A 72,089-nucleotide genomic window follows, 5' to 3' on the forward strand; every position below is an offset into this window, starting at 1 on the left:
CATAAAATATGTGAATGATGAGCATGATTGCAATGTTGTTAGTATGAATTCTTTGAATACCCATGATGCTAATTATATGCAAAGCCACAAGCTTGGGGATGCTATGTTTGATGAGGATGATCTTTTTAGTTCCCCCACTTTGAATGATCAAAACTATTATGATGAAAGCATGCCCCCTAGCTATGATGATTATTGTGATGATACTTATGCTATAAAGAAGAGGGATGATAAAACTTGTCATACTCTTGAGTACCCTCTTAATGAACATTACTCTCTTAATGTGGAAAAAATTCGTAGTGTTCAAGTCTTTTACGATACTCCCACTACTATCGATGAGAATAAATTTGCTTATGTGGAGAGTAGTAAAATTTCTATGATTGTAGATCATGAAAAGAATTCTTTAGGTGCTGGTTATATTGTTGAATTCATTCATGATGCTACTGAAAACTATTATGAGAGAGCATCATATGCTTCTACATATTGCAATAATATCAAGCTTCCTCTCCATGTGTTGACACTTTTGAAGTCATGCTTGTTTTATCTTCCTATGCTAGTTGATTCTTGCTCCAATAAATTGTTTGATCACAAAATCCCTATGCATAGGAAGTGAGTTAAACTTAGATGTGCTAGTCATATGCTCCATGATGCTTCCATTATGTTTCAATCCTTATCTTTTATGTGAGCATCATTGAAATCATCATGCCTAGCTTGAAAGGCATTAAAGAAAAGTGCTTGTTGGGAAACAAACCAATATGTATCCTTACTGTTTTTGTGTGTTCACATGATTAAGCTACTGTATTAATCATGTTTTATAGTTTTTATTTCAATAAAGTGCCAAGTAAAGCCTTTATGATTAGTTTGGGTGATAGTTGTTTGATCATGCTGAAAAAGACAGAAACTTTGTGCTCACAAAATCATTTCTACTTTCTATCCAAAGAGTGCTTTTAGGTTGATTCTTTTTGCTGATGATTGATATACAAATTTCCCTAATTGCCATAATTGTTCAGAATTTTTGGAGGTGCAGAAGTATGGTTAGCATTCAGATCATTACAAATTGTTCTGTTCTTGACAGATTCTGTTCTCAATGCATAGTTTGCTTGTTTTAGTGTTTCCATAGATTATATTGAGTAATATAAATTGTGGAAATAGTAAGATACAGTAGGCATTGTGTGAAAAAAATTATGATTCTTGTTTTGACAGTACCCAAGTAATTGATTTGCTCGTTATCATACTAACTCATCTCACAAAGTTCCGTTAAGTTTTGTGTTGTGAAGTTTTCAAGTTTTGGGTAGAGTTTCGATGGAATATGGAACAAGGAGTGGCAAGATCCTAAGCTTGGGGATGCCCAAGGCACCCCAAAGCCATATTCAAGGACACCAAAGAGCGTAAGCTTGGGGATGCCCCAGGAAGGCATCCCCTCTTTTCGTCTTCAATCCATCGGTAACGTTACTTGGAGCTATATTTTTATTCATCACATGATATGTGTTTTGCTTGGAGCGTCGTGTATTATAGGAGTCTTTGCTTTTTGTTTTTCCACAATCATCCTTGCTGCACACCTTTTTGATAGGGACATGCACTCATCGTGAATTTTCTAGAATACTCAATGAGCTTCACTTATATCTTTTGAGTTAGGCAATTTAGCTCGCATGTGTTTCACTTATATCTTTTGAGCTAGATAACTTTGCTCTAGTGCTTCACTTAAATCTTTTTAGAGCACAGCGGTGTCATATTTTGTAGAAATAAAAACTCTCGATCTTCACTTATATCTTGTTGAGAGTGCTCTCTCTAAGTAACTTGGTAATTAGCGTGTGCTAGGAAATTAGTCCTAAATATGATAGGCATCCAAAGAGGATATAATAAAAACTTCCATATTCAAGTGCGTTGATTAGTAATAGAAGTTTGATTCCTCACAATTAGTTTTGAGATATAGATATGGTAATATTAGAGTTATGTTAGTAGGGTGTTGTGAATCTAGAAATACTTGTGTTGAGGTTAGTGATTCCCGTAGCATGCACGTATGGTGAACCGCTATGTTAGGAAGTCGGAGCATAATTGATTTATTGATTGTCATCCTTTGTGTGGCGGTCGGGATCATGCGATGGTTAACACCTACCAACCCTTCCCCTAGGAGTATGCGTTTAGCACTTTGTTTCGATTACTAATAAAACTTTCGCAATAAGTATATGAGTTCTTCATGACTAATGTGAGTCCAAGGATTATACGCACTCTCACCCTTCCACCATTGCTAGCCTCTCTAGTACCGTGTAACTTTCGCTGGTGCACAAACCCACCATATACCTTCCTCAAAACAGCCATCATGCCTACCTATTATGGCATTTTCATAGCCATTCCGAGATATATTGCCATACAACTTCCACCGTTCCGTATCATGACATGTGTCGTCACTTTCATATTGCCATTGCATGATCGTAAGATAGCTAGCGAGATGTTTCAACATCATACGCTAAGCTAGATCGTTCCACATCCCGGTACACTGCCGGAGGCATTTCATATAGAGTCATCATTGTTCTAAGTATTGAGATGTAAGTAAATAAAAGTGTGATGATCATCATTATTAGAGCATTGTCCCATGTGAGAAAATAAAAAAAATGAAAAAAAGAGGTCAAAGAGCCCAAACAAAAAATGAGAGAAAAAGAGAGAAGGGACAATGCTACTATCTTTTTCCACACTTGTGCTTCAAAATAGCACCATGTTCTTCATGATAGAGAGTCTCTTGTTTTGTCACTTCCATATACTAGTTGGAATTTTCATTTTGTAACTTGGCTTGTATATTCCAATGACGGGCTTCCTCAAAATTGCCCTAGGTTTTCGTGAGCAAGCAAGTTGGGTGCACACCCACTAGTTTTCTTTTTGAGCTTCCATACACTTATAGCTCTAGTGCATCTGTTGCATGACAATCCCTACTCAGTCACATTGATATCTATTGATGGGCATCTCCATAGCCCATTGATACGCCGAGTCAATGTGACCATCTCCTCCTTTTTGCCTCACAACCTCCACCATATTCTATTCCACCTATAGTGCTATACACATGGCTACGCTCATGTATTGCGTGAGAGTTGAAAAGGTTTGACAAAGTAAGAGTGCAAAAATAATTACTTGGCCAATACCGGGGTTGTGCATGATTTAAATTCGTTGTGTGGGGATGATGGAGCATAGCCAGACTATATGATTTTGTAGGGATAACTTTCTTTGGCCTTGTTATTTCAAAAGTTCATGATTACTTTGCTAGTATGCTTGAAGTATTATTGTTTTCATGTCAATAGTAAACTGTTGTTTTGAATCTTACGGGTCTAAACATTCATGCCACAAGAAAGAAGTTACAAAGGACAAATATGTTAGGTAGAATTCCACATCAAAAATTCGGTCTTTATCACTTCCCTACTCGTGGACGAGCAGGAGTTAAGCTTGGGGATGCTTGATACGTCTCCAACGTATCTATAATTTTTGATGGTTCCATGCTATTATCTTGTCAACTTTGGATGTTTTATATGCATGAATATGCTATTTTATATCTTTTTTGGGACTAACCTATTAACTCAGTGCCTAGTGCCAGTTTCTGTTTTTTCCGAGTTTTTGACTTTTTCAGAAAAGAATATCAAACGAAGTCAAATGAAATAAAACTTCCGCGATGATTTTTCTGGACGAAAAGAGACCCCCGAAGCTTTGGAAGAAGGCCAGAAGAGCAAACGAGGGAGTCACAAGCCCAGGAGGCCCGACCCCCCTTAGGACGGGCCTAGCAGGCTTGTGACCTCCTCGTGGGCCCAACCGACGTAATTCCACTGCCATAAATTCCTATAAATACCGAAACCCCCAAAAAGAAACCTAGATCGGGAGTTCCGCCACCGCAAGCCTCTGTAGCCACCAAAAATCAATCGGGAGCCCGTTCCGGCACCCTGTCGGAGGGGGAATCCATCTCCGATGGCCATCTTCATCATCCCGGCGATCTCCATGACGAGGAGGGAGAAGTTCTCCCTCGGGGCTGAGGGTATGTACCAGTAGCTATGTGTTTGATCTCTCTATCTCTCGTGTTCTTGAGATGTCTTGATCTCGATGTACCGCGGGCTTTTCTACTATAGTTGGATCTTATGATGTTCTTCCCCCTCTCCCTTCTTGTAATGAATTGAGTATCCCCTTTGAAATTATCTTATCGGATTGAGTCTTTAAGAACACTTGAGGTATGTCTTTCACATGTCTATCCGTGGTGACAATGGGATATTCATGTGAGTACTTGATGTATGTTTTGGTGATCAACTTGTGGGTTTCGTGACATCGGGAACCAATGCATATGGGTTGTCACACGTTTTGACTCTCCGGTAGAAACTTTGGGACACTCTTTGAAGTTCTTTGTGTTGGTTGAATAGATGATTCTGAGATTGTGTGACACATATCGTATAATCATGCCCACAGATACTTGAGGTGACAATGGAGTATCTAGGTGACATTAGGGTCTTGGATGATATGTGTCTTAAGGTGTTATTCTAGTACGAACTCTAGGATAGATTGAATGGAAAGAATAGCTTCGTGTTATTTTACTACGGACTCTTGAATAGATCGATCAGAAAGAATAACTTTGTGGTGGTTTCATACCCCATAATAATCTCTTCGTTTGTTCTCCGCTATTAGTGACTGTGGAGTGACTCTTTGTTGCATATTGAGGCCTAGTTATATGATCCAATTATGTTATCATTGTTGAGAGAACATCACTAGTGAAAGTATGAACCCTAGGCCTTGTTTCCACGCATTGCAATACCGTTCGTGCTCACTTTTACTTTTAGTTGCCTTGCTGTTTTTGTAATTTCAAATTACAAAAACCTATATCTACCATCCATGTTGCACTTGTATCACCATCTCTTCGCTGAACTAGTGCACCTATACAATATACCATTCTATTGGGTGTGTGGGGAACACAAGAGACTCTTTGTGATTTGGTTGTAGGGTTGCTTGAGAGAGACCATCTTCATCCTACCCCTCCTGCGGATTGATAAACCTTAGGTCACCCACTTGAGGGAAAATTGCTACTGTCCTACAAACCTCTGCACTTGGAGGCCCAACAACGTCTACAAGGAGAAGGTTGCGTAGTAGACATCATGAGGCCAGCCCAAGTGGGCTATATATGTCGGCTAAGAAGAAAAAACCAAAGAGAAAGAAAAAAGGAGGAAGGTGGGAAGGAAGGAGGGGACTCCTCCTCCTACAAACCGAATTGGAGTTGGAGTCCTCCTCCTCCTCTCTCGGCCGGCGCCCTTGGGGCTCCCTTGATCCCCAAGGCTAGCCCCTCCCCTCCTCCTATATATACTATAGGTTTTAGGATTTTTGAGACAAAATTTTGCCACGTGCAACTCAAACCTCTACTTCGTAGTTATTCCTCTAGATCGGTTTTCTGCGGATCTCGGGCGGAGCCCTGTAGGAATATATCATCTCCATCACCGGCACGCCGTCACGCTACCGGAGAACTCATCTACTTCCCCGTCTCTCTTGCTGGATCAAGAAGGCGGAGATCGTCATCGAGTTGTATGTGTGCTGAACGCGGAGGTGCCGTCCGTTCGGCGCTAGATCGGAATGGATCATGGGACGACGGTGATTTGAATCACAAAGCTGTACCACTACATCAACCACATTTCTTAAACGCTTCCCGCTTAGCGATCTACAAGGGTATGTGGATCCGATCTCCCTCTCGTAGATGAACATCACCATGATAGGTCTTCGTGTGCGTAGAAAAAGTTTTGTTTCCGATGCAACGTTCCCCAACACCGAGTCTAGTGTAGCTACGTTTGATACCATCATGCATCCATCCACCTTGATCGAGCACACACCTATACGTACGAGCGTATTGCAAATCAAGCTATGATTGAATGGTTATATGAATTATTGTATCCCAGCTCATCAGGATTCAAGTCCTAGTGCTTGTATTTATTTCTTGATTTATTTTAAAATTTTCGGCGATGCGCATTCAGTGGAGGACACGTTTCCGTCGAGGACGAGGTGCCTACGATTCATAAATTTTAAGATGATATGTCGGTTGAGTCTTCCCGACACTGACGGAGGAGCCTAGTGGGCAAGGTGTGGCAGCCGCCACACCTTGATTTGTCACCAAATTATATATATATATATAAGCATATAATTTTTCTTCACAGAAATACCTAAATATATACTGCTTGTTAGTTTTAAACCACATTAAATGGATTCATTCATGAAAAGCTAGATGGAAGCACACAAGTAAGATCGGAAGCATACAACGGATCGACATTCTTTCCACAACTCGTTCCTGATGGAACTCCCATGTCATATATAAGAGTATATGGTTGACTATCAACACGACAGAACTCAATGTTAGGTTTAACAGCATCTTCAATAGAAGATGTATATGCAAAAATAAATATCTTTTGCATTTTCGAGGCCCAAAAAGACCTCCCCAAAAGAGGGTGTAGATGGAAAAAAATACATCATGCATCAATTTTTTAGGTGGCATCAATTTTGTTTAGTTGACAGTTTGCCACACCTTAAAAAAAATTCGTCCTCCGCCTTTGCTTCCAGAGATGCTCATAAGAATAAGATATACTCCCTCCGTTCCTAAATATAAGTCTTTTTAGAGGTTTTATTAGTGAACTACATACGAATATATATAGACATACTTTAGAATGTAGATTCAATCATTTTGTTTCGTATATAGACACCTAGTAAAATCGCTTAAAAGACTTATATTTCGGAACGGAGGGAGTACGTATATGCGTTTAAAGATGTTTAAAGATAAGTATATGCTTGTGTTTGCGTTTGTACTGTGTTTACAAAGAAGTACGAGCGTGTTAAACCGTGCGCACACAATACATACGGGTCAGTACACACGTTGCCGCGGCATTATGCCACATCAACATGCTTCATGCATGCTTGCACGGGAAAGTACTATACGCGCGGCGCGTCACGTTGCCGCGGCATTATGTCACATCAACATGCTTCATGCTTGCACGGAAAGTACTATACGCGCGGGGCGTCACGTTGCCGCTTATATTGCACAGTACACGACTGGATATCTTTCTCTCTCTCTCTCTCTGCCTACAGAAGCCAGCCTTTTGGTACCATTTTGCAACGCAGAAATGGACAGTAGCTGGCGGCCGGACCTGGCCGGGCCACTGTGCTGCATATGGTGCGTCCATGCAGGCAGGGAGATTCATCATATCGCAGGGGTTTAATGGACGCCCGATCCATCGATCCGTTGCTTCCATAGCAAGATCGTCCATCGATCCAACATTTGTTCGCCTGCATGCCTGCCTGCCTGCCTGCCCGCTTCGATCGATGACGATCCAGTACTAGACTATAGTATTAACTCCTTCAGACATTGACGCGAAGATCCGCCGGATCCGCCGGAGTACGTACTCGTGTGCGCGATGAATCCCATCGATCCCGCATGATTGTGCTCCGTGTGCCCACCCCCCACCTTCGCCTGTGGACGCGCGCGCCATTGGAGTATCTGCTAGCAGCTAGCCCGGACTCGGTGAAACCGGCCGGCGTAACTGCATTGTCAGAGTCGTAGCCGGAGGCCCAGATTTTCTTTTAATTCACTGCCCACGAGTATGCATGATGGATAGGTCTGAAACGAAACACGCTTGAACAAACATAGTGGAGCTCCATCTTTTGGGTTTGCACCCATGAAAGCAACTCCAACTAGCTCACCCAAACGAACGATGATTTTGTCTGTTTGGATCGGCCTGGCGAACACCAACGTACGCTTCAGTGTTTGGGTCGACACATGATTTTTTTTCATTTCTGAAAATAATAAATAAACATTAATTAAATATTAAAAGCAGGTATGAAGGCCCGCACCGACCGTAAAACCTTTTTTCTGTGAACTGTAAACGATTTTTGCGAGTTGGTATTATACGGGGTCTGAGATGGTGAGATGTTTTAAGAGACTACCCAAGGAGCGCTCCATAATTGCTATTTTTCCAAGAAGTACTCGTTAATTTGTTGCTCTTATCTAAAAGTTCTTGTCCAACATGTAACAATCGGATAGCAAGTAAATGTGCTCTAGGCTGCGGCCCATGTAGCGCTATGGGAGTACCGCCTTGGCAATTCTTTTGGGGTAGTTCTTTAGCTGATTTTTTATCCAGTTTATTATTAGAATATTTTGCATATTTTTAATAATTAGGATTGTGAGCAAAATGCGCGAGGCCGTGGCCCATCTAGTACATGCACAAATTGGGTTCTCGATTATTTTTCTTCTCAGTTTTCGAACCATTTTTTTATTCTGTTGTTTTTCTATTAAAACACTTTTCAATCTTTTAAAAATATTCAAGATTTTTGTTAGTAAATATAATAAAATGAAAATAATTAGTATTATTATGAGAATTTGCTTTTTTCTTAAACTTATATATTGTTCAGGAATATTATCAAAATTCATGAATTCTAGAAAACGTCACAAACTAAAAAATAAAATCATGAGTATTAAAATTTAAGATATTTTCAAGGATTTAAAAATGTTTGCAATTTTTTGAGTTTTCATATTTACAAGTCATGCATTTTTCTTATGCATGTGGTTATAAGTTGCATGAATAGATTAGTGCATAAATTATAACTTATAACCACGTGCATGACTTGATAATTTGACATAGTTGCATGAGGTTGAAAAAATAGATGGTGGGTTGCAACTATTTAAGAATAAAGGATGTAATCTGCATTTTCCCTTTAAAATGCTGGTGGTAATTCTTTCTATACTAATCGTCAAATCTGAAGAGAAAAATGCTCGCCTATGATCACTAGTGGAAAACGGACCTTTGGCCGGGACCCTTTAGTCCCGGCCTGCCTCTGGGCCGGGACTAACGGCCCGGCCACGTCGCCCCAATTCTCAATGCCTCCCTTGAGGCTTTAGTCCCGGCCCGTAAGAAGCCTTTAGTCCCGGTTCGTGTCCCAAACCGGGACTAAAGGGCTACGCGGTGGGCAGTGGTGGTGGCAACCGTTCGTATCCCCCTTTAGTCCCGGTTGGTGGCTCAACCCGGGACTAAAGGCCTAACACGTGGCCTGCCGTAGTGGTGGCAACCGTTGATATACCTCTTTAGTCCCGGTTGGTGGCTCAACCCGGGACTAAAGGCCCAAACGGTTTGCATCTCGCGTCGTTTCGAGCGATGAAAAGCGCGAACCGAAGCAGAGTCGTCATTTCTCTGTTTCTTCTTCTCTCTCGCTCTCGCTCTCTGTTCTTCTCCTCTCTTCTTCCCTTCTCTTCTTCCACCATCCAACTCGCTTTGGAGAGGTGCTCGCACATGGCACGACCATGCTCGATGTCGTGTACACGAACGAGAGCAGGGAGATGACGTATTTTCTTGAACAGTTGAAGGAACGATGGCTTGACGCCGCAATGGATCATGAGAAGTTCTTGGGGCTTGATCTGGAGACACGCCGATCAACGCCGTGTTGCCGTCATCCAACTATGCTTCGCACACCATGTCTTGATCTTCCAATGGGCGAGGTAAGTTTTGAGGCTTTCTTTGATCCAAGGTAATGACATTGTAATTTTATTTGTTTCAATCATAGTTGGTTCCCTTCAAATAGTTGTAGTGAAACAATTTTGATTAGTTGAAGGGGAACACAATCTAATTGGAATAGTGTTCCATAATCTGAAAAATCGTATTAGAATCAACTAGTGTTTAATATGTTCCATTGGAATCATAGTTGGTTCGCTTCAAATAGTTATAGTGAAACAGTTTTGATTAGTTGAAGGGAACACAATCTGATTGGAATAGTGTTCCACAATATGAAAAATCTGATTGGTTCAATATGTTCCATTGAAATCATAGTTGTAGTGATACAATTTTATGCGGTGTTCTTTGATCCAAGGTTATGAAAATTGCATATAGCTAGTGATCTCTCTAGGTTCCATTGAATAGCAATATGATATGTCATAGTCATGAAAATTGCATATAGCTAGTGATCTCTCTAGGTTCCATTGGATAGCTATAGTGATCTCTCTAGGTTCCATTGCATATGTTCTATTTGAATCCTAAAGATAATTTTCTCTTTAGTTGTAGTGAAACATGTTTCCTTATTGCAGCAGTATGTAACATTTGTTCCATTTTAATTTGTTTCTGTTGCAGTAGTGACAAGCATTGTCCAGAACTCATGGACTTCCTGCGCAGCGGCATCACTTTTGCTACCGTTGACATAACGAACGACAAGCTGAAGATGAGGTACAGCTTCGGTATTGAGATACCAACTGGTTGCCTCATTGATCTCCAAACGGTATTCAGGCTTCGACATGTCAGGACTTCGATGGCTCATATGGCAGTTGCCTTGATCGACGAGGAATATGGTGATATGAAGACCAATTTCCCAAAGTCTCAGCACAAACTTTGGGAGAAGGCCCCACTTGATCGTATCAACATTGAGTATGCAGCAAAAGATGCATACGTTTCATACGAGTTGTACCGCAAGATTCGAGTCGTCAACTCTGGCTAGCGTCACCTCGAATAAGGTGGACATTCTGATTCGAGTCATCAACTGTGGCCAGCGTCACCTCGAATATATATATCTATGATAGCTATTATTATGTACTATTTGGACTAGTATCATGTACTGCTTGGACCAATTTATATATGTCTAGTTTCTGTTTGTGCCATTATAGTTTCCAAATTTGAATGGTTTAGCCCTTTCTAACTTCATTTGCTACTTTTGAATGGTTTAGCCCTTTCTAACTTCATGGTATCATGCATTTCGACCACATATATATACAAAAAGTCTTCAGTTCAAATAAGTTCAAAAAATGAAATCCCTTTTGTAACAGATCTGTTTTTGATTAAAACAGTAATTTAAAAATGAAAGACCATTAGTCCCACGTGGTGTGCAGCGGAACCATGTGGCATGCAGCGGAACCACGTGGTGTGCCGCGGAACCACTTTTGTTGTGGGGGTCGCTTTTCCTTCTTCTCCTTGTGCTAGATATTTGTTATGCATTAGGGAAAGAAGGAATAGCGACCATCATCGACGGTCAAAAAATCAGGTGAGGGAGTGTCCACCATACATGAGAGAAGAAGAATGTCGACTGTTGCTGTGGGGGGTCGTTTCTCCTTCTTCTCCTTGTGAAACGCTGATACTTCGAGAGAGATTGTCCGTTTTATACACGAAGTGCATCCAGTTTTTGTCGTAGCCTCTCAACTTTTTAACACATCCTATGTGGGGTGAAACGATGATAGCATGCCAGATTTCAACATTTTCAGAGTTCATTTGTAGTGCTTTTCAATTTCAGGGTCACCTAGCTCAAAAAAAATAAGTGAATGCACGAAGAATACCAAATGAAGTCAGAAATTGTTGAAATTTTGTGATGTGCCTTTGAATGGTGCATTTTGAACACACAAAAAGTATGGAGTTCAAATAAGTTCAAAAAAATGAAATCCCTTTGTAAGAGATGAGTTCTCGTTCGAAATGCTGATACTTCGAGAGAGATTGTCCGTTTTGTACACGAAGTGCATCCAGTTTTTGTCGTAGCCCTCTCAACTTTTTAACACATGCTATGTGGGTGAAATGATGATAGCATGCCAAATTTCAACATTTTCAGAGATCATTTGTAGTGCTTTTCAATTTCAAGGTCAACTAGCTCAAAAAAATAAGTAAATGCACGAAGAATACCAAATGAAGTCAGAAATTGTTGAAATTCTGTGATGTGCCTTTGAATGGTGCATTTTGAACACACAAAAAGTATGGAGTTCAAATAAGTTCAAAAAAATGAAATCCCTTTTGTAAGAGATGAGTTCTCGTTCGAAACGCTGATACTTCGAGAGAGATTGTCCGTTTTGTACACGAAGTGCATCCAGTTTTTGTCGTAGCCCTCTCAACTTTTTAACACATGCTATGTGGGTGAAACGATGATAGCATGCCAAATTTCAACATTTTCACAGTTCATTTGTAGTGCTTTTCAATTTCAGGGTCAACTAGCTCAAAAAAAATAAGTAAATGCACGAAGAATACCAAATGAAGTCAGAAATTGTTGAAATTTTGTGATGTGCCTTTGAATGGTGTATTTTGAACACACAAAAAGTATGGAGTTCAAATAAGTTCAAAAAAATGAAATCCTTTTGTAAGAGATGAGTTCTCGTTCGAAATGCTGATACTTCGAGAGAGATTATCCGTTTTGTACACGAAGTGCATCCAGTTTTTGTCGTAGCCCTCTCAACTTTTTAACACATGCTATGTGGGTGAAATGATGATAGCATGCCAAATTTCAACATTTTCAGAGTTCATTATTAGTGCTTTTCAATTTCAGGGTCAACTAGCTAAAAAAAATAAGTAAATGCACGAAGAATACCAAATGAAGTCAGAAATTGTTGAAATTTTGTGATGTGCCTTTGAATGGTGCATTTTGAACACACAAAAAGTATGGAGTTCAAATAAGTTCAAAAAATGAAATCCCTTTGTAAGAGATGAGTTCTCGTTCGAAACGCTCATACTTGGAGAGAGATTGTCCGTTTTGTACACGAAGTGCATCCAGTTTTTGTCGTAGCCCTCTCAACTTTTTAACACATGCCATGTGGGTGAAATGATGATAGCATGCCAAATTTCAACATTTTCAGAGTTCATTTGTAGTGCTTTTCAATTTCTGGGTCAACTAGCTCAAAAACAAGAGTATATGCACGAAGAATACCAAATGAAGTCAGTAATTGTTGAAATTTTGTGATGTGTCTTTGAATGGTGCATTTTTAACACACAAAAAGTATGGAGTTCAAATAAGTTCAAAAAAATGAAATCCATTTGTAAGAGATGAGTTCTCGTTCGAAACGCTCATACTTCGAGAGAGATTGTCCGTTTTGTACACGAAGTGCATCCAGTTTTTGTCGTAGCCCTCTCAACTTTTTAACACATGCTATGTGGGTGAAATGATGATAGCATGCCAAATTTCAACATTTTCAGAGATCATTTGTAGTGCTTTTCAATTTCAAGGTCAACTAGCTCAAAAAAAAAAGTAAATGCACGAAGAATACCAAATGAAGTCAGAAATTGTTGAAATTTTGTGATGTGCCTTTTAATGGTGCATTTTGAACACACAAAAAGTATGAAGTTCAAATAAGTTCAAAAAAATGAAATCCCTTTGTAAGAGATGAGTTCTCGTTCGAAACGCTCATACTTCGAGAGAGATTGTCCGTTTTGTACACGAAGTGCATCCAGTTTTTGTCGTAGCCCTCTCAACTTTTTAACACATGCTATGTGGGTGAAATGATGATAGCATGCCAAATTTCAACATTTTCAGAGTTCATTTGTAGTGCTTTTCCATTTCAGGGTCAACTAGCTCAAAAAACAAAGTAAATGCACGAAGAATACCAAATGAAGTCAGAAATTGTTAAAATTTTGTGATGTGCCTTTGAATGGTGCATTTTGAACACACAAAAAGTATGGAGTTCAAATAAGTTCAAAAAAATGAAATCCCTTTGTAAGAGATGAGTTCTCGTTCGAAACGCTGATACTTCGAGAGAGATTGTCCGTTTTGTACACGAAGTGCATCGAGTTTTTGTCGTAGCCCTCTCAACTTTTTAACACATGCTATGTGGGTGAAATGATGATAGCATGCCAAATTTCAACATTTTTAGAGTTCATTTGTAGTGCTTTTCAATTTCAGGGTCAACAAGCTCAAAAAAAATAAGTTAATAGTTTGGATAGTCAAGATAATTACTTTTGAAAATAGAAAAGTTTTCCATCATTTATTCAATTTCAAACACTTTTCATTATCATAGTTTTGTCAAATTCCCAAATATGCAAAAAGAATTTTAATAAACATAGTTTTTAATTGAAAATAACAAAATAGATAATAGTTTGGATAGTCAAAATAATTACTTTTGAAAATAGAAAATAGTTTTGCATTATTTATTCAATTTCAAACACTTTTCATTATCATAGTTTTGTCAAATTCTCAAATATGCAAAAAGAATTTTAATAAACATAGTTTTTAATTGAAAATAACAAAATAGATAATAGTTTGGATAGTCAAAATAATTACTTTTGAAAATAGAAAATAGTTTTGCATTATTTATTCAATTTCAAACACTTTTCATTATCATAGTTTTGTCAAATTCTCAAATATGCAAAAAGAATTTTTAATAAACATAGCTTTTAATTGAAAATAACAAAATAGATAATAGTTTGGATAGTCAAAATTATTAATTATGAAAATAGAAAAAAATTGAAACTATATGAGAATTTATAGAGAAAATTCAATCTAAATTCAAAGTGAACTCACTTTGAATTCAGGTTGAATTTTCTCCATAATTTCGAATATAGTTTCAATTTTCAGTGAGTTTAGGCCCGTAAGCCTGCTTTAGACAGGAGCTCAATGGAGAAGTTGCGACGGGGCTTATAAACAAGTGTTAGTCCCCCTCGCTGGGTGAGGTGGGACTAAACTTATCGTGCAGCCGAGGAGGGGCTTTAGTCCCGGGTGGAGCCACGACCCGCCGGGACTACAGGCCCGTGCTTCCCGCCTTCTCGTCTGCCGAAAAAGGGCCTTTAGTCCCGGGTCGTGGCTCCACCCAGGACTAAAGGGGGTCTTTAGTCCCGGATCGAGCCCCGAACCGGGGCTAAGCGGGAGTTAGAAAATTTCCAACCCAAATCGCATTTCCTTCTCTCCTTCTTCCTCGTTCTCCTCCCGGCGCGGCACAGCGACGAACTCGACGACGCCGTCAGGCTGCCCACCGTCCTGCTCGCCGCCGCCTGCCGTCGCAGTCGTCCTCCTCGCCGCCGCCGTCCTCCTCGCCGCATGCCGCCCTCCTCGCCACGCGCCGCCGCCCTCCTCGCCGCGCGCCGTCGACACCTCCGGCCGGTAAGCCCCCCGCCCCCTCCTCCCCAACAGTCCGGCCAGTAGAAGAAAAGAAGAAAAAGGAGAAGAAAAGAATAAAAAAGATAAGAAAAGAAGAAAAAGGAGAAGAAAGGAAGAAAAAGGAGAAGAAAGGAAGAAAAAGGGAAGAAAAGAAGAAAAAGATTTTTTTGTCATTTAATTCCTATTGTTATTAGGTTTGTGATAGATTATTAGGGTTAGTAATATTTAGAATTAGGAAAAAGGAAAATAAGAAGAGGAGGAGAAGAAAAGAAGAAAAGGAGAATAAGAAGAGGAGGAGAGGAGAAGAAGAGGAAAAATAGAAGAAGAGGAGAAGTAGAAGAAGAGAAAAAATTAGAAGAGGAGGAGAGGAGAAGTAGAAGAAGAGAAGAGGAGAAGTAGTAGAAGAAGAGGAGAAGTAGAAGAAGAAGAAGAAGAAGTAGAAGAAGAGGAGAAATAGAAGAAGAGGAAAAATTAGTTTAGGGTTACAAGAAGAAGAAATATTGTATAGTGTATATGCTTAAGTGTTAATAGTGTTTCTTATATTATTGCTTAATTTTGCTATTGTATATGCTTAAGTGTTAATAGTTTAATTTTTCTATTGTATATGCTTAAGTGTTAATAGTTTATTTTTAGCAAGAAAATTAATAGAACTAGTTTATTTTTTTAGTTCATTTTACGATGTCTATCCCGCATCCTCGTCGTCGACTCGGCGGAGGACACCTGCTTGATCAGAGGGGCCCTGTCCGGGACTGGGCTCCGCCCGGCTGGTATTGAGAGGTGCTACCTTCCGGGGGGGCGTAGGTTGGTGAGGAGCTAGCCCGTCGTTGACCCGATCCTTGTTTGGTGGCGGTCGCGTGGGCCAGTGAGGGTGCCGAGGCTTCCGGACACCGCGGAGGTGGTACGTCACCGTGTCAGCGAGGAGGATGAGCACGTCCGTTGCTACATGGTTGCGTTGGAGGGCAGGCTCGAGCATACCTGGCAGGTTCATCGGGGATCTCACTGGAGCTATGATCCTGTGATGGTTCCTTCTCTTTGGGTGTCCACCGCCCGTGCCGATACCCGTCGGGCGCTACGGTTCTAGATGTTTCAGTGATGCTATATGTATGATAGTATTCGAGGAGTATTAGTGATAATATTCGACGATGTACGCACAAAAGAGATGATGTATTTGCTTATAATTGAATGCATGCTAATTTGAATACTACTTTATTTTACGATTTGGTTTTGCTTATTGAATGCTCAAATTGGAAAAGTACTCCTACTTTGAATACTATGCAGAAATCTAGGAGTCTCGGGTGGAGCCACGACCCGGGACTAAAGTTGTTTTGGAACGGAGTTCCTGATAGAATAATTCTTTTTTGGTACAAAGGTTAAGATAATCCTTTTTTGCAGAACTATGGATCCACATATCAGGAACCTCGAAGAGGAAGAACTTCTCGAAGATATAATCAAAGACGGCCCCGACGTTGAACCAGCTGAATCTCCGTCGTCATATCTAAACCCCTCCGGATATGGAATGTAGGTTGAGCGACACGAAGATGAAGCCGATGGGGCAGGAGATAGGTCCAATGACGGAGAAGGTGATAGCTCCACTGATGGAGAAGCCGGTGGAGAAGCCGGTGAAGAAATAATAAAGTCCGGCGAGGTATACATATGAAGTTCGACAATCACTTGTAATATGTGAAAAATATTGGAGATAGCTCTATATTGTATACATATACATTCATTTGACGAATGTTTCTCCCTCTTAGGCCTCCACATCGAGTAAAGCTACGAAACGAGGCCCGACTAGAAAGTTGGATGCACGGATGCATTACACCTTTGAGGTGATATTGCCTACGGGCGAACCCAAGCTTCCTAAGAATGCTGCTGACACATTCAAGAAGCAATGCGGAGTTCTCGTTAGGGATCACGTCCCGATCAGCGTTCGGGAGTGGAACAAGCGCAAAGGGGCAGCCGATAGTGACTATGTCGTCGAAAGGTACAAAGATAATCTTTGGAATGATCTCATGTCACATTTCAACCTACCAGAATGTGAGAATGAAGACGCCGCAGACAAACTGAGGGCCAAAGTCAAGCAGTGGACTCTAAATAAGATGGCTGAACTGTTTTGTAGCTGAAAGAAGAATCTATGGAAAAACTATGTGAAGACAAAGAAAGTGCCAGTATTCGAGGGGTATCTAGCTAAGCAGGCGAATCACTGGAAGGCATTTCAAGAGTACAAGGAGTCAGAAGATGCCCAGGCATTATCAGAAAAGAACAAGATAAATGCCGACAAGAAGAAATATCACCACAAGCTGGGGCTAGGGGGCTATGAGACTGCCATCCCAAAGTGGGATAAGAAAGAGCAAGATCTGCTAGATAAAGGCATCGTACCTGAACCACTCCGTGATGAGTGGGAATTGAGAGCAAGAAATTGGTTCCTTGCGCATGGTGGGTCGTACGACGAAAAAACAGGGGACCTCATCTGAAGTGACGGTCTTAGGATACCCAGGGAGAATTGGAAAAGGATAGTGAAAGAAATTAAGGAGGGAAAAAGAAAGTTCACTGCAGATAGAGAGAAAGATTTGCTCACACTGGTCCTCGGTAATGACGAACATGGAGGACGAACGCGAGGCTTCGGTTCTTCTTACCCGTCGTGGCTTGGGTTTGCCAGAGACAAAGACACTTACAGAAGCCGAGAGAGAGCAAAGAAGTGGCAGCAGGATGAGGAGAATGACAAGTTCAACCAGTTGCTTGCCAGGATTAACGAGCAACAGAAGCAGATTGATGAGCTTAGAGGAGTAGCGCGCCAGGAAGATCCTGCACTTGATATTACCGGCGCCCGACCTAAGCGGAAAAGCAACGTGGCTGAATCTGAGGCCCCGCCCGACGATGCATGAAGAATGATAGAGGGCGGTACCGGCTACCCCGTGGATGGAATCAAGGAGTCAACATCATGTGAACTCCATCAGAAATTCAAGAACATATCCATGAAGGTGGCCGTCGGACAAGCTTTACCTTCTGGCCCTGATGCACGCTGGCATGGCCGTGAGATTCCAGCTGGCTTTGCTAAAGTCGGGGTGGATGAAATCATGGCGGGGTTTCATGATATGGAGCTCGACATAGCTGGACCCGAAGATGAGAGGACAGTCGGAGAAGTACTGGGTGGAGTCATCCTATGGGACAAGAACTACATCAAGCTTCCAGGCTCGGCCCCAAGGACAACACCGCCTCCGAGTCGTCGCAGGTCACCTACACCTCCATTACCTCCAAACCCTCCACATGACGTCGGCTAGCACAACATGAGTCCATCTCGATCACCGCCGCCGGACTTGGGTCGTCCGTCTCCGCCGCCGCCCGCACAGGATACTAAGCGGAAGCGTGCCACCAAGAACGCTCCGCCGACGATTCCTAAGCGACGGAGCCCCCCAAAGCGCAAACGGTCGCCCCTCCCAAAGGTACCTCATGCTAATCTTCCTATTAGACCTTATGATCGTACCCCCGAGGAAAACGCCAGGATAGCAAAGGAACATCATGATGCGCAGATGAAAAAGAAGGAACCCGAGCCCCGCCCGGAATACACCGAGAAGCAAATAGCATTTGCAAAATACTTCACGACACTTCCATCACAGTATGACTTACACCATAAGCCTAATGACTATACACGCACATTGCAGAAGGAAGTGAAAAAGAGCAGATCACGTGCAAGTGCAAGTGGGAGCAAATCAAGTTCAACTACAAGCAAGAAAAAATCAGACGTTCCTCAACTTGGACAAGAGGCCAAACAGTCGATCCCACCCCTCAAGGTGTTAACCGAGAATGTTCCCCCTCCGGTGCAGGGGCAAGATTTTGAATTAGCAAAGGAGTGGGCGGCTGAATGGGGTGTCTCGGTTCAAGATGTTCTGGCTTCCCAAGACGACAGGTTACCCAAGGCTGTGGTAGCCCCTAAGCCACAGTTTGTCATGGGAGAGCCTTTGGTCAGCAAAGATGATCTCCCAACAAATATGCGTTACTTGCATACATGGTACTTAAGTGAATCAAAGAATGAGAGAACGATGATCGTGGTGAGTGTCCCACGGGAGTACTACGGCCGCCCCGAAGAAATCCATATCGACTTTGATGAACTCTTCCAGATGTACAATGGCGACGCCCTCGACAAATCGCTTATGAGTTGCTATTGTGTGTAAGTTTTTCAATTCGTTGTCTACATATAACTTGTTTAGTTATTTCAATTCATTGTCTATATATAACTTGTACTCTTTATGGATTGTAAAAGTAAGAACATCCTAAATATTGGGTTTATTGACCCAGATAAAATACATATAGCGACGCTAACTGATAAACCCAAGGAGACGGAGGAAAACCTTCTAAGGTTTCTAACAGATCAAAATTTCTGTGACCACATACTGTTTCCATACAACTTCAGGTGAGGGTCTTTACTCTGTTGTGTCCATTCTCTTATAAGTGTAATTTGATAAGTTACTGACACATATATATATATATATACATGTGCAGCTTCCATTGGATTCTGTTGGACATTCAAATTGATAAGGGAAGAGTTGATGCCTTTGACCCATTATCGAGACCCTTGGAACAGTTCCAAAGCCTGCAGGACATGCTCCAAGGGTAATTTCAATCATTCTTGCGCTCTATCGGTCTCTTTCGATGATTTTCTGATATATCAATTAATGAAAAACTTAGCAAATCATTATCCTTGTCGGGTAGGGTTTGGAAGCGGTTCAAGTGCGTGACTCCTGGTAACTTTCCTGAGAAGTTGACCTTTAGAGCGGCTCAGGTAAGTAGTAGTATGATATACTTCTATTTTCAATACATTTATGATGCTAGATTATTATTTTGATTATATATATTCTATTCTCGTAAAGTGCGACCTGCAGCCACGGGGAACGCATCTATGCGGATACTATGTTTGCGAGACCATTCGCACGTTTACCTCTGAGCACAAGGATCATAGATTCAACGTAAGCAATGAACATTCACACCTCTAATTTTACCCATCATTCTTTGTTATCATGATTGATATTCATATTCATCTCCTCTTCTTATATAGTACACGGCCATGAGGACGAAGGTCCTACCAGAGCAACGCGCGATTGCTGTTGCAGAGGAGGTTGCGACCTTTCTGAGGACGGAAGTTATAAATGACAAAGGACGATTTAGTGTAGCTAGGGGCCATTATTGATGTTCGTCCATGTAATCGAATAGACGGGCTCTAGTCCCGATAATTCAGATCTCCATATAATTGTATATATATGCTCGCTTGTAAGATAAGTTAATCTTATATATATATATATATATATATATATATATATATATATATATATATGCATAATTATTTCTATTTAAATTATATGAAAACTAATTCCCGAACACCAAACGAGGCATAACGTTAATCTCCCGAACACCTAAACCCTAAAACCCTAAAACCCAAAAATAATTACATTAAAAAAAAACCCAAAAATAAGCAAAATCTAAAACTCTTTAGTCCCGGTCCGTATAACGAACCGGGACTAAAGGGCCTGCCCCTGGGGCGCTACGAGGCGCCCACGTGGAGCACCTTTAGTCCCGGCTTGTAACAGGGCCGGGACTAAAGGTTAGGCCTTTAGTCCCACCCCTTTAGTCCCGATTGGTGAACCGGGACTAAAGCCCCTTACGGGCCGGGGCTAAAGGCCCCGTCCCCACTAGTGTGACCAAGTTAAAATCAATTGATTATACTACAAAACCAAGTTTGTATAAAAACATATTCCTAAACCGTTATGCATTGCAATCTGTGTGCATTATCAATGGTTCAAATATCTTTTCAGTTTTGCATTTCAATCTGTGTCCATCATCAATGACTCAAATTATGACAGTTTGGTGTCTCCGTCGATTATTCCGCCCAATAATCTCAGGGCTTACTTGATGGAGGTTACCTTGGTCCATGGGTCGCCAGAGAAACTGATAAGCTTCCTCAATGTCACCGATGTTGTCATTGGCGATAAGGGACCAATGACGGAGGTAGAGGGTGGTCAGGGTGGACCACGGCCCACCCCAAGATTTGAAAATTGCTTTTACACCATATAGGAGAAAGGTTATAAAATACATGTATTACAGCACTGCTGGTCCACCCTAGCCTAGTGGGCTAGGTCCGCCACCGCACGGGACGATTGGATGAGGTGGATGGCGGGCGGCGCGGTCGGGATGATGATGCTAGCGGCGATGATGTTTACAAGGTGACAAGCAGGACGGAAGGGGTTGAGAGGCAACATTGGCATGCTAATATACGTTTTAGAGCATCTCCACCCCCTCGCGCCCCCAACAGGCCCTCCCGGGCGACTTTTTTAGCGTTGGCTGTCCGAAATCGGCCCAGTCGCGCCCAGAGAGGTCGTTTCTCACCGGTTCGGGCCGAAATTAGCCCCGGCGGTCCTAGGCCGAACCCAACGCGCTGGGGGTCGCCCGAGGGCGTCGATGGAAAACGTTTTGGCGCGAAAAAATGTCTGGCCCGCCGTATGAGCGACTGGCCGCACGGTCGTCGTCCTCATCGCCTCATTTCCCGCGGGAATCAATGCGAAGGTTGCATCGCCGATCAGCCTTTCAGTAATTCACGGGCGGCACAGTGAAGGCGCGACGACATGCGACCCGGCGACGCACGTCCCGTCGGCTCCTGCCACGCGTTCACACGCCGCCGCTCCGCGTGTCCGCCCACCGGCCCACCGGCGGTGGCCACACACCTCTACCCGTCGACGCTCTCTCCTCTTCTTCTTTGCCATCGTCTTCTTCTCTCCTTCTCCTCCCCAATGGCCCAACGCTACCCCAGCGATGGAGCTGCCGCCAAGGGCTTTGGCCGCAGGCACCTCCGCAAGGATGAGGCCCACCTCCTATACGAGGCGGAGTACCCGGCGCCGCAGGACATGCGGGTGTCGGGGGCTTGGAGGCTCAGCACCGGCGGCGTCCTGGTGCCGTCACCGCCCACCGGAGCTGAGCGGCAGGCCGAGATTGCATGCATCAGGTCTGCCCTGCAGGAGAACTCGCGCAATCTCCTGCGGTACGCCCTGATAGCGATGCGGTCTCGACGGCATTCTTTGACCATCGTCACGCCGACCAGCTCGCCACCACCAACGGGGTCGAGCATGGCGACCGGCACAAACTCCGAGGGGCTGTTGGCTTTTGATCTCGTATATCAAATCACCCAGCAGCTAGCTATGCACGTGCAAGAAAGCAGGCACACAAGCTGGTGGATGGATCCTCTCGAGCTAGCTTGAGGTTGTGCTTTGATCGATGCGGCTGTACAAGCGTAAATACGTATAGGCGAGACACAGCGCGAGAGTTGATAGCTAAACAGGAGCGTGTCGTCCCTGTTGCTCTATTGCTTTGATCTGAATCTGGTTGATCTGGTACAAAGTCTACATAGGGTACATGTATATACATTGCTAAGCTAGGCCTACTGCTAACCGAATCGGCAACGTATACGTATTCTATTCGGACAATAAGAAGTGGATGTTAGGTTTACTCCTAACATTCACCCCCTAAACATGATGTCCTTACTTTACACTTTGGACACCGATTTTTTCTCATATCTTCAAGAACTTCTGTCGTCCGAGAGACTTTGTAAGAATATCGGCAAGCTGGTCTTTCGTGTTCACGTGCTGAACTTCGATCAATCCCTCCTCAATGCACTCCCGGATGTGGTGGAATCGGGTATCTATGTGCTTGCTCCTTTCGTGATGAACCGGATTTTTGCACAATGAGATTGCAGCTTGGTTGTCAATCTTCGATGACACCTTCTGCACCTCCTGCTTTGCAAGAATAGCTAGAAGTCTTCTCAGCCACACTGCTTGACAAGCTGTCGTGCTTGCCGCTATGTATTCTGCCTCGCATGAGGACAGTGCCACCACCTTTTTCTTCTGAGAATTCCAGCTAATCGGATTCGGGCCAAGGTAGAAAACCATGCCCGTTGTGCTCTTTCGGTCATCAACATCACGTGCCATGTCGCTCTCTGAATATCCACGAAGGATCAATCCTTCCTTTCCCTTTTTGTACGTGCAACCAAGATTAATGGTGCCTTTCACATAGCGTAGAATTTGATTGACCGCGCTCATGTGCTCGGTTGTCGGATTCTCCATGAAACGACTCACGATCCCGACTGAATAAGCCAAGTCAGGTCAGGTATGCATCAAGTATCTTAGGCTGCCCACAACGCTTCGATACATTGTGGTGTCCATCGACGGATTTGAGCTACGCTTGCTCAACTTGTGACGTTGGTCCATTGGAACTTGTGTCTCGTAGCAATCTGACATGCCACACTTTTCCAATAACTTGACCGCGTAAGCCGATTGACATAGGGAAATCTCTCCGGAGCTTTGCTTCACTTTGATGCCCCAGTAATAGTTGAGTAATCCCAGATCACTCATGCTAAACTTGTTCTTCATTTGCGCCTTGAAACGTTCAATTTCTTGTACGCTATCTCCGGTGATAAGCAGATCGTCAACATAAACTCCAACTAGCGGGTTTGAGCCTTTGGAGTTCTTTGTATAGACTGCGTGCTCGAGGGGACATCTCTTGAACCCGAGTGAGGCCAAACTTCAGTCTAACTTTGAGTTCCAAGCTCTTGGCGCTTGCTTCAACCTGTAAAGTGCCTTCTTGAGCTTGTAAAATTTCCCTTCTTCACCTTTCTTCTCATAGCCGAGGGGTTGTTCCACGTACACTTCTTCTGTGAGATCGCCGTTGAGGAAAGCGGATTTAACATCCATATGATGAACCTTCCAATCCTCTTGTGCTGTCAAAGCTAGGAGCACTCTCACTGTCTCGAGTCGAGCAACCGGTGCAAACACCTCATCATAGTCAACTCCTTGACGTTGTACATAGCCGTTTCCAACGAGTCTTGCCTTGTACTTCACAATGGCACCCTGTGTGTCCTTATTTAACTTGTAAACCCACTTCAAACCTATCGCCTTTTGGTTTGGAGGACGGGTTACCAAAGTCCACGTGCCATTGCTCTCAATCGCCTTCATCTCCTCATCCATGACGTGCGTCCAGCTAGGACTTTTGCTCGCCTCTACGAAGTTCGTCGGCTCCTCAACTCCGAACAGACATAGTCCGGAGTACTCGAGCATAACTGGCTTGGTGTACTTGTAGACTTTCCTGAGCATCTTGTAGCGACGAGGCCCTGAGGAGTCCGTTGTAGCTTGCGAAGGAGGTGACATAAATTGTGTCGATGTTGATGCACTTGAGGAAGATGGCTGAGTCTCGGGCGTGTCATCGACATCCGCGTCATCGGCGTAGTCGTCGTGACCGTCAACATCATCTTGATTGTCCTCGTCACTATGCGCCTCGGTGTCGATGTTGTCGTCGAGATCTCTGCCCGTGCCGCACGCGTCGTTGTCGCTATCTCCTTGCGACCTATGCGCGTTGTCGTCGGTGTCGGCTCCATTATGATCACTACCATTGTGGTCACCTTGGTTGGGCGTCTTGCCAACCACCTGGACATCCTCCCCTGCATCATCATCAGTTGGAAATTCAACCGTGAATATGTTACCGTTTGGAGCATCATCGACTACGACGCTCCAATTCCACGCTTGGTTTTCTTCACACACGACGTCGCGTGAAATTCGTAGACGCTCGGTTTGTGGATCACAGAAGCGGTATGCTTTGGTGCCAGAACTCCTCTCGTATCCGATGAACACCATCTTGGTGCTACGATCGGCAAGCTTTGAGAGATACGGCTCCGCCGTCTTCACATGTGCCACACACCTGAACGTGCGTAGATGAGACATATTCGTCTTACGTCCGTAAATTGCTTCATACGGAGTCCTGCCGACCACCGCCTTCGTTGGAGCCCGGTTGAGAAGATAGACCGCCGTCGAGACAGCTTCTCCCCAATAAGTCCCCGGCAGGTTCTTGCTCTTGAGTAAACTCATTGCCATGCCAACGACGGTTTGATTGTGCCTTTCAACGACCCCGTTCTGCTGCGGCATGTAAGGTGCCATGAGGAACCTTTTTATGCCAATCTTCTCATAGTAATCATTGAATTCGTTCGACGTAAACTCTCCGCCCTGATCTGTCCGTAGAGCGCGAACCTACCACTTGTGTTCCATCTCCGTTGCAGCCTTCAGCTTCTTGAACGCTTCAAACGCCTCATCTTTAGATCGTAGGAGAACAACCCACATATATCTTGAGTAGTCGTCTACCACGAGGAAGAAATACTTATTTCCCGCGTGAGTTGCTGGGGTGATAGGGCCACATAGATCACCATGGAGCAGCTCGAGTGCATCACTTGCACGGTAGGTAGACTGAGCAGGGAACAGCCTGCGGTGCTATTTTCCAACCAAGCACCCGTCACATACTCGATCAACATGGTCGATAAATGGCATCCTGGATACCATCTCCATCTTTGACATCTTCTTCAAGGCGTAGAAGTTAACGTGTCCAAATCTAGCATGCCATAACCACGAATCATCATCACTCTTGGCGAGCCAACACTCCGGTTGAGATTGATCAAGGTTGAGGATATAGAGCCTATTCCGTGTGCGATTAACATGAGCTAGCACGTTTCGGAGATTGTCGAAGATCGTCATCACTCCGTTCTCGATATTCACCTTGCATCCATTCTCGTCAAGCTTCTCAATAGAGATGATGTTGTTGTGAAGCCATGGGAAGTAGTACACTCTGGTGAGTATGCGATGTTCGCCTGTGAGACCCTCGAGTAGGACAGATCCTTGCCCGCAAATCTCCACAGCTGAACCATCACCGAACTTGACCGAGCCTTCAACATCGTATTCCAGCTCGAGGAATTTCTCCTTGCACCCCGTCATGTGGTTACTGGCACCCGTGTCGAGATACCACGACACGTTCTGATCACCGGATAACTTTGGTGTCACTTTTTCCTCATGAAGCAGCACCTTCTGGCTTGGTTTCATAACCACCGTTTCAGCGAGATCACAAACTTCGGCCATCAGAAGACCTGGACCTTCGTCTTCCTGCTTTGCCAAATTTGCCTTGATCTCCAGCTTGTTAGGCTTCGGACAATGCTTTGCAAAGTGACCCATCTCGTTGCAGTTATAGCACTTGACATCGGACATATCCAAGTTTTGTTGCTTCCGCCCTTTAGATCGGTCTGCCTTACCACGATCTTGTGGCTTGCCTTTTCCTTTGCCTTTTCCAGTTTGTCCATCGTGCTTCACGTTGCTTGAGCCTTCGCCACCATCACGCCTTCCTTTGCTACTTGGGGCCTCCCAATCTGCGCGCGAGTACATGAGTTGGTCACTACCTCCTCCTTTGCCTTTCCGACAGCCACGAGCATTCTCTTCCCATGTCTGCAGGCGTCCGATCGCCTCCGTTATGGTCATGTCGTCGATGTCGTAAAGCTGCTCGAGCGTACCGATGATGTACGTGAATTTGTCAGTCACCGAACTGAAAAATTTCTCCATGATCTCGGTCTCCTCGAGCTTTGAACCAAGCGCGCGGATCTCTCCCACCAAAGTAGTAAGACGCATGGCGTAGTCGTTCACCGATTCAGTTTCCTCCATCTGCAACTTGTGAAATTGACGCTTGAGCACTTGTGCCCATGCCTTGGTGACGCGATCTTCTCCGATCCTCATCTCCTTGAGTGCGTTCCACGCCTCTCTTGCCGTCTCGAACTCCGCCAATGTCATCAGCACGGAATTCGGCACAGACTGGGCTATGGCGGCCATGGCACCTTCGTCGCGCTCCTCGTCGTCGTCGTCGTCCGTGATGGCCTCCCACACTCGAAGGGATCGACGAATAATCTTCATCTTCACCGCCCACACGCCGTAGTTGGCGTCGGTGAGCATCGGGTACTGGATGGGGATGTTGCGATGCGCGTGGACGTTGGCGCCGCTCGTTCCTCCACCACTGGTTGCTGACTTGACGCCCTTCTTCACCTTGTCGCCGTTCTTGTTCGCCTTGGCACCGCCCTTGCCGAACTTGACGGACTCAGCGTCGCTGTCAGTTATCGTAGATAGTAGATCATCGAGGCTTTAGATATCAATTGTTGGCTTTGAATCGCTAGATAAAAACTCCCAGCTACGACGTGTACGTGCTTGCATGCAAGCACACGTACGTAACCTGATAGAAGCTAGCTCGTCTACACTCGATGAATCAAACTCGACGGAAACTCTGGACAAAACGTCTCGTGCTGTAGCGAACGAAACAGGTTGATGGAAAACTGAATTTGGTTGTGTCTAAACTTGTCGCGCCCTCGAGGCCGTCAATGGCGGGGCGTCCTCGGCCGCACCCTCGATGCCGTCCACGGCAATACGCCCAGGTACGAGTACCCTCCCCCGCCGTCGCGGCAGCTCCTGGACGCCGAGGAGGATGTAGTTGACGACGTCCTTGTCGTCCGGCTCCCACTCCCGCTCCTTCGAATCGCCGTCGTTACTCCCCGTCAAGTCGTAGCCGCAGGAGACGCCGCTGGGAGGGCGCACGCGCAGTGCCGATATCGTCATTAACGAGCCCAACAATTCTTCCTCCCACCTCATGAGGCCGAAGAAGGAGCCGGGGCTCCTGCCCGTCAAGCAGGAACACCTCGCCATGGCTGCCAATGATGAGGCTGCCGTGAAATAGGCGCGGGACGACTACGTCCGGGAATAAATGGTGTGCCAGCGCCGCGCCCTGGAGGAGATCGCCGTCCGTCGCCGCGGCCGTGAGGAGGGTGGCGTCGTCATCCTTGACGAGAGCCACGAGGGGGCGCCAGTGCCCGTTTGCCTCAGCGACCCAGGGCAAGGGAGCAGCAAGGACGACACTGGAGCACACGGCAACGACGACGACGACAGTCTACAAGCTCCTCGGCATGTAGAAGGCGGTGGCGACGGGCTGTAGTGGCGAGCCACGGGCAACCGATGCTAGCTTAGCTTAGTTTTAGTTTATTTCAATGTTTTATTGTGTTTTTCCCGAGTTTTTGTATAATTTGTAATAAAACTATGAATTTCTTGTGAATTTGACACGGTTTTGGTTAAATTTGGAGCGATTAAGTTTTTTTTAAACCCTTTCAAACGATCAAGGGGGGACTTCGAATACGAACCCTTCAGGGCGATTTTTTTTCACCAGCACGCCCCAAACGGTGTTATTTTCACACCCGGTGTGGGGGCGAACCGTTAGAGATACTCTTAGGAGTTATATACCTTTGGTGGATGGGTTAGGTGAGCTTCACTCTAAAAAGAAGTTGTTTCGTAGTTAGAGATTATTGGTCTTCGATTCGAGATGAGCTTAGCATCCCAAAGCAATCTGTTGGGGTCAGTGACCCAGCCATTTCTTCTTTCTAGAAAATAAAAAATATGAGATGTTTTGTTCGAAATTGTATCGAACAATATTTTTTTAATTATTTGAAGATTTGTTGCCATGCCTACCACGCGGTAACAATGTCCAAATATATTTGCTACTATTTCTGGTCCCTCCAACTATTTATTTATAATGACTTCTATTCTACATTTCTGGAATGGTTTATTCCTGTTTTCCTTCTTCGTATATTCCCTAAGTTTCGGTTTTTATTGCAAAACTACCTTCCGTCGATTTTAAGGTTTTTTTTCTTAAAATTTCCAGATGTTTTTTATTCTAATTATTATTTTTATACGTTGACTGGGTTGCCGTGTGTGCAAAACCCCTGCTTAATTTTAAGGCTAAGACTATGGGTTTAAATACATTTAGAACACTATTCATAAAAAAAAAACGCAAACACCTCGATACCCTTTTTGTTTTTGAACTGACACCTCGATATCTTGGTACTACCACTGCTACAGTATCGCTAAGTACTACCGACACATTTTGGATGATTAGGAGGACTATGATATCCTTCGTCGACCAGAGTTTAAGTTAGACTTGAACATTGATGCTTGGATTTATTCCAGATCTTCCGGCGGCGATGTGTTTTTAGTGAAAGGAGACGTTCCCGTTGACAATGAAGTTGCCAGTGGCGACTTGGTCAATCTCCAGATGATGTGTCGAATTAGTCTCTCAAATGTGCTTATAGGGATAGAGTGTACATACATGCATTCATAGGAAAGAGTGCACGTTTGTATTTATGAGCGATTTCGATTGCGCTCTCCTAAAAAAACACATTTACGACCAACTGCAGTGCAAAGTCTGGATAGGCTTGCAGCACGAACTGTGGGCTTTATAAACAATAGAAGGCCGTGGCACATGCAAAAGCAAATCAGCCATTACGTATTACTATTATGTATAAACAGTACGACCAGTTTAATTAGGATTATTACTATTAGGTTTGACAGGCTGCAGTAGGGATTCCATTATGTATTGGGCTCTGCTCGTACCACGGTGCTGCTGCGTCGAGCGAGCTTAATTGTCGTTCAGCTTTCTGCGACGAGATTCCCGTCTTAATTAGCCGGAGATTTGCGTGCGTATGAATGTGCAAGCGGCAAGCCCCTGCTCGGGAGATCGTCAGATCTTTCCGCAGCGAGCAGGCGATTTTAAATGGAAGTTGTGATGGGATCAGGCTTTCCTTGACTGGCTGGCGCTGATCAGCCTTTGGTTCGTCGAAAATGAATGTGATGCATGATGATCTCTGAATCCAGTCCCAGATAAGTCTGCTCTTGAACCGTTCAGAGTCCTTGCGACGACACGACCGCCCAAATCCAAATGGAAGCTCCAGTGTTGTTAAGGGCATTTTTGTTTAATTTGAGGGACCCAGATCAAGGGGTTAATTTAGCATTCGCCCTGGTTTTCTCGACCCGATATTCTCTCTGTTTTTCTTACCGAAGGCCCCCGGAGTATACTAGACCAATCATCTTGATAAACGGAATATGTATGTCCTTCAACTTCATATCTAAGGCCACTTTGATTCGCAGGACTGTAAAAGCGTACGAGTAGAAAAAAACACTGGGACCTGCAGGATTTGAGTTTATTTGATGGGTGCTTCTCCTTGACCGGGTCGCTAGCCGTCGGATCTAGCACACCGTGTATCTTTAACTTTTGCAACAAAGATCATGTCGTTTTTTTAATAGAGTTTGTTATAAAATATTTTCTGCAACAAAAATTGTCTTACATAGAGATTTTCTAAAAGAATTTGTTATAGATTATTTTCTGCAACAAAGATCGTGTAGCGAAAACATTATGTAGACCTTTTTTGCAATAGAGTTCCTGCTACACGTGGGTCGATGAATTTTTTTTAATATGTGTTGGCTTCGCAACCATTTAGATCCGACATGTCCAACGACCCAACCTTGTTTTTACTATTGCGACAAAGGAACTATTGCAGGACTTTTGCAATAAAGCTCATATTGCAGGAAATTATTTGCAACGAAAGTTGTGTTGCAAATTGTTTTCCTAGTTTTACGACATTGATGATGTCACGGGAAAGGTTTTTGCAACATGTAAGATGTTGCGGATTATTTTTGCAATAAAAGATGTTGTTGCAGCAGCACTAGCTTCGTTGTCGTCTTCATTTTGCAAGTCCACCATTTTTGCAAAAATTTGTTGACGTATGGCCGCATGGTCTGGTGGGCACGTGTAGCTTCAGCTACGTGAGGTAGAGCCAACGATGTCACGGCGCTGGTCCTGGAACTGCTTCATCGTCACCGGTTTTCGTTGGGCTCGCATCATGGCGAAGGCGGCAAGGGGGATGTGCGTCGTCCGCCTGGGAAGGTTATGTCGTTCACTGTCATTATGTGTATGACGACGATGGCCACCGCTCGGGCCCAGCCACTCTGGTCGCTCCGCCATGATTGGGTAGGCCACCGTCGGCGGAGTTACCTTTTACTTGGTCTGCAACATATCATTTGTTGCGGTTTGGTTTCTGGAACAGGTGACCAGTTGTAGGAATGGGAGTAGCTATAAAAACGCATTTGTGGACATGGTTCCAAGATATAAGGATGAAAGACAGATGCAGTGTGTGGGCGTAATCAAGACGCGTGTCAAACACAGAACACGGTGGATGTAAAAGAGAAAATCGGTCGGTTGAACACCAGCTTTTCCCTTATTTGATTGCATCACAGTAAATTTTATTAGGTTTGATTGAGATGCTCTGTATTTTTTATGACAACTATAATTATCCGATACTTTTAAAAAATAATCATAAAATAAATTCCTTTTTTTCCTTTGAAAGAAAAAAGTGTGACTTTTAACTTTTTGTAAGAGCCGCCACACAGAAATTGGGTGATCGATTGAAAGATAAACTAGGAAGAGACAACATGTATGTGTGTGTGTGTATATATATATATAGCAACATGTATGATCTTACTTACATACATGATTTTTTAGGTTGAATATATAACGTCTATGATGTGTACTCATTCGTTCTCTCGGCGCACAAGGATAGGGTTTGCTCTATCTCCTGCCGGTGGTGCTGTCGATCTGCCTCATCTTCGGTTGTCTTAGAGCCATGGAGGGTTGGTGGATTTCGGTTCTTGCCAGCGGGAAGATTCCATTTGTAGGTGCTTTTGTGCTTTTATTAGGGTTTATGTCTTGCTCGAAGGCGAGGCGGTGAAGACTCACCTAAATATGAAATAAGGTTCTTCCTGTCTAGCATCCGCTCCAACTGTGTGTCCAGTGTCGTCGGAAGGCATGCAAAAGTGTGTCAGTGATAGATCTCACATGATAAGATCGGTGTTTGTGTAAGGTGGATCCGTTTGGATTAGATCTTCATTTGTCTGCGTTCGTGTGTTTATAGCTTGGATCATTCCGTCAAAACTTCTCTTCATCAGCGACGGTTGTTGTTCTGATGGGATGGTCTTATGGGGGGCCTTAACACGATAATTCATGACTGTCTACTATAACAAGGATTGTCCGGCTGCGGTGTGGGACAAAGGATCACCTCTTCAACTCGCTCCGATTTTTGTAGTCGTCGTTAAGTGGTGTATGGACCTGGATGGAATCTATGTTATTTCTGGTGTTCTTGATACGGAATAGTCTGAATTGACTGTTGCTGAATAAATCAAAAGTTTTCCTAGAAAATAATAATAATCATAATAATAATTGAACCTTGAGGCATTTATAGTATACTCCCTCCGTTCCAAAATAATTGTCTTGAGTTTAGTATAACTTTATACTAGAGCTAGTATAAAGTTAGGGCCTGTTCGGTAGCTCGCCAGCTCCCAGCTTTCGCGTATCCGCGAGCGGAGCTGGCCCGAACGGCCCGGCGCCAGGAAGCTGGCTTCCCGGATCGAACCAGCATCCACGTACAAAAACTGGGAGCTGATGTTTCGTCGATCCCAGAAATCGCAAGAGTTGGAGTTCGAACTATTTATGGCGAGCTGCCACCGCGAAGTGAAAGAAAACGTTTCGTCAAGCGAAGAAAAGACCGGAGCTACTCTATTCCCTCACTACAAGGCCAGAAACGAGCTTAATGGGCCAGCCAGTTCCAACTTGGGCCAAGTTTGGCTTGTCCTCAACTCCCAATAGGCCAAAATCAACTGAAAAAGGCTGTCAGCCCATGTGTTGCAAGAGAAAACTGGAGCTGGCGCACCGAATGGTTTTCTGATCGCTAGCTTTCATTTGAAAAGCTGGCATACTAAACAGGAAGCTGGATTTCAGGATTTTCAGGAGTTGGTGAGCTACCGAACAGGCCCTTAATACTGTAATTTTAGGACGGAGGGAGTAATATTATGTTGTGTGCAACCCACGAAATCAGCGGCGGATCTATGCCCCAGGCGCGGGGGGGGGGGGGGGGGGGGGGGGTCGGGCCTGGGGCATGAGACCCAATTTCTTTGTATACTATAGCTCTATTCAAACGGGCCCAGGGCGGCCTGCTGGGCTGGATTCTCCACTGCACGAAATCAAGAAAGTGCTTTGACCTAACAACCAACATGATTAGTTTGACGTTTTTAGGCAGACAAAGTGCAGCACCATACTGTGTTGAGCCCAAAATAGCACCCAGGAACAGAGAACACCATCTCGACATATCAATGGTACAGTACAAACAATCCACAAAGTAAATAAGAAATTGATTCGAACATTCATGCCTTTTTCTTATGACCATTCAACAGTAGCATACTCTATCTCATCACCCATTCGAATTTTTGTCCCAAAAGACCACTAGCCGAATATTATTGTCAAAAAAGACCACATGCGGTATGAAATGCGAAAAAGACCCCCATTTTTCATGGCGGCAGGCGCGCCAGGTGACGCGTGGCACCTACCGCCACGGACCGAGGCGGCCGGCCGGGCAGGTGGCACCTGCCGCCACCACTCCAGGCGGCAGGCTGCCCATGCTCTCGTACATGCATGCCTCAAGAGCTGGCTGCCATGCCTCAAGCGCTGGCTGGCCATGCACAGCATCCCGTCGGCCGCCTGGAGTGCTGGCGGCAGGTGCCACCTGCCCGGCCGGCCGCCTCGCCGGGTGGCGGCGGGGCCGAGCCGCCCCGCCGGGTGGCGGCAGGTGCCACACGTCACCTGGCGCGCCTGTCGCCACGAAAAATAGGGGTCTTTTCTTGCATTTCATACCGCGTGTGGTCTTTTTTAACAATAGCATTCGGCTAGTGATCTTTTTAGACAAAAAATCCACCCATTCTGCATTTTTTGCTTTCAACTCACCATGCAGTAAATGTAAAAGAAAAAACCATGTGCCTGGTGGTAGAAATCACCAGGAATGGGAAGATAACCAGAGCAAGGAGAGCTCCCCCCAACTGCCATACCATTGGACGATTGTGCCCTATGTGGGTCCCACGGGCTCCTGCAGCCTTGCATCATTTGCAAACGCAGCAAGGCTTGTCAGTTGTCACCACGCCCGCTCCGAGACCGAGTGACGGACCCCTATAAAACCAGCCACCAGTAGTCCAAAACTTTGCTTTCCATCGCCATCTCGCTCTGCACTGCTCGCTCGCTTGCCCGCTGCCCCTTCCACCTCACGAAACAACACCACTCCCATCTCACCAAGCGCGCTGCTGCTGCTGCTGTTGCTGCTGCGGTGGCTTGGCTTCTTCTTCGTCATCTTCTCCCTTTGCCTGCCTCGGTTGCTTGGTGTGGCTGAGCTGAGCTGCCTGGGAGCTTGCTTGCTCGCTCGCTCGCTCGCTTGGTCATCCGGAGTGTCACTGTCTGTCTCTGCCTTTATTTTTTCCTATCTGTTTTGTGTCCTTGCTCTCCTTTGGCCTTTTGCTTTCCCGGCCTCAATAATGGTGGAGGCGCTGCGGCGGGTTCCTTCCTGAACGCCTTCTCCCCCCGCCTCGTCTCGTCTCCCTCTCCACCGGCGCGCCAAAAATCAAGATCCACCTGCAGTTTTTACCTCTCTTCTTCCCGGAGTAATTTACAGTATGTTCTAGGTTGTTTGAGGCCCTAGCTTGCTTTTCCTTCTGTTGTGTTCAGGTGGTGTTGGTGTCGAGCACTCGACGAAAGTTCTGTTGTGCCCAGTTCTTGCTGGGGATTGGGTCAGTTGGGAGTTTTTTCCTTCTTCTTTTGTTTAGGGTTAGGTGGGAGGTGCTTCCAAGTACCAGTTGCTAGTGGCTAGTGCGTTGTTCAGTTGCTCTGAAAGTCTGAATTGGTGCAAATCGGGATGCTTTTGGACGGCATGATGATGGAGGCCAGGAAGGGATTGATGGAGAGGGATCAGTTCCCCGTCGGTATGCGGGTCCTCGCCGTCGACGATGACCCCGTGTGCCTCAGGGTTCTGGAGGTCCTCCTCCGACGCTGCCAGTATCATGGTCAGAGCCTGCTTGCACTTCATTGTGTGTATTTCTTTTAAGAAACTTCATTCTGTTCTAAGTCAAATTATCACCTGCAGCTAGTTACTTGTAGTTTCACTTATCAGTCATCTGATGTTGCTTATGCTGTTCCAGAGAGTTTGCTCTGATATTTGCATTGTACTGTATAGTACACTGGTGATTTCTATTGCTTAAATGCTTCTGAAGCTGCAAGAGTTGTCAGTTGTCACATGCAGAGTATAAAACAATCTGCCATGATCTGAAATGCAGAACCTATGGGTACTGGGTGTGTCCGATGGGAGATGGTAGCACAGGGTATCTTCAACCGGTTTGGATGGCGTCATGTTAATAGGATAGGTGTTTAGTCATCTATTTTTTTGTTTGCCATCTCCGGCTTGGGCATGAGTAATGCCTTGTATCGTTCTTTTCTTCTTTTCCCTTTTTGCTTCAGACATTTTGTACTCGGTGGAGACTTTTTTTGGTTAATAATATATGGCCGTATGCATCACTCGATGCAGAGGCCGGGGCTCGACCTCCTTTTCTAAAAAAAAAAAATGATCTGAAATGCATATTTACAGACATATATTTTACAAATGGTTTAACACCCTCGCAATGCGATGCGACATATATGTTAGTCGTTATCCATCCTCTGCTTTCAAGTTTCAACAATTTTGTAAGCTGATATAAGTGCACATGTTGTTTCTTTAACAGTAACAACCACCAACCAAGCTGCTACTGCACTGAGGCTGTTAAGGGAGAACAAGGACATGTTTGATCTGGTGATCAGTGACGTCCACATGCCCGACATGGACGGCTTCAAGCTCCTCGAGCTCGTGGGGCTTGAAATGGACCTCCCCGTCATCAGTAAGTCACGAGTTCCTTTATAATGATGGTACTTGTTGTCGAGCAATGCTGTCCCATGTGTTAAAATATGGATGGATGCTAATGGAATACCATTCAACTCATGCAGTGCTATCGGTGAACGGGGAAACTAGATCTGTGCTTAAGGGGATAACTCATGGTGCCTGCGACTATCTTCTAAAACCCGTTCGGATCGAAGAGCTCCGGAACGTGTGGCAACACGTAGTTAGAAGGAAATTCAGTAACCGTGAACCGAACAATCTTGATTTCTGCAAGGAGATCAGTAAGCCACCGAGCGCCGACTCGTACCACCGGCTCGGCCAGGCGACCTGTGACCGGTCGTCTGACCAGAATGGGAGGCCCAGCAAGAAGAGGAAAGAGCTGCACAGCGAAGAGGAAGACGAAGGCGAGGAAAACGACGATGCCGCGGCATCGAGGAAGCCAAGGGTGGTGTGGTCAATTGAGCTGCACCGGAAGTTCGTCGCTGCCGTCAACCAGCTCGGGATCGACAGTAAGAAAACACCTTACCGCGTTGCCTTTTGCTTTCTGTTAAATGTTGTTGCAGGCTGCAGGAAACCCATTTATGCTTGTGTCCTTTCTCTCTTATTTTTTGTCGCAGAAGCTGTACCTAAAAGAATACTCGAGCTTATGAACGTGGGGAAGCTCACCAGGGAAAATGTAGCGAGTCATCTTCAGGTACGGCGCAGCATTTACTTCCATCGTCACCTTTAGCTATTCGAGTGTTATCTTTTCCATTCATGAGCAAGTGGTGTGTAGAAGGAAAAACCTCTGCAGAACTTTTGGTCAAATTGTCTGCAAACTGGCCTTGTTTTCCTGTGTCCAATTAAGAGGGCCAACATTTGAGCACAGATTTTTTGAAAAACAATAGTCTTATGCAGGGTCCAATTAAGAGGGCCAATATTCTTATGCAGAGTCTATTTGTACAAGTTGAGTATGTTCAGCTGGTTTGGAAACAAAGAAACATTTAGTTCAGTTTTACTGAATCTTTCAGAAAACCTTAAGAAGGAGATATCTAATACAAATAGCTGCTTGCTCATATTATTCCCCCAACCATGTTGACTAGTAGATTAGATCTAATTACACAGGTATGAAATGCTCAAATTAGTATGTGCTGATGTACAAGTTTAATGTAGAGCATTTAGGTAGTGCTGCTGTACAAGTTTAATATTGTATTTTGGTATGTACTGCTGTACAACTTTAATGTAGAGCATTTAGGTAGTACTGCTGTACAAGTTTAATGTGGTATTTTGGTATGTACTGCTGAGCTGAATGTAGTATATTTCCTACATTGTTTCACTTTATAAAACTGTTAGAAGGAAGATACTGACACCACCCTCTCCAGATTACAAAGCTACATGTATTTATTTTTTTGACACGTCCAAAGCTACATATGCAAACCGCGTTGTACACCTTTTTGCTGATAGTATATTTTTAGAGAAAATGCAAAAGCTTTGCATGTCAATGGATTGAAAAAATAGAAAAGTTATTAACAAGTCTACATTACCAGTTCATCGAGAATGTCCATGCCAAACCAGGAATCTCACGTTTGAGAAATCTGATGACAATGCAATTGCGATTTGTCGATTACATAATTTCCTCCATGTCTAATAAGTTCACTTTATATGTGCCATGCAGAAGTACAGGCTATACCTCAGACGGCTAAGTGCCGTGGCATCACAGCAAGCCAGCATTGCTGCTGCCTTTGGAGGTAGAGACCCCTTCTTGCACATGGGAGCATTTGAAGGGCTTCATAGCTACCATCAACCCTTTGCCCCTTCTGCTGCACTTCCATCTTTCAATCCGCATGGACTGCTGATTGGTGCTGGTGCAACAGCATTTGAGCTTCAGAACTTCGCTGCTTCTAAGGCAATTCAGTGTGCTAGCAGCAATGGTGCAATTGGTCATTGCGCCGGCGATACAAACAAATTGAACATTGTGAGCTTACAAGGCAACCAACAGACAGATCTAATGCAAGGCTTGACCGCCTCGTCGCTTGGGCCGCCCCAGCTCCAGCAGAAATGGATCCATCAAGAACCCAATGACCTGTGCTCTATCTTTTCCGGGGGTGCTCTCGCTAACACTATGTTTGGCACACTCCAAAGAGTTACAGGCAGTTCACTGCCACTGGAAGATCTTTTGGAGTGCACTCCACATATCAAAGTTGGAGCCCATCCATCAATAGGAATACAAGCTGTGAGTCCAGGGCTGCTTGAAAGGTCTGTCGGAGTTTCCGCCGATTTACGGGATTCTAGTATGTCCCAGCAGGGTGATCTTTCAATCAGTGATGGGTTTTCTGTCGACAAGTTACCGTTGCACATCCCGTTCGATGATGCTGACACTGGCTTTATGGCTCGTGAACAAGTGATGGACCAAGAGGGGATATTTTCAGAAAGAATGACTGTCAGTGTTTGTCCTTCTGAGAGCCTCATAGCAGCCAATAATATCAAATGTGGAGCAAGTTCTTCTGGTAGTACAATGCTGCTCCCTCCTCATGAAACTGAGAGACATTCAAAATACCTGCAGTTTGGGTCTGGAAGCAACTCTAGGCATAGAATGGGTGGATTGAGACAAGACCAATGCCTGGACAATGGAGGTTTTAGCTATGATGGTGGTGCCATTGTGCCTGAACAGACCAATATGGATGATTTGGGAACTCCAAAGCTGCAGGGTGGGCTCAATTCTAGCAGCTGCAACTTTGATGACCTTCTCAATTCCATAATAAAAGTGGTAAGAACCCCAATTATGCAATCACTTTCGTCGCCTTTTCCGCTAAAAATTTCAATATTTCTGATAGTCCATATTTCCTTTCAAATCATTTGCACTGAACTAAGACCAGTAACCTAGTATGATCCTAGAATCTCAATGGTGTAACTCATTTTCTGATTTCAACGCAGGAGAACCCACATGTCATGACGATACTCCCCCTCTAGCTACCTCTTTCCCAGTCAGTTGCTTCATTCGGCAATCTCCGCAGACCGAGCAAGCGATATCCGGCCTGCAAAGAGAGCCTAGCCTACAGGGTATGCCCCAGGAAGATGATCGCCTTCGGAGCCAACGACCACACCAAATATCTCATCGGAGCGGTCGGGTGAAAGCCCGCGGAAGGATGGAACACCTTCACGATCACCACCGGCCAAAGAGGCGATCACCACCGGAAGGATGGCGCCCGCCCACGTCACGGGCGTTCACACCACTGTCGACCTCTTTGAAAGCGCCGTCGAGGAGATCTACGAGGTGTGGCTGCTGGTGAGCGCCGCCCGGGCTGAGCTCGAGGAGAAGACTGTCCTGTACAAGCATCCACGTGAGCATATTCTAACTTTCTAAGGCTGGTTTGAGGAGTGATTTGTTGTATGTCTCTTTTTTTAAGGTGAACATTTGTTGTATGTAAGTGTGCTGTGGAGATGCTGGGCTGTCAAAAGAGTACTGACCAAACCTGGCCCAGCAGAGGCTAAATTTCGTGTTTTGATCTTTTAGGCAAGTTGATTGAGATTTGATCCTAATTTACAAAAAAAATTAACATCTGATCATTTTCCTAGTGTCGGACCATGTCGATAGGGTATAACAACCTACCGTCAAAGTCCCTAATGGTAGAGTTGTACATTTTACCGTAAAAAAAAGTTCCAAACACAATGCGTTTACGTACTCTACCGTCGGGCATCTTGACGGTAGGGTTGCACATGCTAGCACATGTGACGATAGGGATACGCTGCACGCTGACATGATCAAGTTGTTTATCATCATGGATCTTGACAGTAGGCAGCTATACCGTATTGCCATGGACCCCAACAGAAGAAAAAGGGCCAAATTCAACTTTTACAAACAAGGGTCAGATCTTGATCAACTTTTCTAAAAGAGTCAAAACATGAATTTTAGCTGCCAGGCCAGCACATGACACATTTATCCCTTATGGACCATTTCTAGCTCAGTTACTTAAAAAAATCAAAACAAATATGGAAAAATTACAGAAAAATAGAAAATGAGGCAAAGTGTCATACAAGATAGACTTGAGCTTTATTAGTAGTTGTTTCGTTAAATCTTTCATCCCCGGGAAAGAAAAAGATCAGAAAGTCACACTCAAAATTACAAAAGGATATTTTTTTACAAAGACTACAACAATGTTTCCATTTTATTGTTGTGCATGGCAAGATTTTGCAACGTGGATTGCAGTTATTTGTTACGAGTGGTGTGTTGGCCTCTTATTATGGTAGTTCCCCTTCTTTCACGGTCATTAGCGTTTTCATCATAATTCATGGTGAGACTGATTCTTCTCTACTCAAGTATTCTTCCAGGTAGATTGAATACAGACTCCGATTATGCCATTGCGATGCGCATTAATAACACATCTCGTGTTAATATGGAAATCACCAGATATGTAAGCTTGTGGTGATCCCACCACTATACTATGTTGAAAGCATCATCTTCACCATCAGTAAAGCTGATTTTGTTGTTGTTGAGATACTTCGCTACCTTCCGATCACCTAGAAGAATAGGAGTTGTCTCCCCTGTTGAAGAGCTCGAGGCATAGGAGGAAGAATCAAATACCTAGCTCGATGCTCCTTTCTTTTTTCCTACAATTGTTGCTCGTGGAGGTGGTTGCATCCAAACTTTGGCATACTTTTATTCATACTTAGTGTAAACTTCAGAAAGCTTATCACTAACATTGGTAATATAAGAAGAAACATCTACACTTACAAACACAACTAGTACATCGAGAGCATTACCTAGCCCGTCAAGTTTAGCCCAAGGATCCAAAATAAATACAAATGCATACAACATAGAAATTTCTTTCAATGTTTAACTTTCATGTGTGCAACAACTTCATGTAAAATTTGATCATTTCTATATCCTTTCAGATGTGTAACAATCTCTAAAATATTATGTATCACTAATGGAGATGTGGGATAATAAACCCTAGCCAAAGAAATCGTTGCACCATAAAACATCTCCGAAAACATAGTAAATACTTGAGCAACATGCCAATTTTTAGTAGTGATTAGTTGTGTTTCATAATTTCCATTAACAAATCCCACGAAAGCATCTTTGTATGGTTTAAGTGACTTAATCATCATATATGCAGAGTTCCATATAACATGCATGCCTAAATTATAATTATTGGATGGCCCATTGTGCCCTTGGCGCAAAGACCAATTGGGGTGAAAAAGTCAAGAAACTTATGAACAACACATTTTAGGAATGATCCACGAAGGGCGAAATAATAAATGCAACTCATAATTTAGGTGAACTCTTTGAAATATATTTTTTGTGAATTTCCTACAAGTCATTATGTTCGTATTGTGTTTGTATTTACTGGCAATTCTTGATTGTCCCTCTACTACCGCTTGCATTGACCATGGGGCCCCCTTTGACTTCTTACCCGATCATGTGACTCCCAACATTCCTCTCACCCCCACGTGGCACGTCTATGTCCTGGGCATCCGAGAACGACACATGAAATCTGATCATAAACAACAATGACCATGATATCGGATGAGAACCAAATATTGACATGCTAACCAAGGTAACACCAAACCGGATGAACTCAGCAACATGACCCTCACCCGAACAGACGGAAACAAACTTCCCTAATGACATCCTAGACATCCATAGACAACACACCAAAAGTGGTTAGAACCTAGTACCGCAAGCAACAATCCCCCACCGCCACAACAAAAACATCATGAGGTTTGCCCGACATAATCCAACCCAGTATCCAACCACAACAACCCAGTATCCAACAGTTGAATAAGGCGCCAAGGTATCTTCTCATGCTCCTACTTTGATACAAGTGATGAATCTGAAAAATAATGAACCGAAACTGAGTTGTTCAACACTTGCTAAAATCTCCACTCACGAACAATTTGCTATGGAAAAGATAAAAAAATTGATAAGAGTGATGATCCGTTGGTCGAGGAAATGGAACTAAATCAAACTTTTACTAATGAATTTGGAATTCTTCATTCAAAGTATGCAAAACTCTTGAGTCGCCATGATGCTCTCTCAACTAATCATGAATGGCTCACTATTTCCTAAAGAGGAAGCAAGAGCTTGAACAACTGAGAGTGTCTCATGTTGATCTTTAGATTGAGAATGATTATCTTCTTGCCCAACATATTAGCTCTGCTCACGAATAATTTCTTCCACCATGCTTAAACCGCAGAGAATTTGATAATGCTATTGCTTCACGTGAAAGTGTTATCTTGTAATGCCCATGATGTGGTCCTAGCTCCAAGACGACTTTTCAATCTTCCTCAAAGATATAATTAATCGCATTTTGGGTTGTCCTAATTAACATATAACTAATAATCATACACACAAGTGTCATATGTACAACTAAACAAGATAGATGATTGTAAGTGCATCTAGCGCCCCTTCGTGATTTTGGTGTATTGAAAACTTATTGGTTAAGGGACTAATGCATTTTTGAGTGTACATAGGTCCTATAAGTACCCGAGGAGTTTGGTTATCTGACGGAAGTCGACCCCTAAAAATATATGTCTTCAACTGAAGACTTTGGTGCTTTTCTGGAAGACTTTGAAAATGAAGAAATTGGTGTGACCTTGAAGATATTGATGCGAGGACTATGAGGCTTGAAAACTTTTGTTTACTTTGTTTATTTTTCTCTTTTTGAGTCGTAGGAAACGCCACATTGTTAAAGGGAGCCGTGGTAATACTAAGGAAAATTTCCAAGTGATGCTCATGTGGGGTCCCAGACTTACAAGTCGAGATTGCCGAATGATCGTGCTCAGTGATCCCAGAGATCAATGCTCACCGAACACACATATACTGAAATAATAGAGTCTTACATCCGAGTACCGAATTATTACATCACATGACCGAATGGTCAAGTTCACAAGGTTGGGCCTAAGGCCAAATCATACTGATAAACTAATTGCGGAAAACATAGGGCTAAGCGGGTGCCCATGCCATCAAGCCTACACCGACAGGCATTCTGAATCGGAAGCCTCCTAGTTCGCAGGGCCGTCTCCAAAGACGTACTCATATCCAAACTTCGGTCCTTCCATGTCTGGTCAATAACATAACCAGTGGCAAGCCAATCAGTACTTGGAATGTATTCGCAAAAAGCCCATGACATGAACAATGAAAGTGAAGAATAACAATAATATGCATCTTTAGTGGAACTCATCATGGTGGAATGATCATGAATATGCATCAAGTTAAAGAATTACTCTTGAAGAACAGGTTACAGATATCAATATATCTGTCGAGGGCTGAGCCATCCGGGCTCATCCTATATGCCAAGTCACATACTTGGTCATATCATTACTTCCATAACAACACCTTTTTATCATCACTCACACACATTTGGTTTATGCGGAAACAACTGGACGTAGTTTAAGCAGCACCACCCAACTGTCCTTGACCGTGGATACGGCTATTCGAATAGTTTTACACTCTGTAGAGGTAGTACGCTGGATCCACGAGATCCGGGAAACTTCCGTGTCATCCATGACTCGTGGTATATTACATACCCGAGGTAAGTACCCGATCAATGCCTTTTCCCTGACGATAATAGACAAAGAGGTCCACTCGATTGGTACCCAGCCCACATGTTGTACGTGTTACGAGCACCGACTCTGGACAGTATCAACCATGCGACCAACGGTGTGCCTGGAACTCATAAAAATGGCATAGTCGTCCTACCTGGTACGACCCCATCACGAGAGTGACCACACATCGCTCCCGCCACTAGTAATGTGGCTCTTTGCTAGCACCGACCAGAGTAATCAACATAGCCCCGTCCCATAAGGGGTAACGTGGTCGTACTGGTAAGGTTGTGTAACGCCCCGGACACACCCGCCGACGGTCGTTATTCCTGGCGGGATCTAGACTGGCCCCACATATCAATACTAGTCTTTTCTGTGCACTTTGTCCTCACTCATGCTCACCCGGGACCAACTTCCTGGTCGGTCACCCATTCCATAAGGGGTAATGTGGTCGTACTGGTAAGGTTGTGTAACGCCCCGGACACACCCACCGACGGTCGTTACTCCTGACGGGATCTAGACTGGCCCCACATATCAATACTAGTCTTTTCTGTGCACTTTGTCGTCACTCATGCGCACCCGGGACCAACTTCCCGGTCAGTCACCCATCCTAGAACTACTCCAAGCCAAGCACGCTTAACCTGGGAGTTCTGTTCGAATGGGCTCCCGGAAAAGAAGGAATTTTTTATTGATATGAGTAGTCTATCATCCCTAATAAGCGAGACTATCACATACACCACCACTCAGAGGAACCGACGTCCTCGTCGGGCCACAAGAGCGTTCCCTCTTGGCACAAACGTGTGTGCATCTAGTCCAGTACATCTGTCATGTTGTGTGCCACGACGGGTCACAAACGGCATCAACAACATGACCGCATACCTGTCCGCAAACATCCGTGTAACCGCGAGGGTCGGCTCTGATACCAAACTTGTAACGCCCCGGACACACCCGCCGGTGGTTGTTACTCCTGGCGGGATCTAGACTGGCCCCACATATCAATACTAGTATTTTATGTGCACTTTGTCCTCACTCATGCACACCCGGGACCAACTTCCCGGTCGGCTACCCATCCTAGAACTACTCCAAGCCAAGCACGCTTAACCTGGGAGTTCTGTTCGAATGGGCTCCCGGAAAAGAAGGAATTCCTTATTGATATGAGTAGTCTATCATCCCGAATAAGCCAGGCTATCACAGGTTGGGACGGTCGACGCATCATAAATCTAATCCCATTTTCGAAACCATACTCACTCAAAATACCCGGTGCACCACTTCACCAAAAGTGGCCACCTAACTCGTCATCACCCTCGGGCATTAGTGGCACCCGACGGGGTTTTCATAAACTCTTTTATTTATACCAACAACATGCTCGTGCTATTTACTCTAGTATTACTTGTCAACATGATAATAGCGTGATCCTCAAAAGGGGCAGGATCAAGCCAAATGCATGTGCTCCAGAGGAGCCACCGGTAACATCATATCAAATGATTTACCGGCACTTATGATCGTATGCAACAGAAATACTTGGTATCTTCACATGCAATATAACATATGCTCAGTCATGGTCAAAGGGCTCCTTGCCTTGGTCAAATAGGTATCGAGGTCTTCGAGGTCTTCCGCTCCGATTCCCTCGTGACACGGATTTTCTATCGTCGATAAAAGAATAAATAAGAAATTGTTCACTCAGAAACAGATCACAAAGTTATTTTAAAAATGTTCTTTATTACTGATAAATCTATGTTATATTTTGAAAAATATTTGTCTCTGTTTTTCATGAAGGAACATTTTAAAAATTAACCAAACAAAAGCAACACTATTCCAATTTATTCCTTTTTAATATTGCAAACAAAATAGTTGTTTGAAAAATTCAACCAATCATCATATTAAATACTACACATTTTTAGTAGAATAATAGTGGAAACATTATATTTTTACAATGGTTAAATATTGTTATAAAAATCTTTGAAATCTGGTTTTTAAAAATAAAGAAAAATGGGCTAAGCCTGGCCTGGCTCAGCTTGCAACTGAGCTGGCCCATGGCTAGCCGACAGCCTGCCCAGGCACGCGCGCCGTCAGGTTTGAACCTGACGGGCGGGGCCCTGCGGTCAGCGGCTGCGAGCAGCGCGGGGGAGGAGGCTGGGCCACCGACAGGTGGGGCACACCTGTTGGGTCGTCTCCTACCTCTGGCCAGAGAGGAGGAGGAGCACGCCGACGAGGCTGCTGACGTTCTCAAGCCCCAACGAGGATAGGAATGGGTTCGCCATGATGTCGCCTACCTGCTGGTGGTCGGAACAACGTTGGAGAGGCAGGGTTATGCCGGCGACGAGAAGGTAGCGGCGGAGGAGTTTCGGGAGGTGGTCGAGGTGGTAGCTAGGGGCACGGAAATGCTCGGGCGAGTTGGGGGAAAGCTTCCTGTGGTTGAGGGGATCAGATTGGTGGGTCGAGGGGCGCAGGAGCCATCGTGTAGCCGGAGATCGACCGGAGCTCCGAGGCGGAGGGGCCTCGGTCGATCTCGAGCACTGGGGCTCTGCTAGCTTGCTGGGGTGGCTAGGGAGGTGCTAGTGGTCGTGGTGAAGCTATCTGAGGGGTGCATGAGCGAGGGGGAGGGCTATAAATAGGCCCGTGACGGTGAGCTGATTTGGGAGCGCCGGTGACTTACCGTGGCGCGCATGGGTGTGCAGGAAGGAGTTGGGGTCGAAACCACGGTCTCAGGACGTTGTTTTGGACTGCCAGAACCATCTGCGACAGAGGGAGAGAGAGGGAAATCGAGCATCCATGGCCGCGCAACCTTGGCCAGTTCTGGTGCGCGCGGGCACGCGTCGCACAAGCTCTAGCGTGGGAGAGGAGGGGCCCTGAGGGTTGCTCGACGCAAAGGGGTTGTCGGGGAAGAGGTTGGACACCTCGGGGGAGGCTGGAACTGGCCGAGAGCGTCGCCCCCACCTCGGTGGCTTCCTGTAGCACGCCCAGAGCGCAGTTTTGGCATGCCACGACATGCTGGTGCGCTCTGAGGCACTTTGAACGTGTCTAGCATGTCTTGGCACTCGCTAGGAGTGTGGCTAGCCGTTTGGGTCTCGTGGGAACTTCGGATGGTCAAGGGAGACAAGAAATACTGGTGCTGTCAGCCTAGAACTGAAGCCTAAATTGGGGTTTTTGGCCTTTCCACTTTGAACCAGTGAGGGGCCAGTTGATTGGGGTTAGATATAGATACTAGCCACCTAATCTATGAGTTTGGAGCAAAGGGGTTGGGTTTAGCTGTGGCTAAGATGGCTTTTCTCCATCTGCAGAAGGTGCTCGACACTGGTTTAAGGGGGTTGCACCCCACCACTCGTGCTGCAACTTAACATGTTTGGGTTTGGTGCTAAAACATGGGGTTTCACCAAGTTTGAGCTCCATTGGACAAGTTTAGCTTTGTAAACTTAAAAACGCCTCTATATGACCAGATCTGTCCCTTCCAAAGAGAGTGTGGGTAAACTAAGTCCCAAAAATCCTATTTTTGGTGTGGAACCCTCATTTGAGGTGTTAGGCACTCCTGCAAAGTTTCAGCATCATTGGACAAACTTTGCTATGTAGAGTTGTTCTAACTTCAATCTGGACAGAAGGGGTTTTAGGGTTATTTGGGGTCCTTAATCACCTTGGATCAAGGTGAAAATTTATGTGGACACCAAATATGGCTTAGGGATACCACTGGAATTTTCTAGGATTTTATTGAGAATATTTCCTTTGGAAATATTTCAAAAGGTCAAAACGGACAAAAATGGTTTTCAGGGTTTTACTCAAATAATAATAAAAATAATAACAGGGGTTTAAAATCCTATGTATAGAAAATATATGTCATTCTCATCATCTCCAAATTTAATCAGATTTTTCTAAGGCAGAAAAGTATTTTTCCATGTAGGAATACCAATTTTGGCCTCAGAAATAGACATGCAAATAAATTAGGAAAACAATTCTAAAAATAATTATTTTTGTGGTTTTGGGATACTAAAATAAGTTAAAATCAGATCACCAACTTTGGTTAGAGACCAACCTTGCCATCAAGGGCAAGTTGTGCAACTCAAAGTAGGGTTTTACCAGGATCAGAAACAAGAAGAAGGTTTTGAAAATAATTCAATATTGTGAAATGGGGTTTTATCATCACATGATCATCACACAAGTCATTCAATAATAAACATGGCACTCACAACATTAGTTTTGAAAAAGTTTTAACAAGCTCAGAATTTTGCATTACAAATAAAGTGGTAGGAAAAACAGGGTGTGATAGCTCATCTCAAAGCCTACACATACCCAATCCTTCGAGTGAAGCCTTTGGAAATCTCTTACACCTCAGTCAAATTCTTCGGTGACAGAGATGAAGTTCTTCTAGTCTTTGAGGAAATTGGTCTCGCTGAGGAGTTAGGATTTTGCCAGTGCGAATTGCCTATAATGAGGAAATTGATAGCCCTAAGGAATTTGAGAGTTCAAAATTTTGACCATTGATGTGCTTAGCGCTAGCTATGCAAAGGATCTTGTCCTTACAACGGTCATATCATTAGGGGCATTTATGTCTTTTATTGTTGGGCTACACCCTGACTATAAAAATACACCCCCACAACCACTAGCTAGTTGGCTGCTTCGAGATAGATTGACAAGTGTCATTTAGTGCAACTCTTCATCTGTCATGGGTATAAGCCTGACAGTAGATGTGTAGGGTACGAATGAGATGGGCAGAGTCCTAGCTACGGCGAGGTTGTATGAGTTCAGGCCCCTCTATGGTGGAGGTAATAGCCCTACGTCTCAGTGCTCTTGGAGCTGGTTACCGAGTGTAATATGGAGTACAATGTTTTTCTAACCCTTTTACCAGTGGGGGAGGGCGGCTTATATAGAGTGCGCTGCCCTCCACAACGGTTCTGATTCCAGGGTGGAGTAGTGGCGATTGAATGCATGCGTTACAGGTAACGTATGCTATAAATGCTAGTTAATGCACCCGGAAACGTACGGCAGTTTCCCTCCAGGGAGGTTATGACGAACCGAGTGTATCCAGTCGGTAGGTCCGGTGTCCTCCGAGTCTTAATCTCCGACTGGATAATTTTGGGCCTGTTACCGACTGGATGATGGGGGCACCTTAATACAGTCGGGCATACTTAAGGTCCCGTCCCTTGCGTGGGGTAGTCCTTGGGTAGGACCTGTAGGACAGGCCTATGACCCTACCCTAGGACTATGACCCCATCATTAGTCCCCGAATGGATTGGGGTTGAAACGTCAAAGCAGTGCTCGATGCTCAGATCCGACTGGACTAGGTTCGGCTTAGGCGTTGTTTGCCTCTATCCATTCTATCTCTCTTGGCCGATGATCCGAGTGAATGTGTTCTGTAGAACGGACTGTCGGGAACCGAGTGCCTTCGCGGCATCTTTTGACACGACCGGTCAACTGACAGCGGCGGATTTTCTGGGATCTCAAATTTCGGGTTCCGCGCGCTTAGCGGGGGCGATGTCAGCGCGCTCGAGTAATGCCTGACTCCTCGATCCTCGCGCCTTCAACTCTTCCACCGATATCGCCGCGGCTGGTTGGGCGGATAAGATTTCGGGCCCGCTCGCCAGCGACTCAGTCGGTGTTCTATTTAACTCCGGCCGACGAGACCCTTCGGTTACGCTCGCCGAATCCTCTGCTCTTGCTTGCTCCGTCTTCCTCACCACCTCTTGTGCTCATACGCCTTTCTCTTCCCATCCTTCTCGGAAGCTCTCCATCGCCGCCATGACCAAGGGCCAGACCAGCAAGATGGAGGCAAGGAAGAAGAAGGGCAAGGCGGCGGCTGCTCAGCGGCGGCAGCGGCCATTGCCAGCGGGATGGATCCAGGGGGACTTTCTCCCCTCCACAGTGACGGAGGGGGACCTGTTGGAGCTGGTTGAGCACGGCCAGCTCGTGCATAAATCTTGGAGGTTGCCGGCGGACGACGAGATTGAGCCGGCGCCGCGGGAGGGGGAGCGCGTCTTGCTCCTCAGCCACGTTCACCGAGGTTTCTCTCTGCCCCCACCCTTTGTTCAAGGGCATCATGAATCATTTTGGTGCTCAACTCCATCACTTCCCTCCAAATGCCATCGCCCACCTTTCTGCCTTCGTCGTTTTATGTGAATGTTTTATTGGTTGTCCTCCCCATTGGGGTTTGTTCAAACACATCTTTTCCGTCCGCTCCCAAACCATAAAACGTCTTAGTCAATCGGATGACAAGACGCATCTCCTCCAGCTCTATGGGGGTTTAGGGTTTCAGAAGAAGAATCGGAGTATTTACCCTGCTCTGCAGTTGAGTGAGTCGGTTAGGAACTGGCAGTCGACGTGGTTCTACTGTCAGGACATAGCCTGCCCAAACGCGTCGACTGGGTTGCCTCCATTCAGTCTAGACCGTCCCGCTCCACCCAAGCAACTCGGTCTCTCGAAAGCGGAGAAGAAAGACATCCAGCCTTTGGTTGAGGCACTCGCGGATGTTGTCAGGAGGGGGGTCACTGGGATGGACTTGCTGGAAGTCTTCATCGGTCGGCGAATCCAACCCCTGCAAGCTCGCCACCATGCTATGTGGCACTACGCAGGACCTGAAGACTCCACTCGGACCAATGTGGAGGGCATTCTCGAGGAGAAGGTGACCTCAAAGGTGCTCCAAATCATGGGTCCCTGTGAGAATCCAAAGGGGGCCCGCCGAGTGGCGCCTTATGGTGCGGACAACCCTCCACCGAATCAGGTGAGTAGCATTAGCCGAGCGCGTTGAACTACCTTGATTTCAGCAACTCATTTATATCTCCGCGTGATGCTTAACGTTTCCGACTGCAGGCGTGGACCAACTGGTTCTCCCCCGTCTCGAGCGGGAAACTGGAGGAGGAAGATGAAGAAGGCAGCCGGGAGGGAAGCGTGGAGAGCGACGAATACATCTTCGACAGTGGAGAGTCGGAGGAGGGAAACAGCGAGGAAGAGGAAAAAGAGGAAGAGCCAAACTCGCCGCCTCCGCGGCCAGAGCATCGGAATAGGCGTCGGCAAGAGTCTGCTGTCCCTTCAGTTCCCCCTGTGTCACCGAGTGTCCCGCCTGCTTCCCCGGCTGCACCGAGTGTTCGAGGTACCAAAAGAGCCAGGGACGCAACCGCTGAACCTGCGGGCCAGTCCTCCAAGGCGCCCAAATCGAGCGGGTCCAAACCTCGGAAGGCTCTACCGCGGATGAGGGTGACCATCCCCGTCACCTCCACGTAAGCGAATCTAGTTTTCGGCCCTTTCTGTTGACCGAGTGAACTCTTGTTTTACAAGTGAAATGGTCTTCATTCGACAGGGTTGCCACTTCTGCGACCTCGCCGGCTTGCCAAGGGGACGACCCCATGGACGCGGACAATGTCGTTTCAGCACAGCCATGTACGTTGTGGGAGAGTCGGGAATTTTATTCCTGCAGACCGCGCCATCTCTTTCTTCTTCTGAAGCACTGTGTTATTCGGCTTGTCAGGGGGGAGAGCTGACCCGACCGCGGAGCCCGTCGAAGAGCCTGTCCCTGAGGCTGCTTCTCCTGCCGCCGCCCCCGCCACCGACGCTCTACCAAACGAAGCGCCTCCGCCGACTGAACCGGCGCTGACGGGTGAGGAACCTACGGGGGCGAACCTTGGGATGAACCAGGATCTCCCCCCGATTCCCGGTTCGTCGCACGCTGAATTCAACATTCGGTGTGTCCCGGAGGAGCAGGTGGGGGCGGTCAAGGGGACCATGGTTCGGGCGGAGCTGATGGCCGGAGAGGCCAAGAGGGTTTATGACTCCGTTGCTGCTTTATATCAGCGGAGCTTGGAGCTGCGCGATGACATCCGAGTAAGTACCCTAGTAAGTACTTACTTTTCTTCTGTAACCCACTGGGTGTTGTCATAGTCTGTTGTTTGCAATGGGTTCACTCCGAGTGAACCCAGTGGGTGTAGTCCCCGAGACTTCTGTCGAGTGCTTGCACCGACAGTTGTCTTTATATATTTGGTATTTATTTTTGTCGTGTCCGTAGACAAGATTTCTGAATGCAAGTACTTACTGCAGTCGGGGCACTCTTGCGGAAGAGTTCCCTAGAGTAAACTACAGACAGGTGGAGTAGCTTTAGCCTCGGAGGCTAGGTGAAAACGTGCACCTCAATAGGGCAGACCTGCTTGAGGTGCATGCCAGTGGGGTCACTCTTAGTGAACCCATTGGGTGTAGTCCCCGAGACCGCTGTCGACTGCTTGCGTCGGCAGGGGTATGAAGAACGTAGTGTGTATTGAGAAAGTTGCTGATAACCCTTTGTTTCGTTTTGTAGAAAACTTGGGAAATGGGAACTTCTTATGAAGCCCTCAGAGCGGAGAGGAATCAATATGCTGGTGAACTGGAAGCTTCAATGCTTGCCATGGCTGGTATGAAGGACGCTCTGGAGGCGCGAGAAAAGTCCTTGGAAGAAGCTCGGGAGGCAAACAGGGTATTGACGGCGGAGACGTAGATGATGAGGAAACATAGGACCGATCTGCATAATCAGATGGGCGCCCTGAACAGAAGGTGCATAGCTCAAGAGAAGTATGTCACCGACTGGGCTGAGCAAACGATGACTTGTCTGGCTAGTAAGTCTTATGCTTTGTTGAGTGGCTTTATCGTGTGTCCGACATTCGGTTTTCATTGTCTGCTTGCTTGTTGGTGGCAGACTTTTGCGGAGACCCTGAAGCAGAAACGGCAGCTGTGGAACAGTCTATTAAGGACAAAGTTCCACTCGGTGAGGACGCCAATCGGGATCCGCTTCGAGCCCAAATCCGTGCTAGCAAAGTAGGTCCTTTCATCGGTCGACTGAGAGAAGCCGTCGACCGAATTAACAAGGAACTTTGGCCGGAAGACGAGTCGCGGGAGGAGATGGAGACCCTAACGAGCCGACTGGAGGAGGTGCTGAACCAAGTGCAATCTTGGAAGAAATCGGCAGTGCGGTGCGGTGCTGATATTGCGCTGTTGTTGGTCCGAGTCCATTGCAAGGAGGTGCGGGAAGATAAGCTGAAAGCATTGAAAGTCGCCAACACGAAGAAACTTCAATTCGAAGACTTCATGGAGACGTTCCTCGAGACTACCACCGCATTGCTGATGGAATTGACTTGGACACTTTTGTGGAGTCCTCTAGTCCTGACGCTGGCCCAGCTGACGCTGATCGAACTTTATCCTCGGTATGCCGAGTGTTTGCTTGTAAGATATTCTGGCCACTTCTGTTGGCCGTCATACTTTTAAATCGGTGCGGGTAAGCTTTATCCGCACTGAGTCTGTTATTGTTTGTAGACTGCTGGAGTCACAACGAAAACACTTATTCTTTTGCTTGAATGCTTTTTGGAGTTGAACACTTAACGTGTACTCGTAGAATATTAGGACTTGATCAGAACGCAGACTCCGAGTGGAACATATAGGGTACACTCGGAGGAAGGTATTACTTAGGCGAATCGGGATCGCAGCTAAGTCTGCGAGTGCGACGTATAGTGCACATTCGGAGGAGCGATTAGTGCTTAGGCGATGCAGGATCGCAGCTAACTCCTCGAGTGTGACGTGAAGTGCACACTCGGAGGAATTAATACTTAGGCGATGCATGATCGTAGCTAAGTCCCCGAGTGCAACGTAAAGTGCACACTCGGAGGAATTAATACTTAGGCGATCCATGATCGCAGCTGAGTCCCCGAGTGCGACGCAAAGTGCACACTCGGAGAAGTTAATACTTAGGTGATGCAGGATCGCAGCTAAGCCCCCGAGTGTGTCGTAAAGTGCACACTCGGAGGAAGTGAATACTTAGGCGATGCAGGATCGCAGCTAAGTCCCTGAGTGCGACGTGAAGTGCACACTCGAAAGAGGTTAATACTTAGGCGATGCAGGATCGCAGCTAAGTCCCCGAGTGCGACGTGAAGTGCACACTCGAAGGAAGTTAATACTTAGGCGATGCAGGATCGCAGCTAAGTCCCCGAGTGCGACATGAAGTGCACACTCGGAGGAGGTTAATACTTAGGCGATGCAGGATCGCAGCTAAGTCCCCGAGTGCGACGTGAAGTGCACACTCGAAGGAAGTTAATACTTAGGCGATGCAGGATCGCAGCTAAGTCCCCGAGTGCGACGTGAAGTGCACACTCGGAGGAAGTTAATACTTAGGCGATGCAGTATCGCAGCTAAGTCCCCGAGTGTAACGTAAAGTGCACACTCGGAAGAAGTTAATACTTAGGCGATGCAGGATCGCAGCTAAGTCCCCGAGTGCGACGTGAAGTGCACACTCGGAGGAAGTTAATACTTAGGCGATGCAGGATCGCAGCTAAGTCCCCGAGTGCGACGTGAAGTGCACACTCGAAGGAAGTTAATACTTAGGCGATGCAGGATCGCAGCTAAGTCCCCGAGTGCGACGTGAAGTGCACACTCGGAGGAGGTTAATACTTAGGCGATGCAGGATCGTAGCTAAGTCCCCGAGTGTAACGTAAAGTGCACACTCGAAGGAAGTGAATACTTAGGCGATGCAGGATCGCAGCTAAGTCCCTGAGTGCGACGTGAAGTGCACACTCGAAGGAAGTTAATACTTAGGCGATGCAGGATCGCAGCTAAGTCCCCGAGTGCGACGTGAAGTGCACACTCGAAGGAAGTTAATACTTAGGGATGCATGATCGCAGCTAAGTATTTTTTTCTCTTTTTTTTAAAAACGTAGTCTGCAACCACGGAAGAACTCTGAATCTGCAAAAGAAATTAAAACTGCTGTATATTATTTCTCCAAAACTTGTTCGTTACACTGCTTCAATCGGCGATCACGTACAGAAACGCTTGAGGAGGTCTCCGTTTCACGCGCGGGGTTCGTCGGTCTCCTTCTGAATGTTGTAGAGTCTGTATGACCCGTTGTTCAGCACCTTTGAAATGATGAAAGGACCTTCCCAGGCCGGAGCCAACTTGTGTGGTCTTTGTTGATCCACTCGGAGCACCAAATCGCCAGCCTGGAACGTGCGGCTTCTGACATGTCGTGCATGAAAACGTCGCAGATCTTGCTGATAGATTGTTGAGCGAGTAAGTGCCATCTCGCGCTCCTCCTCTAGAAGATCGACCCCATCTTGCCTTGCTTGTTCTGCTTCGGCTTCGGAGAAGAGTTCGACTCGCGGGGCATTGTGAAGCAGGTCACTCGGAAGGACCGCTTCTGCTCCATAGACGAGGAAGAACGGTGAACGCCCTGTTGATCTGTTCGGAGTGGTGCGGAGGCCCCAAAGTACTGAAGGTAACTCGATTACCCATGCACCAGTAGCATGTCCTATCTCTCGCAAGAGTCGAGGCTTCAAACCTTGAAGGATAAGTCCATTTGCACGCTCAGCTTGTCCATTGGATTGCGGATGTGCTACGGAAGCAAAATCCACTCGGATACCTTGACTCGCGCAGAAACCCTTGAATCTGTCCGAGTTGAAGTTTGTCCCATTGTCCGTGATTATGCTGTGAGGCACCCCGAATCTGGAGATGATGTCTCTGACAAACTTCACGGCTGTGGAGGCGTCGAGTTTCTTGATGGGCTTGGCTTCTATCCACTTTGTAAACTTGTCGACTGCCACCAACAGATGTGTGTAGCCTCCTTGGCCTGTCTTGAATGGTCCGACTGTGTCTAATCCCCAAACTGCAAACGGCCACACAAGTGGGATTGTCTTTAGTGCAGATGTTGGCTTGTGGGACTTGTTGGAGTAGAACAGACAGCCTTCGCATCGATCGACCATAGCTTTGGCCATTTCGTTAGCCTGCAGCCAGAAGAATCCAGCCCTGAACGCCTTGGCAACGATTGCTCTTGAAGAAGCATGATGGCCGCAGGTTCCCGAGTGGATATCCTCTAGGATCAACTGCCCTTCCTCTGGGGAAATGCAACGTTGGAGAACGCCTGAAACACTCTCCTTATACAGTTGACCGTCAATGACAGTGAATGCCTTAGACCTGCGAACTATCTGTCGGGCTTGGACTTCGTCTTCTGGAAGTTCGTGCCTTAAGATATATGCCATAATCGGCACAGTCCAATCGGGAATGATTACCAGAATCTCTGTGACCAGATCAACCATAGCAGGTACATCGACTTCAGTCGGGTCTGTTGCACTCTTGGGTTGTACTGGCTCTTCCGTGAAGGGATCTTCTTTGACTGAAGGAAGATGGAGGTGCTCGAGGCAGACATCACTCGGGACGGGTCTCCGAGTGGATCCGAGCTTCGCCAACTCGTCCGCCGCTTGGTTCTTCAGTCATGGAACATGATGAAGTTCTAGACCTTCAAACTTCTTCTCCAGCTTCCTGACTGCATTGCAGTAGGTTGTCATAGTGGGGTTCCTTACGTCCCACTCTTTCATCACTTGGTTGACCACCAAGTCTGAATCGCCGTAGACCATCAGGCGACGAACGCCGAGTGAGATGGCCATGCGCAATCCGTAGAGAAGAGCTTCATACTCTGCCTCATTGTTAGAGGAATCAAAGTGTATCTGAAGCACATACTTGAGCTTGTCACCCCTTGGTGATACGATCACAACGCCAGCGCCTGATCCATTCAACATCTTAGACCCATCGAAGAACATTGTCCAATGAGCCGAGTAGATGTGAGTCGGTTGCTGTTGTTCTACCCATTCCGCTATAAAGTCAGCCAGAGCTTGAGACTTAATAGCTTTCTTGGCCTCGAACTTGATGTCACAGTACAACATCTCCATCGCCCACTTCGCCACTCGGCCTGACGCGTCTCGATTGTGGAGAATTTCCGACAAAGGAGAATCAGAAACGACAGATACCGAGTGGTCTTGGAAATAATGGGCAACCTTCTTCGCAGGCAAATAGATCCCATAGATAAGCTTTTGATAATGGGGATACCTCCGCTTGGAAGGTGTCAGGACTTCTGAGACGTAGTACACTGGCCGCTGAACTTTGTATGCTTTGCCTTCTTCTTCTCGCTCGACTGTAAGAACAATACTGACGACTTGATTTGTAGCCGCGATATATAGAAGAAGGGGCTCTTTACTGAGCGGAGCAGTAAGAACCGTCTGGGTGGAGAGTAGGACTTTGAGGTCATCGAACGCGACTTGGGCTTCGTCTGTCCACTCGAAGGTATCTGATTTCTTCATGAGTCGGTACAAAGGAAGTGCTTTTTCACCGAGTCGACTGATGAACCTGCTCAAAGCTGCTAAGCAACCTGTGAGTCGTTGAACATCGTGTATTCTGACCGGCCTCTCCATTCGAACGATGGTCCCGATCTTTTCGGGGTTAACATCGATCCCTCGTTCGGAAACGAAGAAACCGAGTAACTTTCCGCTAGGAACACCGAATGAACACTTGGCAGGATTTAGCTTGATATCGTACCTACGAAGGTTGGCGAATGTTTTTGCCAAGTCAGTCAGCAGGTTGGAACCTTTGCGAGACTTGACTACGATATCATCCATGTATGCCTCCACATTGCGACCGATCTGGTCGAGGAGACATTTTTGGATCATGCGCATAAAGGTAGCTCCTGCATTCTTCAGACCGAAAGGCATGGTGATGTAGCAGAAGCACCCAAACGGGGTGATGAAAGCTGTTTTCAACTCATCGGGACCATACAGACGGATCTGATGATAACCCGAGTAGGCATGAAGAAATGATAAACGCTCGCACCCCGCAGTCGAATCGACAATTTGATCTATGCGGGGGAGCGGAAAATGGTCTTTCGGGCAGACCTTATTGAGGTGCTTGAAGTCAATGCACATTCGGAGTGACTTGTCCTTCTTGGGCACCATGACTACATTGGCGAGCCACTCGGAGTGGTGAACCTCGCGAATGAATTTGGCAGCTAGCAGCTTAGCCACCTCCTCTCCGATTGCCTTCCTTTTGTGCGCGGCGGACCGGCGCAGGCGCTCTCGGACAGGCCGAGCAGCGGGATCCACATGCAGTCGGTGCTCAGCCAACTCCCTAGGTACACCCGGCATGTCAGATGGCTTCCATGCGAAGATGTCCCAGTTCTCACGGAGGAATTGGGTGAGCTCGGCTTCCTATTTGGGATCCAGGGTGGTGGAGATGTTCGTCGGGGCGGCAGACTTGTCCGTCGGGTGGATGCTGACCTTCTTAGTCTCTCCTGCCGACTGGAACGCGGACTCAGAAGCTTGCTTCTTTGAGCGCATTAAGTCGGCGGGGTCGACTGTCTTCTTGTACTCTTCGAGCCCGAGTATAGCCATCTGCTGGTCGGCGATCCTCGACCCCTCTTGCAGACACTCCTCTGCTCGCTGGCGGTTGCCGGTGATGGTGATAACGCCTTTTGGGCCCGGCATCTTCAACTTCAAGTACACATAGCACGGGCGTGCCATGAAACTCACGTACGCCAGGCAGCCCAGAATTGCATGGTAAGCACTCTGGAAATCTACCACCTCGAATGTGAGCTTCTCCTTGCGAAAATTCTTGTCGGGGCCGAAGATGACCTCCAACGTGATCTAGCCGAGTGACTTGGCCTTCCGCCCTGGGACGACTCCGTGGAACTGCATATTGCTCTTGCTGAGTCTGGACATCGGAATGCCCATCCCCTTGAGAGTGTTGGCGTACATAATATTCAATCCGCTGCCGCCGTCCATTAGGACTTTGCGCAGTCAGACTCCTTCTACCACCGGGTCGACGACCAGAGCCTGCCTTCCTGGGGTGGGGACATGTGTTGGATGATCCGACTGATCGAAGGTAATCGCAGTCTGAGACCATTTTAGAAACTTGGGGGCAGTCGGAACAGCCATGTTGACTTCTCTGTTTACTAGCTTCAGTCGACTTTTGCTTTCGACGTCAGCGAAGATCATGAGGGTTGCATGGACTTGGGGGAACGGATCCTCCTTGTCCTCCTCATCCTGTTCAGGATTCTTCTCACTCGGTTGCCCTTTGCTGAAACCCTGGATCAGGAGACGGCACTGCCGAGTGGTGTGATGTGCGTATATGGGGTTACCTTCCTCATCCATCTTCGTATGGATTGGACAAGGCTGGTCCAGGATGGGATTGTTGAAAGGCTTTTTCTTGGGGGTGAACTGCGCTTTCCCTTTGCCCTTGAATTTGGCGCTGGTTACAGCTGCAGCTTCTGCTTGCGGTGTGGGAGGAACCTTCGGTTTCTGCTTCCGAGTGTTACCTCCGTCGGCATCGCCGACTGTCTTGTGTTTACCGCTCCGGATGCGGTCCTCTTCTTCGCCATTTGCATAGCGAGTTGCTATCTCCATCATCTTGCTCATGGAGATGTCGCCGGTTCGACCAAACTTTAAGTACAACTCCCTGTACCGCACGCCTGCCTTGAAAGCGCAGACTGCTTGATGCTCGGTGACGTTCTCCACCGTGTGGTAAAGAGTCGTCCATCGCTAGATGAAGTCGCGCAAGGGTTCATTCGGCTTCTGGACACAGTGTTGAAGCTCCACAAGACCTGCAGGGCGCTTGCACGTTCCTTCGAAGGTCCTGATGAACACTCGGGCTAGATCTGCCCAACTGTAAATGCTTGAGGGGGCCAACTGGTTCAGCCAAGCTCGGGCCGAGCCGTCCAGCATCAGAGGGAGGTGCTTCATAGCGACATGGTCGTCTCCTCCTCCGATCTGGACCGCCACTCGGTAGTCGTCTAGCCATGTTTCGGGCTTGGACTCTCCTGAGAATTTACCGATTCCCGCAGCCAATCGGAAGTTGGGCGGGATATCAGCCGAGCGGATGGCTCGACTAAAACACTCGGGGCCAGATACGATGGCCCTGCTTCCACTCGGACGGTCCATATCGCGGCCATCGCGGTGGGCTCGACCCCTGTCAACTCTTCGCTGGGCGATTCGGCCCCTTGCGTTGGGTCTTGGGTCGTGGGTGTCGCCGACTGAACGCCGATCATCATGATGCCGGGACCCATAGGGCCCACCCCGCGTAGGGGTGCGTGAGCGACGGCGATACTGATGAGATCTAGGGCTGTGAACCGATCTATGCGTGTTTGCATGGACGGAACTATTGTGACTGGGAAACTGCCGAATTCTTCTGCTGCGCCGTGCGCAACAGGGCTCGGATTTGTTCGATTCCCCTTCCCGCCTCTGAATCAGTCGGCTGGAGGGAATTGGCAATCTGGGCAGCTGCGGCCAAGTTGAGGAGAGGCGTGCGGAACACCTCCACGTTGCTCCGCCGAGTGTGTCGGCTGGCAGAACGATGAGGCGGACGACGCGCACCGGAGGCTTCGCCGACTTCACCTCGGTCAGCTTGACGAGGATCTTCATGGGAGTTGGCCATGTGTACTTCTGCTGCAGGCCCACGACCCACGTACTCGGTAGGAATCTCAATCGGAACCGAGTCCGAGCACTGGGAGCGTGGGGCGACTACAACAGACTCCAGAACTGCCACCTGAGAGGACGCGAACTGGCGCGCTCGGGCATGTTGCACCCAACGTTGTAGACGCGGACTGCGAGATCGCCTGCTGGGGCGCGTGACGAAGATGCAAGCCGGCAACGGAGCCGATTGTTGGAGAAGAAGAACGCCGCGAGCGCCGGCACGAAAGTGCGTGGCCCCGCGACGGGGAAGCGCCTTGACGTCAAGGGGTGCCTCCCGAAGCCACGCCGAATCGTCGATGACGAAGGAGAGAGCACCGAAGAGGATCTGGTGACCCATGCTCGAAACTCCACCGGACGACATGACAAAAGGAAGTAGTCGCAAACTCGCCGGAAGTCGCTTAGACGCCTGCCCCATGGTGGGCGCCAACTTTCGTGGGTATAAGCCTGACAGTAGATGTGTAGGGTACGAATGAGATGGGCAGAGTCCTAGCTACGGCGAGGTTGTATGAGTTCAGGCCCCTCTACGGTGGAGGTAATAGCCCTACGTCTCAGTGCTCTTGGATCTGGTTACCGAGTGTAATATGGAGTACAATGTTTTTCTAACCCTTTTACCAGTGGGGGAGGGCGGCTTATATAGAGTGCTCTGCCCTCCACAACGGTTCTGATTCCAGGGTGGAGTAGTGGCGATTGAATGCATGCGTTACAGGTAACGTATGCTATAAATGCTAGTTAATGCACCCGGAAACGTACGGCAGTTTCCCTCCAGGGAGGTTATGACGAACCGAGTGTATCCAGTCGGTAGGTCCGGTGTCCTCCGAGTCTTAGTCTCCGACTGGATAATTCTGGCCTGTTACCGACTGGATGATGGGGGCACCTTAATACAGTCGGACATACTTAAGGTCCCGTCCCTTGCGTGGGGTAGTCCTTGGGCAAGACCTGTAGGATAGGCCTATGACCCTACCCTAGGACTATGACCCCATCATCATCCGATGACTTTTAGAGAATCATTTGTGAGGAAAACCCCAAAACTTAAAACACCCCAAACCCAAAGTGATTGAGCATCACTAAAGGGATTGTCTTGTGTGGAACCAACACTTTTTACCTTTGAAGACTGGGCATCTTCCAGACGGTTGGGTGTCATGGTCTAGAGCATCCAAGAGTAATTGTGGATCGTCGGGTGACCGAGTTTGTGAAGGTTTGTTAGTCTACCGTGAAGACTTGCCACGAGTTATTGTGCGGAGTCTGCGTGACTCTAGCTCAAGGGGAATACGATAAGGACTGTGTGTCCTAGGACCGTATGTCATTTGGTTTAAATACCAAGCTCCTCCAAACCAGACGCACAACTGTCACAACAGTTGGAACTAGTTTACCAAATCATTATCTTCACCGAACAACCGGTTCTATTTCCTTAATCATTTCATTTCCTCATTTACTTGTTGACGAAATGATAGTTACAGTTTGAAGACTTTGACTGAATACTTAATAAATTCCCTCAATCCAAATACTTCAGTCACCTTATCTTGTGCCTACTTATATTGATTACTCGCTTCTCGTGCTCTTTGTATGTTTCATTTCATGAGGATAACTTTACTACTGCCATGTTATGCATGCACTTGAGTACTTTCTCCGCTGCATGTATTTCTTCGCTCTACAAATTCCTTAACTAGTAATTCCTCAGTAACGAATTTGTAAAAAATGCTTATGCACCCCCTTTGGTCGATATCATGCACTTCCAACTAGTATTGGAGCAAAGTACTCCCTTTCTCTGGGTGATTTCTAGTTATGTTAATTAAAGGTATGATCAAGGTCTCTGTGTATGCATCTTGAGGCAATTGACAACGATCTCTAGTACGTTGTGGAAAATCGTGTTCCATTAGACACTCCCACTATCACTGCTACTGATGTGAAGAGATTCAAGCAACTTGACTCCCAATCAAGGAATATCATATGTGTCCATCTGAGCAAAGGATAGTATGGTAGAGTGAGTGCTTTGGAAACTGCGAAGCTCATCCGAGATAGGTTGTCCAAAGTCAACGAAGGAGTCTCAATTCGATGTTACACCTGAGCTAATGTTCTTCGCAATCTCTTCAACCGCTTCCAAAGACTCGATGATGAAAATGTTTAGCAAACCTTCAATCGCCTGTCTAATATCTCCAACGAGCTCCAAGATCTTGCTACCACTAACATCACCGACCATGAGGTGCTGAAGAAACTGCCGAGATATCTTGATTCGTCATTTGATACACTGGCTTTGATGATTCAAGAGCGTGGAGACTACAAGTAACTAGATCTCGTTGATATTCTTGAGAGTCTCAATACTCATGAATTCCAACAAGCTGAGAAAATAGATCTCTATGGGCCAAGTGATGACCCACAAATATAGGGGATCAATCGTAGTCCTTTCGATAAGTAAGAGTGTCGAACCCAACGAGGAGCAGAAGGATCTGACAAGTGGTTTTCAGCAAGGAAAAATCTGCAAGCACTGAAATTGTCGGTAACAAGTGATTGTGTGGTGAGATGATTCGTAGCGAGCAACAAGTAAAAAAAGTAGCAACGATGCAGCAAAGTGGCCCAATCCCTTTTGTAGCAAGGGGCAAGCCTGTACAAAGTCTTATAGGATGAAAAACGCTCCCGAGGACACAGGGGAATTTCTGTCATGCTAGTTTCATCATGTTCATATGATTCGCGTTCGTTACTTTGATAGTTTGATATGTGGGTGGACCGGCGCTTGGGTACTGCCCTTACTTGGACAAGCATCCCACTTATGATTAACCCCTCTCGCAAGAATCTGCAACTATGAAAGAAGAATTAAGAAAAAGTCTAACCATAGCATTAAACTAGTGGATCCAAATTAGCCCCTTACGAAGTAACACATAAACTAGGGTTTAAGCTTCTGTCACTCTAGCAACCCATCATCTACTTACTACTTCCCAATGCCTTCCTCTAGGCCCAAATAATGGTGAAGTGTTATGTAGTCGACGTTCACATAACACCACTAGAGGAAAAACAACAAACAACACATCAAAATACCGAACGAATACCAAATTCACATGACTATTATTAGCATGACTTATCCCATGTCCCGAGGAACAATTGTAACTACTCACAAAGCATAATCATAATCATTATGAGAGGTGTAATGAGTAGCATCAAGGATCTGAACATAAACCCTTCCACCAAGTAATCCAACTAGCATCAACTACAAAGAGTAATCAACACTACTAGCAACCTTACAAGTACCAATGGGAGTCGCGAGACGAAAATTGGTTACAAGAGATGAACTAGGGTTTGGAGATGAGATGGTGCTGATGAAGATGTTGATGGAGTCCCCTCCGATGAGAGGATTGTTGGTGATGACGATGGCGACGATTTCCCCCTCCGGGAGGGAAGTTTCCCTGGCAGCTCTAGATTGGTTCTGCTCAAGTTCCGCCTCGTGGCGGCGGCGAAACCACGAAAAAGCTCCCTTCTGATTTTTTCTGGATGAAACCCTCCATATAGCAAAAGAGGGGGGCAAGTGGGCCAACAGGGTGCCCACAAGCCCCCATGGCGCGGCCTGGGGGTGGCCGCGCCGTGCAGGCTTGTGGCCACCCCCTGGCCCTCCTCCGGTGCTTCTTCGGCCCAATATTTTTTATATATTGGGGAAAAAAATTCTCCGTTGATTTTCACGGCGTTTGGAGTTGCGCAGAATAGGTACCTCAACTTTGCTCCACTTTCAGGCCAGAATTCCAGTTGCCGGTATTCTCCATCTTCATGTAAACCTTGCAAAATAAGAGAGAAAAGGCATAAGAATAGTACCGTGAAGTGAAATAACAGCCAAAGAAGCGATAAATATCAACGTGAAAACATATTGCAAAATGGACGTATCAACTCCCCCAAGCTTAGACCTCGCTTGTCCTCAAGCGAAAGCCTAGCTCACTAAATATGTCCACATGTTTAGGAGAGAGGTGTCGACAAAACAAGATACGAACATGCATGCATCATGATCATGATCAGAACAACAATACTAACATATAATCTCTCATGCTAAAGTGATAATTCATTCACAAAGTAAAGCATGGATCAAGAACCTTACCGAGAAGTAACAACCGATAGCCTTTACTCATTGAAGCAATTGCAATTTATCACAACATCAGAAAGAGTCAAATAAGAGTTTGTAAAGCAAATCCACATACTCAATCATTCCTTCGTTCTCTACAATTGCTACAACTCACGTGGTACTCATGAGATCAAAGTTTTAGCTGGACACAAAGAAAGATAGGGGCTTATAGTTTTGCCTCCCAACTGTTTACTTCAAGGGTAATGTCAACAATAACAATTCATGAATGCCTACCTCCAAGTTGACATATGAATATAGATCTTTCCCAAGCATGTGACGGTAGCCAAGACAAAGGCAAAATAGGGAATTGGTGAAGATCACCATGACTCTTTCAAGGGAAAAAGTAAAGGTACAAGATAGGCCCTTCACAGAGGGAAGCAGAGGTTGTCATGCGCTTTTGAGGTTTGGATGCGTGTCCTCTTAGTGCGGAGGAACGTCACTTTATATTGCCCCTTGTGATAAAGAACTTTATTATGCAGTCTATCGCTTTTATGTCTTCCTCATCACAGGTTTGTACAAAGCTTATTTTCCACACACTAATAGATCATACATATTAGAGAGCAATTTTTATTGCTTGCATCGATGACAACTTACTTGAGGGATCTTATTCAATCCATAGGTAGGTGTGGTGGACACTCATCGCAAAACTGGTTTGAAGGTTTATGGATGCACAAGTAGTATCTCTACTTAGTGGCGGAGTTTTGGCTAATATGAGGTGGAAGCAATCGTCACATGCTAAGGGATCTCTAATCATTTAACATTGTTCAGAGCCAACTAAACACAATTCATTATGTTGTCTTCCTTTTCCAACATCTACTTCTAGGCATGCAATAGTTTGGTGAGTGTTCACAATCATAGGTGGTGTCAGAGATGATATATTTATATGTGAACTTCTCCTTCCTTATCACTTCCTATTAATTGCAACAATGACCAAGGTCTACGTTTGCCTACCCTCAACAAGTTTCAATCCTCATCCTTTTTATATGTGAAGCCATCACTTCCCATAAGATCATTACATGATCTTTCATGCTTTTGTTCTATTCTCACTCTTCTGATCATGGCAAGAGGCAAAGCCCTTCAACTAAGACACTCTTTATTGTAAGGCTCACGAGCAATTATACATCGGGGGTGACACAAAGAAAAACTCAAGACTAAAACACTAAGACTTTACTCAACTAGAAAAAGAGAAAGCTGAAAAGGAAAACTAAAAACAAAGGTAAAGGCAAAAGATGTGATGGTGATATGATACCGGGGAAACTCCCCCAAGCTTGGAAAAAGCCAAGGGAGTTGCCCATACCAATGCTCAGTTGTCTTCCTTTGGTGGTGATGGTGCAGTTGTTGCAACATGAGTTTGATCCTCCGTCTTCCAAGGCATAGGTGCTCCATCATGGAAGGATGAACGAGTTGCAGGAATCCTCAAATCTGTAGCCAACCGTATTGATTTAAATCTATACTCATACTCACAGTTTTGGTTATGCAGGTCATAGATCTGGCCGTGGAGTTGATCAACCCTATCATAGATCCTGGAAAGATTCTTCCCAATGTCATTGTCATCCATCTTGTGCTTGTTGGTAAACTCCGTGATCATCATGTGGTTGGCGTTGAGGCCACGCTCCACCATCCCTTGGCACTTGAAGACTTGTTGCTCCATTGCTTCAAGCCTCGTCTCCACGCTTCCGGTCTTCTTAGGCCCCTCAACATCACGGATTTGCAACATCCCCTCACGCATCTCAATAGATTGAGGGTGTTGCAGCACTTCCGTGAGGTAGGGATTGATGACCCTCTCGAAGATCTTGTCCTTAGGAACTTTTGAGGAAGTCATGGTGATCTAGATGTGCAACAGAAACAGGCTCGAATCGAAAAACAAAGGAAATCTGCGTGATACGGGGTCAGACCAAACGAAAGTATATATAATGATTTTTCCAGACCAGAAGGAGTCCCCTGCACGAAAATGGAGTCCGGGAGGCGCATGAGGTGGCCACAAGCCCTCACGGCGCGACCAGGGGGTGGGCCCGCGCCGTGCAGGCTTGTCGCCTCGCGCACTTTCCGCACTACTTCCAATTTTTGTATTTTTTCTAATATTCCAAAACGGAGAAAATTTCCTATGGGGAACGTTTTGGACTCTGCTTTCTTAACGAATCACATACCTCTTCATTTTTGGAGTCTGAAACTGTTGGGGAACGTCGCATGGGAAACAAAAAATTTCCCACGCGTACGAAGACCTATCATGGTGATGTCCATCTACGAGAGGGGATGATTGATCTATGTACCCTTGTAGATCGTACAGCAGAAGCGTTAGAGAATGCGGTTGATGTAGTGGAACATCCTCACGTCCCTCGATCCGCCCCGTGAACAATCCCGTGATCAGTCCCACGATCTAGTACCGAACGGACGGCACCTCCGCGTTCAGCACACGTACAGCTCGACGATGATCTCGGCCTTCTTGATCCAGCAAGAGAGATGGAGAGGTAGAAGAGTTCTCCGGCAGCGTGACGGTGCTCCGGAGGTTGGTGATGATCTTGTCTCAGCAGGGCTCCGCCCGAGCTCCGCAGAAACACGATCTAGAGGAAAAACTATGGAGGTATGTGGTCGGGCAGCCGTGAGAAAGTCGTCTCAAATCTGCCCTAAAAGCTCCATATATATAGGAGGAGGGAGGGGGACCTTGCCTTGGGGTCCAAGGGACCCTCAAGGGGTCGGTCGAGCCAAGGGGGGGAGGACTCCCCCCCCCAAACCGAGTTGGACTTGGTTTGGTGGGAGGAGTCCCCCTCCTTTCCCACTTCCTCCCTCTTTTTTTTCCTTTTCCTTTGATCTTTTATTCTTGGCGCATAGGCCCCCTTGGGGCTGTCCCACCAAGCCACTAAGGGCTGGTGTGTCTCCCCAAAGCCTATGGGCTTCCCCGGGGTGGGTTGGCCCCCCCGGTGAACTCCCGGAACCCATTCGTCATTCCCGGTACATTCCCGGTAACTCCGAAAACCTTCCGGTAATCAAATGAGGTCATCCTATATATCAATCTTCGTTTCCGGACCATTCCGAAAACCCTCGTGACGTCCGTGATCTCATCCGGGACTTCGAACAACATTCAGTAACCAACCATATAACTCAAATACGCATAAAACAACGTCGAACCTTAAGTGTGCAGACCCTGCGGGTTCGAGAACTATGTAGACATGACCCGAGAGACTCCTCGGTCAATATCCAATAGCGGGACCTGGATGCCCATATTGGATCCTACATAATCTACGAAGATCTTATCGTTTGAACCTCAATACCAAGGATTCGTATAATCCCGTATGTCATTCCCTTTGTCCTTCGGTATGTTACTTGCCCGAGATTCGATCGTCAGTATCCGCATACCTATTTCAATCTCGTTTACCGGCAAGTCTCTTTACTCGTTCCATAATACAAGATCCCGCAACTTACACTAAGTTACATTGCTTGCAAGGCTTGTGTGTGATGTTGTATTACCGAGTGGGCCCCGAGATACCTCTCCGTCACACGGAGTGACAAATCCCAGTCTTGATCCATACTAACTCAACTAACACCTTCGGAGATACCTGTAGAGCATCTTTATAGTCACCCAGTTACGTTGCGACATTTGATACACACAAAGCATTCCTCCGGTGTCAGTGAGTTATATGATCTCATGGTCATAGGAATAAATACTTGACACGCAGAAAACAGTAGCAACAAAATGACACGATCAACATGCTACGTCTATTAGTTTGGGTCTAGTCCATCACGTGATTCTCCCAATGACGTGATCCAGTTATCAAGCAACAACACCTTGTTCATAATCAGAAGACACTGACTATCATCGATCAACTGGCTAGCCAACTAGAGGCATGCTAGGGACGGTGTTTTGTCTATGTATCCACACATGTAAATAAGTCTTCATTCAATACAATTATAGCATGGATAATAAACTATTATCTTGATACAGGAATTATAATAATAACTATACATTTATTATTGCCTCTAGGGCATAATTCCAACAGTCTCCCATGTGCACTAGAGTCAATAATCTAGTCCTCACATCACCATGTGAATTACATTGTAATAAATCTAACACCCATACAGTTCTGGTGTCGATCATGTTTTGGCCGTGGAAGAGGTTTAGTCAGCGGGTCTGCTACATTCAGATCCGTGTGCACTTTGCATATATTTACGTCCTCCTCCTCGACGTAGTCGCGGATGAGGTTGAAGCGTCGTTTGATGTGTCTGGTCTTCTTGTGAAACCTTGGTTCCTTTGCTAAGGCAATGGCACCAGTGTTGTCACAGAACAAGGTTATTGGATCCAGTGCACTTGGCACCACTCCAAGATCCGTCATGAACTGCTTCATCCAGACACCCTCCTTAGCCGCCTCCGAGGCAGCCATGTACTCCGCTTCACATGTAGAATCTGCTACGACGCTTTGCTTGGAACTGCACCAGCTTACTGCACCCCCATTAAGAATAAATACGTATCCGGTTTGCGACTTAGAGTCGTCCGGATCTGTGTCAAAGCTTGCATCAACGTAACCTTTTACGGCGAGCTCTTCGTCACCTCCATACATGAGAAACATCTCCTTAGTCCTTTTCAGGTACATCAGGATATTCTTGACCGCTGTCCAGTGATCCACTCCTGGATTACTCTGGAACCTGCCTGCCATACTTATGGCCAGGCTAACATCCGGTCTAGTGCACAACATCGCATACATGATAGAACCTATGGCCGAAGCATAGGGGACGGAGCGCATATGCTCTCTATCTTCATCAGTTGCTGGGCACTGAGTCTTACTCAATCTCGTACCTTGTAACACTGGCAAGAACCCTTTCTTGGACTATTCCATTTTGAACCTCTTCAAAACTTTATCAAGGTATGTGCTTTGTGAAAGTCCTATCAGGCGTTTTGATCTATCCCTATAGATCTTAATGCCTAGAATGTAAGCAGCTTCTCCTAGGTCCTTCATAGAGAAACTTTTATTCAAGTAACCTTTTATGCTCTCTAAAAGCTCTACGTTGTTCCCAGTCAGTAATATGTCATCCACATATAATATTAGAAACGCCACAGAGCTCCCACTCACTTTCTTGTAAATACAAGATTCTCCAACCACTTGTATAAACCCAAATGCTTTGATCACCTCATCAAAGTGTTTGTTCCAACTCCGAGATGCTTGCACCAGTCCATAAATGGATTGCTGGAGCTTGCACACCTTGTCAGCATTTTTAGGATCGACAAAACCTTCGGGTTGCATCATATACAACTCTTCCTTAAGGAAACCGTTAAGGAACGCCGTTTTGACATCCATCTGCCAGATTTCATAATCGAAAAATGCAGCTATTGCTAACATGATTCTGACGGACTTAAGCATCGCTACGGGTGAGAAGGTCTCATCGTAGTCAACTCCTGGAACTTGTGAAAAACCCTTTGCCACAAGTCGAGCTTTATAAACGGTCACATTACCGTCAGCGTCCGTCTTCTTCTTAAAGATCCATTTGTTCTGAATAGCTTTGCGGCCCTCAGGTAGTATCTCCAAAGTCCACACTTTGTTCTCATACATGGATCCTATCTCGGATTTCATGGCTTCTAGCCATTTGTTGGAATCTGGGCCCACCATTGCTTCTTCATAGTTTGCAGGTTCATTGTTGTCTAACAACATGATTGATAAGACGGGATTACCGTACCACTCTGGAGCAACGCGTGATCTCGTCGACCTGCGTGGTTCAACAGAAACTTGAACTGGAGTTTCATGATCATCATCATTAACTTCCTCCTCAACCGGCGTCGCAATGACAGAGGTTTCCCCTTGCCCTGCGCCACCATCCAGAGGGATGAGAGGTTCGACAACCTCGTCAAGTTCTATCTTCCTCCCACTCAATTCTCTCGAGAGAAACTCCTTCTCGAGAAAAGTTCCGTTCTTAGCAACAAACACTTTGCCCTCGGATTTGAGATAGAAGGTGTACCCAACTGTCTCTTTTGGGTAACCTATGAAGACGCACTTTTCCGCTTTGGGTTCCAGTTTTTCAGGCTGAAGCTTTTTGACATAAGCATCACATCCCCAAACTTTAAGAAACGACAACTTTGGCCTTTTGCCATACCACAGTTCGTATGGTGTCGTCTCAACGGATTTCGATGGTGCCCTATTTAAAGTGAATGCAGCTGTTTCTAATACATAACCCCAAAATGATAACGGCAAATCAGTAAGAGACATCATAGATCGCACCATCTCTAACAAAGTACGATTACGACGTTCGGACACACCATTACGCTGTGGTGTTCCAGGCGGTGTTAACTGCGAAACAATTCCACATTGTCTTAAGTGAGTACCAAACTCGAAACTCAGATATTCACCCCCACGATCAGACCGTAGGAACTTGATCTTCTTTTTAAGATGGTTTCCCACTTCACTCTGAAATTGCTTGAACTTTTCAAATGTTTCAGACTTGTGCTTCATCAAGTAGACATAACCATATCTACTTAAATCGTCAGTGAAGGTGAGAAAATAACGATATCCGCTGCGTGCCTCCACGCTCATTGGACCACACACATCGGTATGTATGATTTCCAACAAGTCACTTGCACGCTCCATTGTTCCGGAGAACGGAGTCTTAGTCATCTTGCCCATGAGGCATGGTTCGCACGTGTCAAGTGAATCAAAGTCAAGTGACTCCAAAAGTCCATCAGCATGGAGTTTCTTCATGCGCTTTACACCAATATGACCCAAGCGGCAGTGCCACAAAAATATGGCGCTATCATTGTTTACTCTAACTCTTTTGGTCTCAATGTTATGTATATGCGTATCGCTATCAAGATTCAATATGAACAATCCTCTCACATTCGGTGCATGACCATAAAAGATGTTACTCATAGAAATAGAACAACCATTATTCTCTGACTTAAAAGAGTAACCGTCTCGCAATAAACAAGATCCAGATATAATGTTCATGCTCAACGCGGGCACTAAATAACAATGATTTAAGTTCATCACTAATCCCGATGGTAGTTGAAGTGACACTGTGCCGACGGCGATTGCATCAACCTTGGAACCGTTTCCTACGCGCATCGTCACTTCGTCTTTCGCCAGCCTTCGTCTATTCCGCAGTTCCTGCTTCGAGTTGCAAATGTGAGCAACAGAACCGGTATCGAATACCCAGGCACTACTACGAGAGCCGGTTAAGTACACATCAATAACATGTATATCAAATATACCTGATTTTTCTTTGCCCGCCTTCTTATCTGCCAGATACTTGGGGCAATTGCGCTTCCAGTGACCCATACCCTTGCAATAGAAGCACTCTGTTTCAGGCTTAGGTCCAGCTTTGGGTTTCTTCGGCGGATTGGCAACAGGCTTGCCGCTCTTCTTCGAATTGCCCTTCTTGCCTTTGCCGTTTCTCTTGAAACTAGTGGTCTTGCTCACCATCAACACTTGATGCTCTTTACGGACTTCAGACTCTGCGACTTTCAGCATCGCAAACAGCTCGCCGGGAGACTTGTTCATCCCTTGCATGTTGTAGTTCAACACAAAGCCTTTATAGCTTGGCGGCAGTGATTGAAGGATTCTGTCAGTGATAGCTTCTTGCGGGAGTTCAATCCCCAGTTCAGCTAGACGGTTTGAGTACCCAGACATTTTGAGCACATGTTCACTGACAGACGAGTTTTCCTCCATCTTGCAAGCATAGAATTTATCGGAGGTCTCATACCTCTCGATCCGGGCGTTCTTCTAAAAGATAAACTTCAACTCCTGGAACATCTCAAATGCTCCATGACGCTCAAAGCGACGTTGAAGTCCCGGTTCTAAGCCATACAAGACTGCACATTGAACTATTGAGTAGTCCTCCTTACGCGCTAACCAAGCGTTCTTAACATCCTGATCAGCCGTAGCGGGTGGTTCATCTCCTAGCGCAACATTAAGGACATAATCCTTCTTTCCAGCTTGTAAGATTAGCTTAAGATTACGAGCCCAGTCTACAAAGTTGCTTCCATCATCTTTCAACTTAGCTTTCTCTAGGAACGTATTAAAATTCAGGATGACACTTGCGTGAGCCATGATCTACAACACAAATATATTCAAAGTGGACTTAGACTATGTTCAAGATAATTAGAGTTCAACTTAATCAAATTATATGCTAAACTCCCACTCAAAAAGTGTTGGGGAACGTCGCAAGGGAAACAAAAATTTTCCTACGCGCACGAAGACCTATCATGGTGATGTCCATCTACGAGAGGGGATGAGTGATCTACGTACCCTTGTAGATCGTACAGAAGAAGCGTTAGTGAACGCGGTTGATGTAGTGGAACGTCCTCACGTCCCTCGATCCGCCCCGCGAACAATCCCGCGATCAGTCCCACGATCTAGTACCGAACGGACGGCACCTCCGCGTTCAGCACACGTACAACTCGACGATGATCTCGGCCTTCTTGATCCAGCAAGAGAGACGGAGAGGTAGAAGAGTTCTCCGGCAGCGTGACGGCGCTCCGGAGGTTGGTGATGATCTTGTCTCAGCAGGGCTCCGCCCGAGCTCCGCAGAAACGCGATCTAGAGGAAAAACTATGGAGGTATGTGGTCGGGCAGCCGTGAGAAAGTCGTCTCAAATCAGCCCTAAAACCTCCGTATATGTAGGTGGGAGGGAGGGGAGGAGGCAGCCTCAAAACCTAAAGGTTTGGCCGAAATTGGAGGTGGAGGAGTCCTACTCCAATCCTACTTGGAGTAGGATTCCACCTTCCCACTTGGAAACTCTTTCCACCTTGTGTTTTTTCCTTCTCAAACCTTATGGGCCTTAGTGGGAACTTATTCCAGCCCACTAGGGGCTGGTTTATCTCTTCCCATAGCCCATGAGACCCCTTGGGGCGTGACACCCCTCCCGATGGTCCCCGGCACCCCTCCCGGCACTCCCGGTACACTACCGATGAGCCCGAAACTTTTCCGGTAATGCACGAAAACCTTCCGGTAACCAAATGAGGTCATCCTATATATCAATCTTCGTTTCCGGACCATTCCGGAAACCCTCGTGACGTCCGTGA

General features: G+C 46.0%; 1 protein-coding gene across 1 annotated transcript; it reads left to right on the plus strand.

Moving 5' to 3' along the window:
• Positions 1-33,531: 33,531 nt before the first annotated feature.
• On the plus strand, positions 33,532-38,794 carry LOC123412987 (two-component response regulator ORR22-like). The gene is made up of 6 exons (XM_045105934.1): positions 33,532-34,385; positions 35,097-35,249; positions 35,356-35,757; positions 35,866-35,942; positions 36,903-37,994; positions 38,162-38,794. The coding sequence occupies exons 1-6, from the start codon at positions 34,238-34,240 to the stop codon at positions 38,195-38,197; spliced, it is 1,908 nt and encodes a 635-aa protein (XP_044961869.1). The 5' UTR covers positions 33,532-34,237; the 3' UTR covers positions 38,198-38,794.
• The last annotated feature ends 33,295 nt before the right edge of the window (positions 38,795-72,089 follow it).

The sequence above is a fragment of the Hordeum vulgare genome, chromosome 7H, assembly GCF_904849725.1.
Source record: "Hordeum vulgare subsp. vulgare chromosome 7H, MorexV3_pseudomolecules_assembly, whole genome shotgun sequence".
NCBI classification, from domain to species: Eukaryota; Viridiplantae; Streptophyta; class Magnoliopsida; order Poales; family Poaceae; genus Hordeum; species Hordeum vulgare.

Bases quoted from the DNA above. Each gene is read 5' to 3' on its own strand.
- LOC123412987 (XM_045105934.1), top strand. From the start codon at position 34,238: ATGCTTTTGGACGGCATGATGATGGAGGCCAGGAAGGGATTGATGGAG. The intron at 34,386-35,096 runs GTCAGAGCCTGC...TTTCTTTAACAG, and splicing joins CCGACGCTGCCAGTATCATG to TAACAACCACCAACCAAGCT. The intron at 37,995-38,161 runs GTAAGAACCCCA...ATTTCAACGCAG, and splicing joins TCAATTCCATAATAAAAGTG to GAGAACCCACATGTCATGAC.